The 70,809-nt window shown below is 50.3% G+C and overlaps 1 protein-coding gene across 2 annotated transcripts; it reads left to right on the top strand.

Annotated features, from left to right (window-relative positions):
- Positions 1-22,185: 22,185 nt before the first annotated feature.
- RSPO1 (R-spondin 1) lies at positions 22,186-68,695 on the top strand. 2 transcript variants are annotated; one of them, XM_006134252.5, is made up of 6 exons: positions 22,186-23,226; positions 45,644-45,746; positions 58,016-58,207; positions 60,416-60,565; positions 64,702-64,890; positions 67,983-68,695. In XM_006134252.5, exons 2-6 carry the CDS (start codon positions 45,704-45,706, stop codon positions 68,138-68,140), a joined length of 732 nt encoding a protein of 243 aa, XP_006134314.1. In that variant the 5' UTR covers positions 22,186-23,226; positions 45,644-45,703; the 3' UTR covers positions 68,141-68,695. The 2 variants fall into 2 exon arrangements, with proteins under 2 accessions (XP_006134314.1, XP_006134313.1); XM_006134251.5 differs by having other exon boundaries at positions 22,203-23,226; positions 45,644-46,036.
- The last annotated feature ends 2,114 nt before the right edge of the window (positions 68,696-70,809 follow it).

The following is a 70,809-nucleotide window of genomic DNA, read 5'->3' as shown; positions in this document are numbered from 1 at the left end:
TTCCGTTCATGTGCAGAATAATTTTTCTCTGTCGCACCAAGGCATGTGTAAATGTGCACCACCAGTGTAAACAAAAAACTAGCTGTGGGTATGCTGCTAATCAGCTGGGCAGCATTTTAATTTCTTCTGGGTGGCCACACACATGCACAACGTACAGGAACACTGGTCTCCAACACTGTCATTCTAGCACCAAAATAAGCACTTTGGGAAAACATCACCAGCTCTTCCCTTTGTCACTAACGAGAAGTGCTGGAGGGTCTGAGTACATTGGAGTTGAACTGCTTCCATTCCCATGGAGCCTACCATTGTGAGTCTATGAGATCACCCCCTTGAGTACACGTCTCGTTCTGCGGGCTGACCTCTGGTGCGGTATCAGCAACCTGAGAGAGAGAAAAAAAGGCTCCTGCCAGTGGGTTTGGGGGTAAATCATTAGAAAAGGACAAATACCAGAGATGCTGTATATGGCGCGTTGTTCTTAAAGGGATGGCCAGGGAGGCGCTGGGTACTGGTGTTCCCTGTAATCTGAGTGCTAGGGTAGCCACTCAGGAGAGATTCAAATGCTGCCCAGCTGATTAGCAGAGCATCCACTGCATGTGTTTTTATGGGTGGTGCACAACCACACATGCCTTGAAGCATATAATAAAATTTATTCCACACATGGATGGAAAAAAATAGAGGGAACATTGCTGAGCACCTTCTTTGGCTTCAGAGCGGGAACAGGCGCTCTGCACCCCATAGGCCTGGAAATCCTCCCTTTTTCTAGGATGTCCCGCTTGTGCTGGGGATGAATTGGGGCCCAGGTTTATAAAGGAAGAGGATGGGAAAGCTGAGGTTTCAGCCCAGCAGGAGGTCCCTTGAAGCAGTGAATAATGTCCCTGAAATCACTGAATAACGCCATTAGGATGTGAGTGAGAGAAAGCTGATAGGCTATTGGAAAATTCTGTGCTATTAAATAATTGCTGACAGGCATGCAGGGCAAAGAAGTCTCTGCAAATCCAAACTGATTTCTATACGTTTTCCACAGTCCTGCTGTTTCAGCTTAACCTCGTGGAGGTCGGTTTGTCCCCATTCACACCTGGATTCCAGACAATGAAGCTGAAGCCTGGATTTAGGGTTATCCGTGTGTAAAGCCGCTGGACCAGGGCTGCTGGGATTGAACCTGTGATCTTAGGGGCTAAAGCCACGTGCTTTTAGTGCACGAGCTAAAAGCCAACAGATGTTCAGCTAAGGCTACAGAGCTGATGTTACTCTCCTGTCTCAGTGGTTACATGTGATTTATGCAACTTCAAGAGAACCCAAGCCAGGGCATTTCTGGGATCATTTTCAGACCACCAGTTGCCTTCTCTTGCTAGCTGTCTGTTGAGGATCCACTGCTTGGTTCAGGCTGGAAATGCCTGGCACTCGGTGATAGACACCTAGCCATAGAATCCTAAGGCTGGAAAGAACCTCAGGAGACATCGAGTCCAGCCCACTGCCCAAGGCAGGACCAATCCCAACTAAATCATCCCAGCCAGGGCTTTGTCAAGCCAGGACTTCAAAACCTCGAGGGATGGAGATTCCACCCCTTCCCTAGGGAACCCATTGCACTGCTTTCACCACTTTCCTAATGAAATAGTTTTTCCTAATATCCAACCTAGACCTCTCTCACTGTAACTTGAGACCACTGCTCCTTGTTCTGCCATCTGTCACTACTGTGAACATGCTCTCTCCATCCTCTTTGGAACCCCCCCTTCAGGTAGTTTGAAGGCTGCTGTCAAATCCCCCCTCACTCTTCTCTTCTGTAGACTAAACGAGCCCAAATCCCCCAGCCTCTCCTCTTAAGCCATGTGCTCCAGTCCCCTACCCATGGATCTAGGGTACATATTTGGGTTCCCTGACCATAGACTCTAGCCGTCCTTTCATCTTTTCATGAATTTATCCTCATGACAGCCCTAGCGAGGCAGAGTAGTGCTATTGTCCCCAGTGATGAGCAATGTTCCCTTGAAATTTTTCTACCCCACGTGCAGAATAAATTTTGTTATATGCACCAAGACATGTACAGATGTGCACCACCAATAGAAACACATGAGGCCAGCTGTAGGAGGCTGTGGGAGCCTCACCCACTTGTCTTTCACCATGACAGTGCTGTGGTGAAAAGAGACTGCTCTTCCAGTGGGTACAGAAGGGAAGAGTCTGCTGAGGTGAGCTGGGAAGCATTTTCCATCTTTGCATGGTGGCTATGCAAAGGATGAGCCAAACCAAAAGGCAGATTTTTAATCTGCTTCATCGGCAGCTGTGTTGTCCAGATAGCTACATATGTACAGCTGGCCAGTCTCCCAGGAAGTCTAACAGCAACAGAAGACAGATGCTCCCATTGTTAGGGTTACTGTCTTGGACTGTGGGAGACCTGCAGTCAGTTCTCCTCTGCCACAAACATCTTGTGTGACTCTGGGCAAGTTTCATAGCCTCTCTGGGCCTCAGCTCCTCACCAGTGTACCCTGTGAGCTGAGCGCTTGGGCAACTGCCCAGGAGAGAGTCAAATGCCACCCAGCTGATTAGCAGAGTGCCCACAGCTAGGTTTTTGTTTATCCTGGTGGTGCACATTTGTACAATCTTTGGTGCACATAACAAAATGTATTCTGCACATGAATGGGAAAAATCTGCACACGGATATAAGATTAGAGGGAACATTGTATTGCACTCAGAAGCCCTAGCAGTAAGTGGGAGCAGAATGTGGTCCAGGGTCAGGCTTTCAATTTGCTTCCCACCCAGTCAATCAGCACCATTCTCCTTTTAGGACAAGCAGTGGTACTAAACAGGGAAGGAACTTGCCCAAGGCCACCCAGTAGGACAGTGGCAGAGCCAGGTCTTCTCATGCCCACCTCCACAGGCGCTGAGTTTGGTCCAGCTACAAGAGAGGAAAAGCTGTTGCCTTCTCTGGCTGCGGGGATGGTTAGTGCCTGCAGAGTTGGTGGAAAGTGTCACATCCTCACCTATAAACACTTCCAGCTTAATACATTCATAGAGGTCTGAAGAGACCCTTATGATCTAGTCTGTTCCTTGCATTGAATAGGCCAGAGAGCTGCACCATAAGCCTTGCTAGTGCTGGACTAAAGACACCATCCCCTGTAGAGGGCTGTGCCGCGCATCAGTAAAATGGAGCCCATCATGGGGGAAGGACATAGAGGACCAGAGCAATCTTTGTACCATCTGATTGTATTTAGCACTGGAAAAAGTTCAGAAAAGGGCAACAAAAAAGATCAGGGGATAGCAGCCATGAGGAAAGATTTACAAGACTGGGACTTTTCATCTTAGAAAAGGGATGACTAAAGGGGAGGGGGAATATGACAGAGGTCTATAAAATCACAGCTGGTGTGGCAAAAGTGAATAAGAAAAAGTTGTTTACTTGTTCCCACAACACAAGAACTAGGGGTCACCAAACAAAATTAATAGGTAGCAGATTTAAAACAAACCAAAGGAAGTATTTCTTCATGCAATGCACAGTCAACCTACGGAACTCCTTGCCGGAGGATGTTGTGAAGGGCAAGACTATAACAGGGTTCAAAAAAGAGCTAGATACATTCATGGAGGCTAGGTCCATCAATGGCTATTAGCCAGGATGGGTAGGAATGGTGTCCCTAGCCTCAGTTTTTCAGAGCTGGGAATGGGTGACAGGGGAGGGATCACTATTCTGTCCATTCCCTCTGGAGCACCTGGCATTAACCACTGTTGGAAGACAGAATACTGGGCTAGATGGTCTGATCCAGCCTGGCTGTTCTTATGAAGCTGAGGACTGGGGCTAGCTACCCCACAGCATCTGTGGGAAGATGCTAACCCTCCTGCACAGGTGACAGGGGGGATCACTTGATGACCTATTCGGTTCATTCCCTCTGAAGCACCTGGCATTGGCTAGTGTTGGAAGACAGGTTACTTGGCTGGATGGACTTTGATCTGTCCTAATATGGCCGTTCTTATGCATCCAGAGATCTGGCAGCTTTTTTAAACCTCATTTGGAAGCTGCCTGGGGTCGGTCCTGGAGAATACACCACAGTTTCCAACAGCCACTTGTCTCTGGTTTAACCTTGGGAAAGTGATAGGGCTCATGCTGTTTACCTTTTGAGGCAAAACACCAACCTCCTGGAAACAGATTTTAAAAAAAAACACCCCAGGACAGAACTAGAGCATCATGTGTTTTCTCCCTTGATTCGTTTCACAATATGCCAGACAGGATGGCTTGAGTTAGGGCTTTGGCAGCCGCTTTTACCATGATGGATATAGTGCAGGTTGGGAACGAAATCTGGTTATCAAAGGAAGCCAGGATTCAGCTTCCCAACACATACACTTAATAATGGAAAAATTTCTCCTCAAGAGCGTGCCCTAGTCATCACAGACTACACGAGATATGCTAGATTACCTCTTAATAGTGGAGCCCTTGGTCCCCGCCCTAGCGCAGCAGCGAAAAGCGTGTTTTCTGTTAGACAAAAGCGGCTCCATCTCCCAACAAATTCCTTTCTGCAATGCAAGAAAAGGTCAATAAAAACTAAACAATTCCGCAGCTCCGAGGACAGAGGCACTGAGAAATACTTTCATGCTTGCAGTAGATTTCTAGCTGCTAGTTGTTGTGTGCTTGGGATATTAGATACTAAAGGAGCCAGGAAACACCAAGAATAAACTCTCTCTCTGACTTTATCATGCACCGAAAAGCAGTGTTGTCTTCAAGTTGTCATTGTCAAGTCCAAGTCGAGTCTCAAGTCACTACAGTTCAAGTCTCAAGTCGAGTCTTGAGTCCCTAAAGTCACTTTCAAGTCAAGTCCCAAGTCAAGTCTCAAGACTTAATTTTAAAAATGTCAAGTTATTTTTGTACAAGCCATCAATATCGGCATTTTCGGGCAATTTTTTCACCAAGTCAATTTAACAAAATTAGCAAGTCTCATGGGGTATGTCTACACTACCCCGCTAGTTCGAACTAGTGGGGTAATGTAGGCATACCACACTTGCAAATGAAGCCCGGGATTTGAATTTCCCGGGCTTCATTTGCATAAGCGGGGAGCCGCCATTTTTAAAACCCCGCTGGTTCGAACCCCGTGCAGCGCGGCTACACGGGGCTCAAACTAGGTAGTTCGGACTAGGATTCCTATTCCGAACTACCGGTACACCTCGTTCCACCGGTAGTTCGGAATAGGAATCCTAGTCCGATCTACCTAGTTCAAGCCCCGTGTAGCCACGCGGCACGGGGTTCGAACCAACGGGGTTTTAAAAATGGTGGCTCCCCGCTTATGCAAATGAAGCCCAGGAAATTCAAATCCCGGCCTTCATTTGCAAGTGCGGTATGCCTACATTACCCTCCTAGTTCGAACTAGGAGGGTAGTGTAGACATACCCAAGTTGAGTCTCAAGTCACAAACAATGAACCTGAGTCGAGTCTCAAGTCGAGTCACCTAGGTGACTTAAGTCGGACTCAAGTTCAAGTTGTGGGACTCGAGTCAACAACTCTGCAGAAAAGTAAAGGAAATCAATGCAGAGTTACATAAACCCATTCCAACAAATGAGATAGGTAGCACAGGCGACATGCTAACACCTACACCTAGGACAGTACACAAGATATTTAACTTTAAGGAGATAAGCAGACATGTACTTATTTCTCTAAATCACACACGCAGTTCCACCGTTAGCAGTTTGTCAGATGGAAGGTTGTGACCTCTTTCTTTCCCCACGTGTGGAGATGTCCACAATGCATTTGCCGGTAGGAACAGACACCAATTTTTTAATTGCACTGAGTAAGGTAGTGGGGACCCCCTTACCGAATCCCATCCACTGATTATGTTTCCTACACCTATATTTATACTCAACTTAGTTATTCCAATCATATCTACCAATCGATTACATAAGGGCTGTGTCTACACTGCACCCCTTTTCCGGAAAAGGGATACAGATGAGACAAGTCGGAATTGCAAATGAAGCGGGGGATTTAAATATCCCCCGCTTCATTTGTATAAACATGGCTGCCGCTTTTTTCCGGCTCGGGGCTTTGCCGGAGAAAAGCGCCAGTCTAGACGGGATCTTTCGGAAAATAAACCCTTTTCCGAAAGATCCCTTATTCCTTATTCCTCTTAAAATCAGGCTTTATTTTCCGAAAGATCCCGTCTAGACTGGCGCTTTTCTCCGGCAAAGCCCCGAGCCGGAAAAAAGCGGCAGCCATGATTATACAAATGAAGCAGGGGATATTTAAATCCCCGCTTCATTTGCAATTCCGACTTGTCGCATCTGCATCCCTTTTCCGGAAAAGGGGTGCAGTGTAGACACAGCCATTGTGTAAAGTACCTATTATGCTCATTTTGGGGGTACATCCTGCTACTCAGGATGTCGCAAAAACTACATGAGTAGTTAACAGTTTTATAGCTGTATTCCGTATTTTTTGCTTATCAGGAACAGAAGAACCTGTACACGGTTTTTGACGTGGTCCCGCTGTCCCATGCTTAATCTGCATTGTTACACAAAACATTCCTGCCTCTCAAATCTCCCCCAACCTTGCCTGCGTGCTTATGTGCACCAGACTTGAGATAGGCCTGGGTTTTGCTTGTTAGAGATCCATACTGTGGTCAAGGCAGGGCCCCTACACTAGTATAGTCACTGGAATATTCTCCTCCACCCTCAGAAACCCAAAGGCAACCCCGAGGAACAAAATATCTGTGTACTCCCCGGGAACAAAATTTGGAAATAGTTTGCAATGCCATAAATGAAGTTTGTTCCGTGAAATCCTGCTCCTCCATAGGGGGAAATGATACCAAGCAACAATCTGCTACACTGAGAAGCAAGCCCCTGTGCGCACACATCTCAGAACTCCATCGGCACACACATGAAAACGACACGCAACATGCTTTCAATCACAGGTGGAGGGGTTGGGTTCAGTGGCACAAAGGGGAGTGAGGTACACAGCTCCCATTCACTTTGATTGGGAGTCAATTCCTAGCTGTGTTGTGTATCTTCAAATTCCACTCCCCTCATCGGGGGTATTATCCTTGTGGGTCACACAGGTTTTGTAGCATCATGCCAGCTAGACAACGCTTGGCACGCAGTGCTCACACTCAAGCTCTGCCTTCTGGGTTGTACGTTTTTGTCAATTTATCCGTTACAGCCCAGATTCTTCGCTGACGTAATCTAGGATTATTCTACGGGAAGTCAACCAATGACAGCAATTGAAGAACAGGGCCCAGATGGGTCAGCCATTTCTCTCGCAGTGATAAAAGCCTTCCGACTGGCTGAACTATTATACAATGCCGTAAGAGCAAGGTGCGTGGACACCCTTTTAAGTCTGAGCATTGTGTATTGCATACAGTAGCTAGTATGTGCTCCTCACCCCATCCTGCCAGTCCTAACACGGGGCATTCCAAGTGGGATTTTCCAGAGCATCTAACGGCTTCAGATTCTTCCGTCCCAAGGGCAGGACTCTGCACTTGTCCTTGTGGAACCACATCAGATTTCTTTTGGCCCAGTCCTCCAAGTTGTCTAGGTCTCCATGGACCCTATCTCCAGTGTATCTACCTCTCTCCCTCGCTTAGAAAACATTTCCTAGAAGTGGAATTAGCTGCCAGAGGGGGCTACACAGGTGAGCAAAGGCAGCCTGCAAGGCAGTCCCCAAGGCTGGTCTCTGCTTTGTGCTGACCCCCACGAGGCAGAGATGCAGGACAAGAGGGGAAGTGTTTTCATTTGCAGGAGAAGAGCTGGGAAAGTGGACACAGAAGGGCAGTGGCAGCTTTACCGCTCGCTGTGGGGGGAAGCAGACGGACTTCAAGTGTGTGCCTATTTCTCAGCAACGGAGCAGGCAGGGGGTCCATGAAACTTTCCTCCGGGCTAGAAGACCCTGAAGGCTGCCTTGAAACTCATGGCACTAGCCCTGCTTCTCCTCCTTCTTCCCCTGGGCCGGGAGCTGGTGCCTGGTACCTCGCTGGTGAAGGCTTTGTCCCAACATTGCCCTGCTCACAAGGCCTGCCCAAACCCCAATTCCTGCACCCACTCACTTGGCCCTTAGCCAGGAGGAGAACATGGCCTCAGCCCAACCATATGAGCCAGTAGCCCCCATGAACCCGCTGCAAATGGAGCCGTGATGACAAGACTTAACTCTCCGATAACCTCTCCCATGGACACTAGATAAACTCCCCGCTGCCCATCCCTCTGTGGGTGGGGGAGTCCATGACCCCACGCTTTACAGGTGGCAAAGCCATGGGAGGTGACTCGCCTAGGGTCACCCCATGTCAGTGCCCCAGGTGCCTGTGACAGAACGAGGCACTGCACAGTAATGAACACAGTACCTGAGAGGATATTGGGTTTCCTTGGCCTAGGAATGAATAGCCTTCAGATCCCCAGGCCCCCGGAGCTGGTGCATCAGAGGAAGGAAGAATGAACAGGGAGCGACAGTGTCAGCTGTATTGTTCCTCCTCTCTGGTGTCAGGACAGAGAAAGCTTGGTGGTCCCACAGGCTGTCTCCCTTTAGGACAGCATGTTTCCTGGGGAGTGGAGTGGGGGAGGAGGGGAGTCCCCACAGCGAGAGGTCCCCAGAGCCAAGCACTTCTTTGCTTCAAGGAATCTGCCAAGATCCATCCCACCACAATGGGCAATTTTATTGAGATTAAATTAGCTTCCCTGAGCTCAATGTTCAATACCACAGTGAATCCAGCAGCCTAAAGAGAATAGAAGCCTCTCCACATTGGGAAAGGAAAACAAAGGGGCTATTTGCAATCAAATCAAACAGTATTCCTCAAGCACTGCGGAGACAGGCCTTCCTAGAAAATCAGCGTTTCCACGTGCAACCTCCGCCCTTCGTAAGAACATAAGAACGTCCATACTGCATCAGGCCATGGGTCCACCTAGCCCAGTATCCTGTCCTCCAACAGTGGCCAATGCCAGGTGCCCAAGAGGGAATGAACAGAACAGGGAATAATCAAGTGATCTGTCTCTTAATACCCATTCTCAGTTTTTGACAAACAGAGGCTAGGGACACCATTCCTACCCATCCTGGCTAATAGCCATTGATGGACCCTCCATTAATCCATCTAGTTCTTTTCGGAACCCTGTTAAAGTCCTGGTCATCATAACATCCTTTGCCAAGGAGTTCCACAGGTTGACTGTGTGTTGGGTGAAGAAAAACTTCCTTTTGTTTGTTTTAAATCTGCTACCTATTCATTTCATTTGGTGACCCCCTAGTTCTCATGATATGGGGACAAGTAAATAACTTTTCTTTCTTTATTTTCTTCATACCAGTCATGATTTTATAGACTTCTATCATATCCTTCCTTAGTCTCCTCTTTTCTAAGCTGAAAGGTCCCAGTCTTTGTAATCTCTCCTCATACAGCAGCTGTTCCAAACTGCCCTTTTCTGAACTACAAAGAGTCAGCAAGGCCCAGGGACACCCAGAGCACTGAGCCAATGCAGCCAAATACCTCAGGGTGGGATGCACCGTTCTGAAGGTGCCCCTGCAAAAAACACTGCATGTCCTTCCCACTGCATTGCATCTGAGATGTAGAGAGGAAACTGCTGTTTTTCCAGTGCCCACAGTCATGAGCTGCTCCCCTGAGCACTGATTTGCAGCTCTACATCAATACACAGGCATAGAAACTTTCTCAGCAGAAATAAGCCACAACGTTCTACACAGCACCCCAAATCCAGATCTGCATGTCCCCAGGCAGCAGGGCTATGCACAGACACCGTCGGCTTTCTGAAGAATAGGAGCATTACAAACGGAGGACACCAGCTAAGGATTGGACCTTTTGTTCTACAAGAAAGACTTTTGTCTGGAGGCAATTTTTACTAGTCCAACACCCCACTGCTACTAACAGCTTAGCCCAGTTCTGTCTCGGCAAAGAAAAACAGCCTATTCCCCTCCTCACTGACCTATTAGTGCAACGCTCCAAGGCAAAAGCCACTTTGAAATTGCAGGAAAGATACATTTCACAGCAAAACCCAAAAAGCATATTTGTAATAACCCATTTCAGATGCTTAAGGAGCTGGAAAGAGAGGAAACTGCCTCTGTGGCTGTGTGGCAGAGATACGAATCTCCGGCCTTCTTTTTCACAGATATTCATGTCTAAGACATCAGCCTGTTTGCCCCCCATGCATGACCCTCTACCGGAGCTCGTGCAAGTTGTGTTAAGAATGCGATAGTTATTTTTGCAACTGGAGCTGTTGTTTGTGTAGTAAGTCAGGCATTCCGGATAACTTGTATTGCTGGGGACCGGAGACCGCAGGTGTTCAGCTCTATTAAAAACAAATGCCTCGCCTGTCAATCATTCTCCGTGAGATAATCATTTTGAAAAGGCATGCAAGAAATGCCAGATGCAAGAGTGTCAGTTTCCAACCGGGTCAGCTATTTTCAAGAGCATCCTTTTAGAGCCATATTCTTCCTTCCCACCTGGTTTCCCTTTGGAGGACTATTTGGCTTATAGTTTGACAGATGCTATCAAAGAGGGACATGGAGCTGGGGATGGGTAATACATCTTTTCTGCCAGTGATGGACTGCTAGCCAAAGACCTGTAAGTGCTAGTGCATGCCTGGACACAATGGATTGAAATTATGCTACAATATGCCTTGTTGGGTGGAGGGTGCAGAGGCTGGTGGTCCAGGACAGATGTGATAAGCTGATAGACCCTTCCATAGCTCTAGGACTGTAGTGCAATCAGAAGTTTATTGGGTTCAAAGCAGGAAGCAGTGGGTGGAATTCTACTGCCCACACTATGCAGGAGGTCAGACTAGATCAGAAGTGGGCAAATCCCAGCCTGCAAGCTGGATCTGGTCCACCAGGGTTAGCTCTTGGCTGGTCACCACCGCTATATTTACCTGCACGGCTGTAGATTCCGGCGATTGCAGCTCCCATTGGCTGCAGATCGCTGTTCCCAGCCAATGGGAGCTGCGGGAAGTGGTGTCCTGGTTCATGCTTCTTCCCGCTGCTCCCTGGTACAGCGGTCTGCAGCCAATAGGAGCTGCAATCGCCGGTACCTTCAGCCGCACAGGTAATATAGCAGCAAACCACCATCGCGTCATTGTCCCACCCTGGACTCGACAGCTGGAGCAGTCCATTCTGGCCCTGGATTACAATGAAAGACTTACGAATAGAAGGTGAGGAGGTGACTTGATCACAGCGTACAAGCACCTGCATGGGAGAAGATTTCTGATAACACCGGGATCTTCAGAACGAGAACCAGTGGCTGGGAGCTGAAGCTAGATAAATGCAAGCTGGAATCAAGGTGCAAATTTTGAACAGGAAAGGGAATTAATCACTGGGACAGCATACTTGGTAACATGGTGTATTCTCTGTTTGGGGCCTTTAAATCACAAGCAGGTGCCTCTTTCTAAACAACATGCTCCAGGTCAACCAAAAGTTACAGGTTTGATGCAGAAATCAGGAGGTGAGAATCTCTGGCCTCATTAAAAGCGAAGCCCAGTTCTTTATAGAGGCAACGCTTGGCTCTGGTAGTACCAGGGTTAGTTTCTTTTCAGTGTGACTGGAGCGTATCACTGGAAGGAACGCTGCTGAAGTCAACAGAATTAATGCAGGGCAGAGCTGATGGAAGGGTGATCCCGGTGGGCCCTGGACCCTTCAGATTAGCACAAAAAAGGGACAAGCTGATGGGAAAGGGAAAAAAATGTCCAGACTTAGGCTGCTTTCCATAGTCAAATGTTGAGATTCATAGAATTGGGAGCAGCTCCATTCTATGGTCAAACTCCAAACACCTTTTATTGAGAATTTAGCCCACAGGGGTAGCTGTTTGTCTGGGGGCGGGGGGTGCTGGGAGGGACAGGCAGCTGTTAGTCTGTGGGGGGGTGTTGCTGGTGGGGCTGGCGGCTGTTTGTCTTGCGGGGGCGGTTTGCTGGCAGAAATTGCTGTTAGTCTGGGGGTTTTGATGGTTTTTTGTTTGCATTCTCAACATTAAAAACTGTGTCACGTTCTCAGATTTTGGAACCTGATGGCCAGCTCTAAAACACCCTTTACCTCTGCATCTCCAGAAGAAGAGGACAGGGCTGAATTCATCCATGGCTGCTGAGCTCTTGGGAACTGCCCTGAAACAAAGCTGGGATGAGAGAGCCCAGACATCATGATTCCACTCCCATCTCTTCTTCTTCTAGCCCCCTGGACAGTGCTCCATGCAGCTGCCTCTCTCCCTGGCTGTGTACCCAACTCCCATTGGCATCTGCCTCATGACAGGCTCCCTACCATATCTGTGCCCAGCACTTGTAGGAATACCAGCATCTGCTTTTACCCAATAGGTGTCGGGTCCAACCTGGAGGGACTGTCACTGTCCCATGGGGTCTGTGGCAGAACAGGGATCCTTCCCCAGGGCTCAGCCCACCTTTGGCCCCATAAGACATAGATGGCTCCCTCCAGTCGGTGGAACCACCTTGCTGGAAGACAGGGAGGCTGCTCCCCCGGGCTACACAGAGGGACACGAGCCGGTACTGAGCTCTGCCTGGATTGTGCCTGCTGTGCCAGACGGGCCTCTCCCCTGCCTGAGTGCAGAATATCCCTTGTGGCGAGCGCTCCTCTGCCCCTTGGCTCCTCTGCCCCTCTCCTCAGGCAAAGCACCTCCTGTCTGTCGTGTCGGGGCAGTCGGCCTGCCCCTCAGAAGTGAGGTAGCCCGGTGGTGTGTCTCCGGCAAAGCCCCTCCTCCCTCTCCCCTGTCTGTCCTTAGAACTCCCTACTCAGAGGCCTAGTGAGGGTGTTATGCACCCGGAGGCAAAGGCAAAATTTGTGCCTCCCCCGCCATTTGCCGCCACCACGTGGTGGGGCCCTGAACTTGGCGCACGGCTGAGCCCAGCCCTGGGAGGAGGTGGGGGGGAGCTTGTACCGCATCTTCCCCCACCTCCTCCACTTGTGGGGCTGGGCCCCCGCATGCACTCACCTGCTGGCGGAGATGGAGGAGGGTCGGGCCGGGGGCAGAGAGGAGGCTCCAGCTGGCGGCGGTGGGTGGAGGAGAAGCAGGTGAGCCGAGGGATGACGGGGGGAGCGGAGGGGGACTAAATTGGCGCCTCCCTAGCATGGCGCCTGGGGGCAACTGCCCCCCCCATCCGCCCTCACTACGCCATTGTCCCTACTCCCCTCCTATTTCTCACTCTGTAACCATGAGTCTCTCTCTCTCTGACAAGGGGCTGTCTCAGGCAGGGTGGGGGTCAGCTGAGACAGGGCTACCTTCAATCATTTAGAGCCAGCTTGCTGAGTCATTTCCTAGCCAGGAAGAACCTGCTGCCCAGCCCTAGCTACCGAGAGTCCTGGTGGGGGAGCAAAGGAGCTTTGCAGCCACCCCATCCAGGGAGTGCACCTCCTAGGCTGAGACGAGCACTGGGGAGTGATCAGGCGCTGGCCCTACTACGGTACCTGGGTGGTGGGGGGAATGACCTGCCCTTCAGCCTGGCTTGGCGCTTTGGTGCTCAGTGCTGAATTTGTGCAAGAGATGGCTAAGGCTGAGCCCCAGCGCCTCCAGGCCTGGCAGCTCAGAGTCCCACCCCTCTGGGCCTGGCAGCTCGGGGCCCCAGCCCCTCTGGGCCTGGCAGCTCGGAGCCCCAGGACCTCTTTCATTACAAATTAGGCACTGGCTGTGCTACCTTCCCCAGCAGCGTGGCCTACTGCTCTCAGTCACCCTGGGACTGGGCAGCAGCGGGTGAGTCCTGGCCGCAGAGGCATCTCGTGCAGGGCCCTCTCCATGCATGGTGGGAGAGTTGGGGAAGGGAATGCCTGCTCGAATTGTAATAGAGATGTAGCCGTGTTAGTCTGGTCTTGCTGAAACAAAACACAGGCTTATGCAGCACTTTAAAGACTAACAAGATTGTTTATTAGGTGATGAGCTTTTGTGGGCCAGACCCACTTCCTCAGATCAAATAGTGGAAGAAAATTGGCACAACCATACATACCAAAGGGATACAATAAAAAAAAAGTGAGCAGATATAAATTTGACAAATCAGATTTTAGAACGGGGGGGGGGGGGTGAGGGAGGGAGGGAGGGAGGGAGGTTGGTGTCTGTGAGATAATTATATTAGGGGTGATAATTGGGGAAGCTATCTTTGTAATGGGTAAGATAATTAGCATCTTTGTTAAAGCCCATTCGTAAAGTGTCAAATTTAAGCATGAATGACAGTTCTGAGGCTTCCCTTTGTAATCTGGTGTTAAAGTCCCTTTGAAGCAGGATGCATGTAATAAGGTTGTTGAGACAATGCCCAGTCTGGAAACTCATGGGAGAACAATTCCTGCCACTCCCAGGAGAGGGGGATGCCTCATGGCCAGAGGCACCCGACAAGGTACAGTGGCTGTGGCCTCACTGGCTCCATGAGGACCTCTGTTGGTTGCAGTACAACAATGCAGGCCAGCAGCTCTACTTTCCCACAGTAGCCTCTTGGACGCTTATACCCAGCTATCTGCAAAATCACGTGTTGTTTCCTTCCTGGACAAAACAGGTCGTTTAGGGTCAATTTAGGATCAGGCTCAACAGTCATTCATTGTAGGGAAGCAAAGCTGTAAAGTAGCCTCCTATCAGAGAGAGAAGAAATGTGGGACTTGATTCTAAATGTGTAGCAGCTAGACAAGCTTTGACAGCAACGTCAGTGCGACATACTGCTGTTTGCAAGGGTGTGTCCCAAAGCAAGGGGACCAGGGAGCTTGTCTCTGCCTTTGACAGGCTCTATTACACTGCTCATAATTCCTGGGGCATCCAATAGCCGGGTCCCTAGGGTTGGAGTGTCAGAGTTCCCACTTCAAAGCTCTGTCTTCAGGGGTTTATTGCTCAGCTGTAAACATTTGCTCCAGGCTGAAACTTGATCTAGTGTGGTTGGCTGGGAACTGCAGCATTTTCAAGAGAAGAGAAGAGAAGAGAAGAGAAGAGAAGAGAAGAGAAGAGAAGAGAAGAGAAGAGAAGAGAAGAGAAGAGAAGAGAAGAGAAGAGAAGAGAAGAGAAGAGAAGAGAAGAGAAGAGGACAAGTTTGATTGTTCTATGCAAGTTTAAAAAAATGTCATCCAATAAAATGTTGAATAGGTGAAGAAGCAGAACAGCCGTTTAACACAGAAAACCATAACAATGAGCATGTAGCATTTTGGCAGTTGTCTTTACATTAACAAACCTGCCTGTGGGGTAGCTCTTATTACCTGCTTTTACTGATAGGAAAAGTCCCGCCTAGAGAAGGTAGGTGATACCCTCAAACTCAGGAGGAATTTCACCCCTCCGCAGAGGGCCAGCAAGAGGTCTTGGGTGGGTGCCTTTGCACAGAGTGATTTTCATCTCCAGTCTGTCTTATGCTCAGCTAGTCCATTGGATACGGCTGCCTCTCGAAAAGCAGTCTTGATGGATATCCAAGGGACTATAAGGCAAAGGAAAAGTCACACAAATTCCTCTTGATCAGTCCCCTTGTCTTCCTGTCTGAAGCACGGTGGAGAGAGATGTTTCAAGACATCTGTGGGTTTGGATTGACACTTGGATCCGCGGTGTCTGCAAAGGGCCTTTGGAGGTTTCTTCTTGAGCCCTTCCAAGAAACATGATTGGGGGAAAATATAAGATTTTTAGACAGTAGAAAACAATTTTGGAATTAATAAGAACCCCATTGTGGTTATTTCTAGTGGCTTGGCTTCAGCCAGCCAATGGCACACACTTCAGCAACAAGGGGAAAAGCCCAACTGGCAGAACTCCTCTAACAAACCTAAAGGCTCCGCACTTGGCTCCTTGGGCCAGCTTTGCCGCAGTTCACACATTTTTGGCAAACCAAGGCTGTGGTTTTGTTGGATGGGCTTTGGGGGACCTTGGCGCTAAGTCCCTCAGCACAAAGGGCAGTGTTTGAGGGGAGACTGAGGCCAACTCAGGATGTCTGTTGTGTGGAAAAGTTGGCCACTTTGAGAGGAGCCCTTTGCCCTGGGTTGGGGTGTGAGGTGATTCATGGGAATCCACACAGTTCTAGGTTACTGAGCTTCATGAAGGCCTGACTAGACGTGTAGGCCTACCCCATCCTGTGAAGCCTCATTCTTACAGACCCCTGTCCTAACAGGGGAGCAGAGCAATGAGAGCAACAAAGGAACCTCGCACCCCGGCTCAGAATTTCCCAGCTTGTCTGAGTCTTCTCAGGGTGGCCATTTTGGAAAGACATTCCCATTTCACTCCCAGTCATCTCGCCCCTCAGTTTTCCTCTGCACCACCTCAGGCAGCCATGTCTCACCTCTCCCCCACCTCCAGCAGATGATGCCCCCGCAGGCTCTCACTCTGACAGCTCTGAGCAGGCCTGAGGGCTGCCCTGCCCAGAGAAGCACACAGAGACAATGTTGTGTCTTCTTTTCCAGCCTCTTTCTCCGAGCGCTCGGTGGTGAGTCACCCTGCTTGGCTCTGCTAATAGGTCACCAGCATTTGCGCCATCCCGAGGAGAGCTGGAGACGGAGCATTGCTCATTAAAAAAGAATTATGGCCTCTGCTTAAGTGGATCTTAGACCTAAAATAAATACCCAAATGTGTCCAGACAGCCTAAAATGTCAGCTCACTTCCCTGGGAAGAGCAGAGCCAGCTGGAGTCGACAGTTATCACAGCTAATGGAATGGGGGGTAATCACCCTCCGGCACCGAAAGGCATGGCATGCCGACAGCGCGCGTGAAAACGCCTCCGCCCCACATGAGTAGCACAGGGAAAAACACTGGCCAGGCTGAGTGTAGGGGATGGTCAAAGCCTGGAGACAGGCTGCTAATCTCTGCTCCTCCACCATCTACAAGGTAGCGAAGAGGACTGCAGGGAATCCCTTTTTCAGCTGATGAGGGGACTGCCCCTTCAATGACAAATGTGATGACGAATCCAAGCCGTGGGAAGAAATGATGAGGATTCTGGCTCTTTTGGAACAGGCCAGACAAAGGAGGGGAATGAGGCGGTTCAGGGGAGGAGCACCAGAGTCAAGCTACTGGTGCAGGGATGGGTGTCCAACTGCGTGGGTCAGGTGCCTATGTGCTGATCTGAGCCCCCTCACAAGGAAGGCCATTCACTCAGGGGTAGGGGGGCAAATGATCCAGGTAAGCACCACAAAAGAATCATAGAATGAGAAGGGACCTTGAGAGGTCATCAAGTCCAGTCCTCTGCACTCATGGCAGGACCAAGCACCCTCTAGACCAGTGTTTCTTAAACATTTTAAGACTGAGGAACACAAAACAATATTTTTTATGAGGAACACCAGGGATTTTTTGTTGAGGAAAAAAAGGTCAGGGGCAGGGGAAAGAGTCAGGGGAAAAGTTACTGAAGGAAAAAAGGGACAGGGGAAAGTTATTGAGCAAAAAAAAAAAAAAATCGCCTGCCCCTTTAAGGGCGGCCATTTTGAATTCTGTTGTTCTCCATGGCACACCTCCAACTGCCTTGCAGCACACCAGTGTGCCACGGAACACAGTTTAAGAAACACTGATCTAGATCATCCCTGACAGGTGTCTGTCTAACCTGCTCTTAAATATCTCTAGGGATGGAGATTCCACAACCTCCCTGGGCAATTTATCCCAGTGTTTAACCGCCCTGACAGTTAGGAAGTTTCTCCTAATGTCTTAATGTGATCAGGTGCCTTCCCTGCCTTTCATGAGCGGGGCCCTGTGCTGGAAAGCAGAGACTCCAGAAAGGATTGGGAAGTCAGAGCAGCCAACAATGCCACATGAGCTTCCAGGGCAACGCTGGGGCAGGAAAGGGGCCATGCGATGGGTGGATGTATGAACAAGGGAGCGGGAGCAGAGAGGTGGTTTCATCTTTCTCTGCGGCATAGCAGAGATCAGGCTGGGATACCGCATCCGGTTCTAGGGGTTGCATTTTTAAAAGGAAGTTGAACAATTGGAGAGGGGCAGGAAAACGACTGGCAGGCTGGAGAGAATGAGAGTGACGTAAAGAGCTCAGTGCAGTGAGCGCATCAGAGAGAAGACCAACGGGGGACAGCCCGGAGCCTCGGCAGGGAGAAAATCCCAGGTACATTTAATCTAGCAGAGAAAGGCAGGGGAATTCAGGAAGCAGAAGTCAAACAAATTCACAACAGCAATTAGACACAAATGTTTAGCAGAGCCGAGGAGTCCTGGTCCAGTTGGACCAAGCTCCCAAGGGACATGACGGATCCCTCAGCTGTTGGTGTCCTCAGACCCAGGCTGGCTGCTGCCTTGGACCGTGCTTGGTCCTGCCGTGAGGGCCGGGGACTGGACCTGACGACCTCTCGAGGTCCCTTCCAGTTCTAGTGTTCTGTGATTAAGTCAACCACATGGACAAAGGCATTTGGGAGCAGGGTTATCCCCACATTCAAGGCCTCCTTGCGGTGCCATTGCTAACTCCCTAGAGTGCAGCCTGCCCTATGTCACACCACAGCCATGATCCCTGCAGCATCCAGGGCTGCTGTCGCTGCCATTCATCCTCCCCGGGTCCGTAGATGTTCCACTCCACACGCTGGGCCTTCCCTCCCACATTTCAGCTGGTGGCTTTTCTGAGCAGGTATCAGGCGCTGGGCAGTCCTGTGCATCTCTGGGTGAACTCCATGCCGCTCTTTCCAAGATAAGAAAAGTCGCCGCCAGGAGCAGCCTTGGGACCTGTTGTTTTAGCATAGAAGGGAACACAACCAGGGAGCAGAAGATAAAAGGAGGATGGTGCAGACACAGCATAAAGTGCCACTCATGTTTACAACAGTTTCTACGCCCTGCAAGCACCTGTCCTGGAACAGCAACAATCACAAAGAGCATGCAGGGACCTTCCGCCTGGAAACTAGGGATGTAAACGATTAGTTGACTAACAACTATCCGATAAGCAAATGCTTATCGGATAGTTGACATGCTAGTTGACTAGTCGCTTCCCCTCCCCCATTGCTGTCTCTATCAGAAAGAGGCAGCAAGGAGGGAGGAAAAGAAGGGGGTGCTTCAAAGCGACAGCGCTCAGACTGCATGAGGTGTTTCAAGGTGGCAGCACAGCGTGGAGCCTGGGGGTCTGCCACTTTGAAATGTCGTGTGCAGCCCGGGGCCAGCTGGGGACTGGACTCCCAGCTGGCCCTGGGCTACACAAGGCATTTCAAAACAGCGGTGCCTGGTGGAGCTCAGAGTCAGCTGGGGACTTCCCGCTGACCCCATGTAGCACTGCTGCTTTGAAATGCCGTGTGGAGCTTGATACCAGGCTCCCTGTGGTGTTTCAAAGCGGCAGTGCCACATGGAGCCCAGGGTCAGCTGAGGATTCTGAATCCCCAGCTGACCCTGGGCTCCATGCGACGCTGCCGCTTTGAAGTGCCACGGGAACACAGGCTGGCCCCGTGATCCCCGCAGTGCTTTCACCTTTCAAGTGTAGCAACAGCCCAGGGACTATTGCTACACTTCAAAGGCAGAGGCTTATTAACTAATCGAATAGTCGATGCAAATTGCATCGACTATTCGATTAGCCAGTTCATCAAAATTTAACATCCCTACTGGAAACTCAGTTCAGCACCAGGGTCTGGTTCTTAGACAGCAAGCCCAGCTCAGGAATTGGCTCCCATTAGTGATCAAGACAGAAATTCTCCAGCTCCTTGTACTGCTCCAGCCTGAGAACTCATCCCCTCTACATGGAACCTTGCCTAGCAAAAACGAACAGCCACACAATGTGTCTTCCCAAGTCTGACCATTTGCTCTTGTGCAAAGGGAAAGAACTGAGGGAGCATGACCCAGCCCTTTTACTAGTATCTCTATCTTATGGGCCTCCTATCACCAGAGTTTCCCATCCTCGCAGGCCACGGTAGCTATCATTTCTGGCTATGTGTATTGCAGTCAGGGATTGGGGCCCTGCTGTGCTTGGCACTGCACAGATACATTGAGCAGAGGATTGTGGGCAGTTTAATGTAAAGGGAGAAATCACTGGCAGATACAAGCAACCAAAGAGACACAAGGTAGCAGGCAGTGTTCCCTGTAAGCTGAGCACTTGGGTAGCTGCCTAGGGGCAATTCAAATTCCACCCAGCTGATTTTCAGAATGCCCACAGCTGGCAGCATGTGCATCTACTGGTGGTGCACATAAACACATGCCTTATTGCACATAACAAAATTTAATTCACACACGCCAATGGAAAAAATTAGAGGGAACATTGGTAGCAGGTGGACAATTTTGCTCCATGCAGTGAGCAGCAGCCGTCGGACAGGCTCTGAGGCTGAAGTGGAGCCGAAGTGGTGCCCAGGCCTTAGGCTCTCTGCAGAGGGACAAGTTCCCTGACAAGAGCTTTGCTGCGTTGTCAGTCCCGGGAGTGTCCTATAGTGAGCGCAGGGTACACGCAGGCACCTAAGCCAGTGGTCCCCAACCTTTAGAAGCTCCCGGGCGCCGGACCGTGCATCCTGGGGCACACCAGGGGACTGGGATGCCCTTGCACCCGGCGCTGGCGTGTGCCCTAGGGCCGGGACTGGGGCCACCCGAGCGCCTTGTGCCGTGGGCCCGGGGCTGGCGCTGCCGCCCGAGCCACGCACCTGGGGCTGGCACCGGCGCCGCTCGAGCACTGCGCGCCCGAGCGCCCGCATGTGGCCCGGGGCTGGGGCCGCCCGAGCACCGCACACCCAGCGCCGGTGCGTGTCCCGCGCCTGGGGCCGGCGCCTCCCGTGCGCCGGGGGTGGGGCTGGCCCGGGTTGTCGGCAGGCACGCACAAATGCCCCGGTGGGTGCCATGGCGCCCGCGGGCACCGCGTTGGGGACCACTGACCTAAGCCAATTCGCTGGCCACTGCCTTCTGCTGGAGCAGGTCTTGGAGCTTTGCCCCCATTTCACGCTATTGGCTCCAAGGGGGGCGACGTGGGCACAGTGCCCCGCGAGGGTGACTGACCTACCGAGGGCTCCCCAGCAGCCCGCAAGCAGGCCAGGATGTTCATGGCTGCTCTAGGTGGTTGAAACGTGGGGGACTCCGTTCTCCGAGAGCAGCACTCCTGCCAGCTCCTGGAGGTATTGGACTCCCCACGGCAGGCGTCATGGTCCCCGCCTCACGGGGCTGATGTTGTCTGTGCATGCGGGGCAGGAAATGGACCCACAAGGGGAGTCCCATCTCCGCCAGCCATCCGGCCTCGCTGGTGCCAGGGAAACACTTTGTGTAGAGCGTTGTGCAGTTTAGAAATAGCAGCACTGGGGCAGGCGACTTTTAACCCACTAGGGCCAGAGGATCGGGCAGCTGCTGCCAGGGCTGCTCCCCCAACATGAAACAAAGAACCTGTCCAGCTCATTGGCCTATGCTCCTCTGCTGGCTGGTAGGGGAGGGGGAAAGACAGGTGCTTTACGGCTGCTGGGTTTCATTTAGACTGGATGGGTCATTTAAGTTATATAGTACAACACAGACAGCGCGCGCACACACACACACACCCCGCATAGGACATAGTGCTGGGAGGTGACACCGACACATTGAGGAGAGCGTCATGTGGGGCCAGCAGCAATGTTCCCCTTAATCTTTTCCAGCAATGTGCAGATTTTTTTCCCCACTCATATGCGGAATAATTTTATGTGCACCGGGGCATGAGCAAATATACACCACCAATGGAAACAAAACACCTGGCTGCGGGGGACTCTGCTAATCAGCTGAGGGGCGCTGGAATCCCTCTGGATTGGCCGCCCAAGATCCCAGCTTACAGGAAACACTGGCCTGCAGTGCTGGCAGTAAGAATCTCCTTGCTCTCAAACATTCCCAAAGTACTCGACACCCATTTTCTAGCCAGCTGGATCGCCCGCCTTCCCCACCCCCGACTGTGGAAACGAAGGCCCTTGCTGGGTGGGACCCTTGCAGGGTCGGAGAGGGAGCGGAGGAGAACTCTGCATGGAAGGAAAAGGGCACGGAGGCGTTAGGTATGCAGAATGCAGTTGCCCAATGTGAAAGCTGGCCAGGGTCCAGGGGATAACCTCCCACATGACAATTTTAATGAGCCCAAATTACCCAGGCTTCCAGGTTGTGTGTTCTTGGAGAGCTCCCAGTCCAGGTCCAGGCAGGCCCAGCCTTGCAGAATCCAATGGGTTCACGCAGCCCAGCGCAGGGTGGCTGCCGGTCATGCCGTGACACATCCTTGCACCATAGCCCGGCCTTTGGCACGACCCTGCTGCCATCAAAGCCAGGGGGGCGTTTGCCATGGACGACACTGGGCGTAGATCCCTGGGCAATGCAGCAACGGAGGCAGGGAAAACTGATTGGACACTGGTTTCCTAGCATGATGGAATTCATCCGTGATGCTAAATAGAGGTTAGCCATTGCTCTCGGTCCATGTAAATGAGAGGCAAGGAAGGGGATACTGCATGGAGGAGGAATGAGGAGGAACGGAGGAAAGGCAGCAATGGGTGCAGATTCGATTTCATGGCCCACAGGTATGGAGGCCCAGCTCCCCGCAACAGCAGGGTTGTTTTCCTAAGAAAATCTTTTTTAACTTCCTACGCACGACTCCTTCCTCCTGTTGCCCAGTTGCAGGCTGAAAAATAACTAGGCTTTTACGCTCGTCGGCTTAGATTCTCACACACATACACACACACACACCCCCGGAGAGGATAACAAGCTGCTTTTAATATTTGTCATGTTTATTAACCGATGCAATAGCGGCGGCTGAAGACTTCCCCTGCCAGTTACCACTGAAATGTAAGTAAGGCGTCATAAATAAACCAGACTACAAAGAGCCCTCTCTGCAGCGATTTACTGAGACACTCTTGGCTCTGGATGTTACATCGGATGGTCCTTTGGCGCGCTCCAGTCCGGGTTTTGCAACAGTCACAATATTTTGGCTGGATATTGTCTTAGGAGGTGGTACTAGTAGGGTGGAATTCCCTCATGCTGGAGTTTGCACAAGATGCTTTCACAAAGCTGGATCCTCTGGTAATAATAATAATTAAAAAGCCCCGCCACCATAGACTCCTTGAATGAGGACGGCGTCTCTGGCCTTGTGGGCAGGCGGTATGGAAGTCCCACTTGCTCTGATCTGATCACATATACAGGGAGCAGTGGGGGCTGATGGAGTGTAAACCAGCCTGGGCAATCTTTACGAGCTGAAATCCTGCACATCCCAGAAGGGACCGTTTCTCTCCGCAGAGTTTGTGGGCTATTCGAAATCTGCTTCAAAACCAACCAGCCACACAACCCGCAGAAGCCCCGCTGCACCAGACTTCCCAGTGAACTCGCAGGGAATTTTTTTTTTTTTTTTTTTTTTTTTTTTTTGACAGAAACTCGCGTGTCACTTTCCCTGGAGGAACAGAGGGGTTTTGGAGATTGTTCTTGTGCAAGTATTTTGAGACACTCGAAGAGTCTCTTCAGCAGTCATGAGTGGCTGACAACTGAGAGGTAAGGGTTTCACCGTGCATGTTTGTTTGATTAAGCTTTCGCACGGCGGGCTCCTAGCTAGGACTGAGAGCCTCGTCCGCTTCTGACTTGCAGGCTTGCCTCATGCAATATGGCTAATGAATTCGGACAATGGAAAGCTGTAAGGAATTACGGCAAACCCTGGTGGGATTTCCTCAGTCCCCCAACCACTGACCTGGGAGAAGCGTTACGGGGAAGGGAGGTGATTGTGTTCTGTTCTCTGCTTGTGCTTTGCATGACAGATCTTAGGGTAGGACATCAAGAGAGTTTATTCAGCATATAGATAATAGGCTCTTAAAGTCAGCCGCTGCTACTGCTGCTGCTGGTCCAGCCACAACACCCCACCAGCTCCAGCGCAGGAGCCTAGCACTTTGCAACTGGCCGGTACTGCCACTGCCAGTTCCACCCTGACGTTGAAAGACGGTAGCAAGTGTCATGGGGAGCTGAACAATCAGGAGCATAGTTAACGGAGTAGGAAACTATTTGCATAGTTACATTGCCATGGCTAATTCAGAATGTGGAGAAAAGAGCCCACTGTGCAGGGCACAAAAGGCTCTCGGTGCCAGCTGCCTACGGCTAGACGAGGGCAGAACTCTGGGAGTTTGGGGACTTTCTGCCCCGCAGAGTCCTGTTGTCTCCTGCAAACCTAGGGCTACGGGATTCCCTTGGGATGGAGAGCCAGGCCCTTGGGAGAACCTGCTTGGGCCAGGTGGGCATGTGAAGTACAGTGCTGCTGGCAAACGTGGAGGGCACAGAGTGTTCTCTCCCTGCCTGGCGCCGGTAGGCTCATCGCTGTTTGCATGGAGAACCGCTGGAAACCTTTGTCTCCTGCCTGCGGGTCCATGCGCTCCGCGGGAGAACGCCCAGGAGTCAGGACTGCTCAAAGGCATAGCTGGTCTGTGACTGTTGCCAGCTGAGACCCCTGAGAGATGGCCGGCTTGCACTGGGGTATCAAAGGTTCCTATTATTTCGGTCAGTCTATTATTCCTATTATTAATAATTATTATTTTATTATTAATTATTATTATTATAAAAGATTCCTATTATTACGGTATTTATGCCCTGAGCAGGTCGGGATATTTACTGAGTCTGCCCTCAGCACTCCTAGGGTGTGTCTAGACTACAGGGATTTTTCGAAAAAAGTGGCCTTTTTTCAAAAAAATCTTTACCTGCGTCTAGACTGCAGCCGCGTTCCGTCGACAGTAAATCGAAAGAACGCGGCAGTTTTTTCGACAGCGGAAAACCTCGTTTTACGAGGAATAACACCTTTTTTCAAAAGTACTCTTCCAAAAAAAGGCGCTATGTCATCCAAACAGTGCTTTTTCGAAAGAGAGCATCCAGACTGCCTGAGTGCTCTCTTTTGAAAAAGTGGCTTGCTTTTTCGAAAGAACTGGTTGTAGTCTGGATGCTGTTTTTCGAAAGAGGCTTGCAGTCTAGACGTAGCCCTAGTGAGGCAGGGCTCTCCCCACCCTTGTCACATGGGGAAACTGAGCCACGGACAGACTGAGGGATTTGCCCAAACTCACATCAGACATCTGTAGGAAAGCAGGAAACTGAATCTACCTCTTCTGCAGCCTAGGCAAACACCTGACCATGGGACCATTTGGGTAAAACACCAGAGCATGAAAAAGGCTGCACAGGTTTGCACTCAGATAGACCTCTGCTCCCCCACCCTCCAAAAAAAAACAAAACCAATTCCGGGGGCATAAATGGAACATCCAACAGGGAGACAGGAGGGATGGGGCAAAGAGAGAGAAAGTTTAAACAACAGGGAGTAAAATATGCTCTCAAGAAAGGCCAGGTTCTCTGCTCTCAGCTCAGGCTCTGGAGGTTTACCCAGACCTTCGGGGTCTCGGTAAAGCAAATCACAGACAGAATAATCACGTTTTGCCAAACACAGACAGCCCCAGCTGACAGCCCTGCTCTTGGGAAGGACACCTCCCAATTTTAACTTCCCCAAGTCGCTTTTATATGCTGCAGAGAACCTTGCATTACAGCCCCACCGGGGCACGTTGTGTGAGCAGCGGAGCAGCACCAGGTTGTGGGGGCAGGCCGATAGCATGCCCTAGGGTTGTGCGGCTGGAGTCCTTCCTGCATCTCTCCTGTCCCTGTCCCAGCCCTTTCTAGCCTCCGGATCCCTCTCTCCAGTGACTGTGGAAGAGAGATTGCAAATTAGTCCACAGCTCAGCTTGCTGGAACTCTTGGATCAGATAAAGCACAAGTCCCCCATCCTCACCCCTATCCTCTGTCCTGCCCCCAAACAAAGCTGGAGAAACTTGTTTTTCTATCGGCTTTGGAGGGGCAGCCCAGGACTTCGGGGCTCTGTGGGGTTCAGATGTGCAATCCAGGAGGCCAGTTAGACAAGAGTGGTGGGAACCTTTTCGGGAGCTTGTGTTTATAGACGCGTCCTTGGCACGGGGCTTCGTCATCTGCCCAGACGGTGCGGCACACGGCCCCGGGATTCCTAGTTCTCTATTTCATCCCTGCTTTGCTCAGTGAGCAGGTAGCGCATCAGCTTTTGACTCACGCTGGCTTCTCTCAGGGTAGGTCTATACTGCAAACTTTTGCCAGCAGGCACTGTTGGTCAGGGGAGTGAGGAGAAGTGAATTTTACCCAGCATCGTGCTGCTTCCCAAAGGCCCTTGTACAGAGCAGCATGACTGTGCTTGTGTTTTGCTCAGGGGGCTGGAATAAGTGATACCAGCAAAGAGGCAGCTTTGGGGTATAAGCCACGTCCACACTCAGAGCACCTTGCTGATGGAACAGGGTTTCCCAGCCTATGGGCCAGGACCCAAATATGGGTCGCCATTACATTTCAAAAGGGTCGCCAAGTGGCTCCCCAGGTGGCTCTGCCCCCTCTCCTCCCCCCGTTTTTTAATTGCTCTGGGTCACCAAGTCTTCCTGAATTGTCAAAATGGGTCCCCATCTGGAAAAGGTTGGGAACTGCTGCGATGGAGCATACCGATGTTCCTCTTCTAGCGAATTGCTCCTAACGGAGGCCTGGATTAAGCCATGGCGGGTTGGTGTGGATATATTTAAACTGATGCAAAGCGATGTGTGGATGCTCTTACCCCAAAAGAACAGGAGCTTGCAGCGACTTAACAAAAGGGGTGAGTGTTTGCGTGTAGACCGGCCTGCGGCCTTGGGCAGTTTGCTCAGAATTGTTTCAGGCTTTGCACTTGAAAACACTTGAAAACTTTGCACCCTTCCTAGTTCTCTTCTGGTCCCGGGGGAGAGGGGATGGATTTTGTCCCCATGAGCATGGGCAGGTGCCTCTTGTCTTTCTGTTTTTAACTCTGCTAAGTATTTCTGAAGCTTCAGAGGGGTAGCTGAAAATTAGACTGTAACTGGAAAAAAATTAAAAAACAACGACTAGTCTAGCAGCACCTTACAGACTAACAAAACATGTAGATGGGATCATGAGCTTTCATGGGCACAGCCCACTTCAAGAGGCTGATAAGAACATTTAGCACCTCTGAGGGAGGCAAGACTGGCTTTCAGGGACTGAGGTTAGCAGAAATATTCAGCAGGTGCTTAAGGGAACAGCCACATGTTTAGCCCTTTGGAAATCTCAGCTGAAAACACCTCTTCTGAGTCCTCCGCCTTTCCCCTGGGCATCTGCTTTTCATCTGTAGTTTGTGTTTTGTGAGTGCGCTATGTAACCCAAGGCCAGTGTGTGTACTGTAGATGATGCTGAAACAATGCCATGTAATGTGCTATTGTGCAAAAAACAGGGTGTGTGTGTGTGTGTGTGTGTGTGTGTGTGTGTGTGTGTGTGTGTGTGTGTGTGTGTAATAAGTAACACTTGAGTTGGTCCTGTGCCAAACAAAATCCCCATGCATTCTCCTAAACTGCCCAGTTCCATGTAATGTAACCGTGTGTGCAGGGATGCCAGGCGACAAGCTAAGGTGCAAAAGGAGGAATGCAGGTGCACGCACCGAACTGCGGCGCCACTCGCGGAATCAGGGCTCCCTTTTGGATTCCGAGGAGGGGGAATGCCTGCCACACTTGCTGTCTTTGTTCTTGCTGCCGTCATGAAAGCAATCAGAGAAGATGATGGGAGTCTTAGGTGGCGGTTTATATTGTGTGGCATCACAGGCGACCCTGGAGCACTGGTACGTGTAGTAATGATTCTAATGATTATTTTTGCAGTACCATGTTGCTTGCTAGAGGTGGCACAGACGCCTAGTGAGGGGCAGTCTCTGCTCTCAAGGGCGTACAGTCTAAATCAGCAGTTTAAAAAAAATGTCTCCTGACCCCGTTGCTGCCCATGACCTCACATAATGTGACGGGAGTGTGGACTCTGGGGTGGGGAGGAGGAGGAGAGGTTTGGGCTGCAAGAAGGGGGCTCTGAGGTTTGGAAGGGGGGTCAGGGCTGGGGCAGTGGGAGCTTCCCTTGAGCAGCTCCCAGTTAGCAGTGCAGCAGGGCGGCTAAGGCAGCTTCCTGCCTGGCCTGACCATGCTGCACCCCAGAAGCAGCCAGCAGCAGGTTCCCAGCCCATGGGAGCGTGGAGCTAGTGCTCAGGGCAAGGGCAGTATGCGATGTTCCCCTCCCCACCCCATGTAGGAGCTGGGCCTGTTGCTGGCCACTTCTAGGACACAGCGCAGTCTGTAATGCCAGGACAGGCAGGAAGCTGCCTGAGCCCCCACACTGGTCACCTGATTCCCTTGCAGGAATGAGACCCAGTGCCTGACCCAGTCCTGGATCACTGGTCTAGTTTGAAAACCACTGGTCTAAACCGGCCGGGCAGAGGAAGGGTGGAAGAAATGGAGCATTATCACCCTCTTTTCACAGATACGTGACTTGCCCTAGGTCCCCGGTGAGTCTGTGGCAGAAGCAAGGACGGAATGGAGGCCCAGTCTAGCACCCTCACCACGCGGGCCTCCTTCCTCATCAGTCTCATCAGCGCGGTGGCATCTGAGTCCAAAGCTGCTACGTAGTGACAGAGTGAGCAGGCGCCTGGAGGGCGAATCTGGACCCAGCTCAAGGGGGTGGGTGGATGTGAAAGTGAGGTGGTTAACGCAAGGTACATGCACGGAGGTGGGACCACTGGCAGGCAGGCGTCTGTTCTAGACCCACTGCCTGTTGGTGTATCTAGCACAGACGGTGCAGAGCCGATGTGAGGGCTTTGCAGGAGCTGGTGGAAGGACTCAGCCGGCAACAATGCTGAGAAAAATTTTGCTGCCAGGTTTCTTTCTTTTCTTTTCTTTCTTTCTTTCTTTTTTTTTCATTGCTTAGCTTGATGGTTTATGGTTTTGGCAGAACTTTGGCTTTGAAATATAATATCAAGTAAAGGCCTTCTGGTTAGTACATTTGACTTAACGCTGCCGATTTTATTGCCTGAGGGATTAAGCAGAACAAAGTGGCTTTGCGTGTGGATGTGGACGGATGTTTACTGGCCAGAAGCATGCCAGGCACCCTCTGGTAGTTAAATGATCCAACTATAAATATACATGGCACTCTTCACTGGAATAGCTTAAAAGCACGTCTCTTGGGCTGGTGCTGGCCTTCGCCCAGTTCTCCAGATGGGGAAACTGAGGCTTGGAGAGGAGAAACCAGCAATGCAGGGGCAGCGTCAGAGCTAGAAGCCAGATCACCTGCTTCATTTCACCTTTTAAAGCAAACCTAACACAGCAGTGGGCAACTTGTGGCATTCAGCCCATAGGGCAGGGGTGGGCAATAATTTTGGAAAGGGGGCCACTTCACAAATTTCAGAAGTGGACGCGGGCCAACCTGGAAGGGGCGTGGCCTTGGGCAGAAGGGGCGGGGATGAGAGCTACCTTACTGGGAGTTTTGCTTGGCCTGGGGTCCCTGTTCCCTGACTTCGGGCCAATGGAAGGGACCTGGAGCAGATGGCAGGGTGCAGGGGGCTAGCATCCTTCCAGAGCTGTCTAGGGTGGAGGCTTAGAATTCACAGAACATGGCTGGCAGCTCCTGGCCCTTCTGCTAACCTGTTGCCTGGCAGCCGCCCGGCAAGCACAAGTCCTTTGAATAGAAGCAGTTCAAAGGGCTCATACATCTCCGGCTCCCAGGCGATGCATTAGGGGGCGGGGCCTGGAACTGCCTCGTGGGCTGAATCAAAGCCCTAGGCGGGCTGGATCCGGCCCTCTGCGAGGCTTTTGCCCACCCCTGCCATAGAGGCGCCACATGCCACCTTGTGGTCCCCCATGCAACTCTTGCACACTGGGGCACCAGATCCCCACGCTTACCTGCTCCTTTCCCAGCACTTTCGGAGGAGTCTGATTCGCACTCCGTCCCTGCTCCTCCCCCTCTTTCCCAGAGCCGGAATGTGGTGAATCAGCTGTTTGCGGTGTTCCAGCTCTGGGAGGGAGGGGGAGGAGCGGGGACAGAGTGCGAATCAGGTGATTTGTGTGCACCAAAAGTCCTGGGAGGGAGGGAAGGGGAGAGGAGCAGGTAAAGGCAGGGCTCCGGTGCCTCCGTGCGCACGAGGTGTGGGGGGAGGGAGTAGCCAGTGGGCTGCAGGTGGAGCAAAACCGGAGCTGGTGTAATATAAACACAGGCTGAATCACTGCGTGAAAGGCTGTCGTTTTGCTTTGTTTAACTAGTGAAGATTTATTTTAATCTGTATTTAGGTTTATTTAACAAAGCTGAGGACTAGGCGCTGTTGGCAGAAAAAGATTTTCCTGTCCACACCAAATTTCTCCAATGATTAGTTGAGCTTCCCGACAAGATTTGTAAGTTTATAATATCTGGGCTTTGCTGCTCTTGGCAAGTGACTCCAAGCACTGCACAAGCAGCTCCAAGTATGGGAGGGAAGATGGAGCAGAAGCAGAAAATGTAGGAAGCTTAATTTCTAGGCCCACCCCACTTGCCAGGTGGCCATTGGTAGGTGTCTGTGTCCGTGTCTCCATCCATAAAATGGGGGTAAGGGAAGCTACCCAAGCTTTGTAAAGAGCATCAGGGCCTAAGGATGCTACATTTGCATGAGGCATAGAGTTTAAGGCAGTGATGGGCAACCAAGACAAGTGAGTTGGTAACATGAATGGCCTTCCTTCGTCTCAGTGGGCCAGAGGTATGCCCCCTCCTGCACGCACCTCTTCTGCACTGGGGCTCCACACTTCCGTGGGCCACAGGTGAAACCCCAGTGAGCCCATCACTGGTTTAAGGTCATATGGGACCAGATAAGCAAGTCCAGCCTCCTGTATGTGTCAGGCCAGCACCCGCACACTAAACCCAACGACTGAAATGAGCCCAAAGTATCACAGCGCTCCAGAGACCGGACTGTTCTGTGTCCCAAGGAGAGAAGAGGAGGAGCCGAGGCCCCTATAATGGCAAGGTGATGATTACATGACATACACACACATATTGTCTTGGCATGCAAGCTGCATCCCATGCTGCAAAGGAAAGCAACCCCACTCCCAATGGGGAGGCACTGCCAATGTGACTTAGGGGAAAATTCCTTCCCAACGCCACATGTGGCAATCAGTGAGACCCTGAGCATGGGGCAAGAACCAGCAGGCCAAGCAGGGCCGTCCTTAGGATGTATGGCGCCCCACGCAATACCATTAAACCGGTGCCCTTCTGCCTGACGGCAGCTGAGGAAGGAACGATTTTTCAGAGCTGTGATTTTATCATCTTCAGCAACACACCAATGCAATATTTTTAAAGCAAATTTTAAACCCAGATCCTGTCGATTGACAGTCAATTCAGAAACGGACAGGATGGACTTGGGGTTGGCAAATGCCTATTAAATGGCTTCATCACGACTGGAATGGCTCTTTCACAAGGTCCAGCGTTCTGCTGGCAGGTCCAGCAGGCGTTGTCACTTAGGGCACATCTAGACTGCGGCGCTATTTCGGGACAGCTATTCTGCGTCTTTTGAACCAGCCCGTTATAGACTTTGAAATAACAGACTCGCTATTCCCTGTACCCTCATTCCACGAGGATACAGGGACGTTTTGGAATAGCAGTTTATTTTGAAATTAGAGCGAAATAAGATATGCAATTTGCATAGCTCAAATTGCGTACCGTAATTCCTCATTTAACACTATAGATATGTTTCAGAAAATGATCGTGTTAAGTGAAAACGTGTTATGCGGGGTCAATTTTCCCATTGAAAATAATGGAAAAGGTGGGGGTTGCATTTCAAGCGGTCGTGTCTGATGGGACGGGACATAAGGTTGGGGGGGACAGGAGACTGGGTTACAGCAGGGAGGGGAAGTGTTTGGCTCTGGGGAAGGGGAGGGGAAGAGAGGGGAGGAGAATTGGGTTGTAAGTATGCCCCGTGACAGGTCCGGCGTGGGTGGGTCGCCAGGGAACGGCGCGGCAAGTGGTGAATCCTCCGTCGCTTTGCAGGGAGGTGGGGGAAGCCCCGCGCAGCTGCCAGCAATGGGCCGGCTGAGGAAATCATGTTATTCCAGAGACGGTAGTGTAATTCAAAAAACGTTCCTTTAAAAAAATCGTGCTATCGTGAAAACGTGTTAAGCGGGCACGTGTTAAATGAGGAATTACTGTATCTTATTTCAACCTATGGGTGCAGCGTAGATGCACCCTTAGTTAACTTGGATCCTCTCCGGAGGAAGCAGAGCCACAGGACAGGGATAGGAAGAGGCAGGCGGGTGGACATTAAAACCCAGTGGTGCCCCAAATTTTCAGGTGCCCTACGCCACTGCATATTCTGCTTATGGGCAAGGACAGCCCTGCTGCCAAGCACCAGAGAGAGAGAATGTTCAATGACAGCTCAGAGCCTGGCTCACCCCATCCCATCCAGTGGCCCATCACATCAGAGGAAGGAGATAAAACAAACACCCAGAATACAAATCCCTTCCTGACCCCTGCAGCTGGCTGCCTGAAACCCTGAAGCATGATCTTTGAAGATTACAAGACAAACTGGGAGCCCAAGGGCTGTTGTGCTCTATCCCCACCATCATTAGAACCCACCATACAATCACACACATACATTTATCCAGCCCTCTCTTAAAACTAATTAAGTTGTTTTCCCCCCCCCATTATCTCTGACTGGAAGGCTGTTCCAGAACCTCTTCCCTCGGGTGGTGAGAAACCTTCTAATTTCCAGCCTGGATTTGCTCTTGGCCAGTTTATCCCCATTTGTTCTTGTGCCAGCTTTTGTGTAGCTTCAATAGCTCTTCGCCCTCCCTGGTATTTACCCCCACTGTATTTATAGCAGTCAGATTCCCTCTCAGCCGGCTTTATGTTAGACTAAACAAGCCGAGCTCTTCCCGTCTCCTCTCAAAGACAGCTCCTTCATTCCACTGCTCCACCTAGGAGCCCTTCTCCCCCCACACATTGTTGTCATGCCCCCCATGCTTTATGAAAATTGGCTTATGAATAGCAATATGCATAACTTGAAGATGTTTTATGTAAAACCAGCCATGGAACACATCATTTTTAAAGTTTACTATCTGCTGGAGTGGTATATTCAATTTTTGTGCATGTATCATTCTTGTATGTGAAGTTAGAAATATGAAGTGTGGAGCCAGTTTTTGTTCTAAATATGCTACTTTAGAAACTTAATGGCTCAGTACTCAAACCAATGGCCTGTGAATGATTTTTTTCCTGTAAGCCCAAACTATGGTCGGTCCTAGAAAGACATGTGACCATGACATCTGGTACTGGAATCTGTCTTGAATCTGGTACTTTTCCACAGGAGACACTTAACAAAGGGTTCCTGCTCTAGAGGAAAGTCTATGTAAAGAACGGAAACTAATCAGGTCTTTGTCTTCAGCTGGCTTTTGAAATCACCATACCACACTTCCCACATGAAGAAACCTATAAACAAAAAACTCTAAAGAAATCTGAAAAGCTGCAGACCCAGACCAGAGTAAAAATCAATTCTGACTTGTTCTTATTTCAAGTAAAATGCTTCAATTGTTTTTAGAGTAAGAATTTGCACGTAGCAAGTTTCTTAGTATATTAGAATTAGCTGGCATCTTTTTTTTTTTAATTTTAACTTAGTAACTTACTTTGAGCTGACTGTTTTCACTTACAGCCACTGAAATCCTTCTTTTTATACTTGATAAAAACACTTTATCACACCCAGTATTATTATATTTGTTACTGGGGGCAGAGAAGCAACCACTGTGCATCTCTCTCTTTCATTGATAAAGGGGACAAACATTTTATGAGTTTTCTCTGTGCAAAACTTTTAGACAGGGTAAGACGGATTTATTTTGGGAGGAGTTGGTCCCTTTTGGGGGGTGGTTTCATGGGTTCTATTAGTGGTCTTATAGCTGAGTCCTCCCAGAGCTGAGCTGGTTCAGCATTTGTGCTTCTCTGCAGGGGAGGTGGTAACCCCAACTCTGTGCCTTGACTGAGGGAGACCAGAGCTCCTCGTCCAGCAGGACAGGGTGGTGGGGAGTCCCAGAAGGTGGGCATCAGTGGCTTGACCAGCACATTGGGGACTTCTGTGATCCAGCCTGTCACAATTGTGTTGTGGGCTGTCTGCATCAATAGCGTTACTTCACTCTCGGGGTCTGTCAGGGAAAACACCCAGGAGAGAGGGGTGGCTCCTGAGTTTCAGCTGCTGGCAAACGCTGGGGACGTTTGCTTTTCTGCGCTGCCTCAGTTCCCTGCTGGGCTTGCCAGAGCGCTGTCCCCAGGAAGGCTCACTCCCTGTGATGGGATGAGGATCAAAAACCCACCGAGGGGTGTAAAGACAAACACTTCCTGGAGCAACGGGTCAGGTGCTTTTGGGGCAGAACCTGCCTGCCAGAGGCTGAGGACTTTGGCAAGAGATATGTGCTGGGCTGGAGGTTCCCTTGCTGTGCTCCCACTGTTCAGATTAAATGCTATTCTGTGTAAGAAGGCTGTTTTGGGGTCTCTCTGTTCACCACCCCGGAAGGAAGTGCTGCCAGTGCCAGACCCACAGAGCTGTAGGCCTGAGCCTGGCAAACCATGGCAGTCCCCCTAGTGAGGTAAAGACTCAAGGCCTCAGACCTGAAGAGTCACAGCCAGGAAGACAAGACGAGGGGTGGAGGCGCAGCCAGCCCTGCCACTGGGACACAAGCTTCCAAGCACTTGTGAATGGCCCTATCTCATAGAACTGGAAGGGACCTTGAGAGGTTATTGAGTCCAGTCTGCTGCCTTCATGACAGGACCAACCCTCACAGATTTGCCCCAGCTCTCTCAATGGCTCCCTCAAGGGCTGAGCTCCCAACCCTGAGTTTAGGAGGGTAATGCGCAAACCACTGAGCTATCCCTCCCCCCAGCAGTGCTCCCAATAACAGTGTTCAGGTTCCTGCAATGGCATCTGGCTTCCCCAAGTTCCCCCTGCAGCTTCCATAGGCAGCGCAATGCTCCCCTGCTCGTCCTGAGCCATGGTGGAGTCTGTCTGAGTGTTATTCAAAATCCTTCCATACAAGAGGTGGCTGCATTTTAAAGTCGGGGGACATAATATCTCTCTATTGGGCCTGATTCTGTCCCCCTGGCTCAGGAAAAGTGCATTGCCTGGATCTCCCAGCTCGGACAGGCAGCAGCAAAGCAGCCAGAGACGAGGACATTGATACAGCCGTCTTTAGGATTTGGAGCTTAGTGGGGCAGGACTCACTCCTCTGAGCTACTGAACCAGGATCTGTGCAGTGTCAGGCGGCCCTGGATCAGTCGGCCACCCGGCTCAGCTACTGGAACCTGACGAAGACCAGGAGAAGGGGACAATCTCCTAGCAAGCTGCCTGTGGAAGGAGGCACTTTTGCAGGCAGGCCAGTATACACCCGTGGAGAACTTGGCCCAGTGTTTTAGGCAGCCTCCTTTTACAAGGGGTCCATGTTTGGAAAGTGTCTTTCATCACCAGGTGCACAGTACTGTAGCAAGGGGGCACCCAGGATAGCACAACCTGTTTCCTCAGGGAATCCCATGCAGCTGCTTGCTTTTTGTGCGGGGGTTTGCAGGGTGGGTCTGGCTCCTGGTCCCATCACACCAGTGTCTGTCTCCTGGGAAAGAGTGTTGTTCTTTGCACTGCGGGTGTAAGGGACTGTCCTTGTGTAGCCGCAGCATAGGAACCCCCATCCCCCACCACCACCCCATTCATTATTATTATTCCTCACTGTCTATTGGACAGTAGGACATCCAGGCCCTCCTCACAGGCCAGGGCCCCATTGCAATAGCGGCTGTAAAAAGAAACGTAAAAGCCAGTCCCTGCCCCAGAGGTCTCACAGTCTGCAGCCTGGTGTGTTAATAGTCCGGTCTGAGGCATCCAATCTGAACATTTCACAGGGGGAGACACAGACGTTGGTGCTATAGAGAAGGGAGGCAAATGTAGGATGAAAATGACAGGTCCGGTTGTCCCCCAGCTAGGACCTCTGGAGCTTAGTGCCGGAGCCTCTATCGCATGAGCTAGCAGCCAGCTGGCTCTCAGCTAAGGCTGTAGAGCAAATTCATTATGTTCTCTGTAAGTGGTCGAAGTGCCACTGTCTGGGACGGTGCACCCCACCCTGTAGGTGTGTGGGTTACACATAGTGCGCGAGGTGCCCCGCAGCCAAGCCAGGATGACAGCACGTTCAGATCCGGCCTGTGCCCAACGCTAGCAGGACAAGCCCCAGGGGGGTGGCCTTCCAGGACACTTGTGAACTGGGGAGTCCACCCAGTACCAGGCAGAAAGTTCCATCATTGTCCGTCTTCAACTTCCCAGTCTGGCTGCCCGCTGGAACTCATTCTCCACCGCAGCCCTGGGCATGGCAGGCAATGGAGGCTTGTCTGGCTATGCTGAAGAGGGTTTGGTCGACTCCCATTGGCTGACCAGCTGTCAGTACCAGGGGGCTAATGGTGCAAAACTGGACTGAGACCACAAAGTGGAGAGTCCTGTCAAACACAGGGCAAAACAAACCCCTCCCAAGGCAGCAACCTGCTACAGCCTGGCCCCGAACAGCAAAGGTCTGAGCTGGCTATTTTGGTGCAAGCTGACGTGCAGAGGAACATTGGTTTCCCTGTGCAGGCCTCTCCAGCCTGGCGCCTGCCTTTAGCCTTCACCAAGGCAGTTCCTCATGCTTCAGAAAAGCAGAAAACACCATCATGGACCTAGCAAACTGTGCCGTGCTGGGAGCGAGGGAAGAGAGAGGGAGGTGGGGAGAAGCTGGGATAGCCAAAGCTCCTGTTTTAAAAACAAGGCCAGGGAGTGTGCAAAGGGGGACTCGGTAGGCTAGTGCTCTAGTTCAGTGAGGGTACGTCTAAACTACATGCCTCCGTCGACGGAGGCATGTAGATTAGCCAGATCGGCAGAGGGAAATGAAGCCGCGATTAAAATAATCGCGGCTTCATTTAAATTTAAATGGCTGCCCCGCTCTGCCGATCAGCTGTTTGTCGGCAGATCGGGGCAGTCTGGACGCAACGCGCCGACAAAGAAGCCTTTCTTGATCGGCACAGGTAAACCTGGTTTCACGAGGCATACCTGTGCCGATCAAGAAAGGCTTCTTTGTCGGCGCGTCGCGTCCAGACTGCCCCGATCTGCCGACAAACAGCTGATCGGCAGAGCGGGGCAGCCATTTAAATTTAAATGAAGCCGCGATTATTTTAATCGCGGCTTCATTTCCCTCTGCCGATCTGGCTAATCTACATGCCTCCGTCAACGGAGGCATGTAGTCTAGACACACCCTGGTTGTTGAACTACAGGGCGTGACCCAGGACCGCGTGGTGGAATGTTGGGCACCGGGTCTCTTGCTGCAGGGGGATCAGGTCACCAGTGGGGGTGCTAAGGCTGCTCCCTGCCTGTCCTAGCACCGCAGACTGCATGGGAGCCCTGGCTCCTAGGTGGGGGGAGGATGAGTGCACAAGGCTCTGCACACTGCCCCTGCCCTGAGCACTAGCTCCGTTCTCCCACTGCTGCTGGCTGCTTCTGGGGTGCAGCATGGTCTGTGGTGCCAGGAGAGGCAGGAAGCTGCCTTAGCCCCCTCGCTGCATTGCTGACCGGGAGCTGCTCAAGATCACCCCTCCTGCCCCAGCCCTGACACCCCCAAAGCTGGAGCCCCTCCTACACTCCAAGGCTCTCCTCCTCAGCCCCACCCCGGAACCCTGGAGCCAATCAAATTATGTTGGGTTGCGGGCAGCAACAATTTTCTTCAACTGGGTCATGAGAAAAAAAAGTTTGAAAAGCACTTCTCTAGGGGGTGTTGGGTCTGTCCCGTGTCCGACACGCATGATGCCGGCGCCTCTCTGCCTGGGAAGAATTTCACCCGTCTGTTCCAGTCATCAGCCATTTTCCTGGACTGTGTTCCCTTCGTTCCTCCAAATATCCCAGCCAGTGGCTGAGCTGTACAGGCAAGAATTCTCACTGGAACATTGAATTTTAAATCAAAGTTGCAAAATATTAGTGGAAGGCAAATTCTGAATGTGTAAGAGCGAGTATTTGCGTGGCAAACCTGACACTAAGCGTTACAGTCATGCAGTCGGGAAAGGGCTGTACTGTGTCACCCAAATGGCCAATCAAAACGGCTCAGCAGCAGTGAAACTATTTGGGAAATAACATGGAAAAAATGAATAAATTCCAGAAATCTGCCCTTTACACCAAGAGCCAACACGGGAAAATTCATCAGATAGATCATCCGTTACAAATTACAAATTATTCAGCCAGCTCCAAGCCCTGATGCCATCTTCCCCTCCCTCAAACATTCCTATTGTGTATCCAGAAGGGTCTGTGTTTGCGAACCAGTGGGCCGGCGGATGGATCTCCCCAGGGGGTTGTATGATGGTGCCATTGGAATATTATCTCCTTTGTCCTGTCTCCAGTCCTCACACAGTCCTCTAGCCCTTCTCTCTCAGACTTAGAAACCCTTCAGGAGAGCTCATTCACATTATGCGTTGCTTGATACGTTCAGCCATGGGCAACAGACCAGCAACTTGGGTATTATGAATTATTTCTTCAGTCTTCCCAGCAGATCACGTGGGCCTATTTCATTTTATGTGGAGAGGGCTAGTGGTGAATTCTGGAGGTGGCTTACATTAGTTGGTTTGAATGGGGTTCTTAGGTACCAATTTATCCTGACACAATTGCAAAGAAAGTGCTGTCATCCTGGATGGCAGGACAAGTCTCTCCACAAAATGACCATACAGCAATTCAGTTTATGTTAAATTCTCCCCATTGATGGGAGAACGACATACATCTCTTACCACCCTGCCAATATTTAGAATGGGAATCGTTTGCAACAACCGGGGCTTGATGGAGGTCTTCAGTAGCCCGAAGGATGGCCCAAGATTGGGAGGAAGCATTGGAGACAGGCCCTCCTACCCCATCCGTTGACATTCCTCCTTCGCTGTGTGACGGATGAAAGCACCTCAAGAACCTACACCAGTGCCTTCAGGAAACACTGGAATCTGTTGTTATTGACTTCTCCTGGGTATTTTAGACGTACATTACACAGGAGATCAGGCTCAAATGGTCCCTTTGGTTTCAAATCTCTGGAGTATCTGCAGCAAAGCAATATTTTAGCTAACTCTCTCAGCGTGCCCCATCTCCAGTCAGGACACAAACTTGCTTGCTCAGCTAGGCCGGCAGCCAGCCCTGGCATCTGAGGTTTAGTATGGGGGAGAACATGGAAAATGCTGCAAAAAAATTTTTTGCATTGTGAAAGGAATGCGCTTTGAGTGTGCTGGCATCCTCTGAGGTTGCTTTCCGGTGAAATGTCAAGGCCTGTGCATGGAAGAAGGCGCAGTTGGAGGGTTTGAGTGGGGCATGTAAGCAGGGCATAGATAGACATGCTGCTAGCTCTCTGCGTGCGGGGAGGTTTCCCAGTGAAAGTTCTAGCAGCTGTGTTTACAGCTAGGAATGCTTGCCTCGCCAGCTAACTCTGCAGGACTGGAGACAGCTCTCAGAAGCCAATTTTGAACCCAGAACCCTGAGTATTTGAACCAGGAACCTGCTAGAATCAGCAAGGGGAAAGCAACCCAGGGACCTGTGTGTCCACTGGAAAGGAACGGTGCTGGAATTTCCAATACTGAACACTTGGAATGAAGCAGGGCTTCATTTGGAATGGAATAGGAGCAGGGCTCAAGCAATTTTTTTACTGACATGGCAAGCCCAGAGGTGCAGGAGCACCTTGTGACCTTGTGAGAGGTTAACAGCATGCAGAAAGGGTTCGGTGACTGATTTTGCACTGGCAACTCTTTTGGGAAAATTGGACCCTGTCTGCAGGCAAAGAGGGAGGCAGGACGTGCCAGCTGCTCCACCCCGCCATGTGTTTCACCTTTCTTCTGAATCTCAGAGTCTGCTGGAGCAGCAAGAGAAATGCAGCCCAGAATCCAGCCCTCTTCTCTCCCTGCATATTCCCTGTCTCTGGCCTGCAGATGTTACCAGGATCTTCTCAGCAGTGGGGCACACATGGGGAGATGAGTGGGTTTCACAGTCAGGTCCCAAGCCATACAAGGCTTTCTGGATCAAAGGCAACACACAAAACTGCAGCGGAAAGCCAGTGCAGATGTCGAGGAATTGGAGCAAAAATGCTCCCTGCAGCAAATGACCATCTAGCTTGAGTCACACACAAGGGGCGGCTGTGACTGTCAGGAAGTATTGAGCCGCCGTATGCACAAGTCAGTATCGCCCAGTCCAGTGGTTTTCAAAGGACAGGCCATCACCCAGTGCTGGGTGGTAGAATGCCAGGCACTAGGGGATCAGGGGGTTGCTGCAGGGGGATCAGGTGACCTGTGCGACTGCTCCCCGCCTGTCCTGGCACTGCCCACTGCTCTGTGCCTCAGAAGTGGCCAACAGCAGGCCCAGCTCCTAAGTGGGGTGGGGAGGAGAGAGCACAGGGCCCCATACACTGCCCCAGCCTTGAGCACTAGCTCTGCACTCCCATTGGCTGGGAACCTGCTGCTGGCTGCTTCTGGGGTGCAGCATGGTCGGCGGTGGCAGGAGAGGCAGGAAGTTGCCTTAGCACCCCTGCTACACTGCTGACCAGGAGCTGCTCAAGGTAAGCCCCTCCTGCCCCAGCCCTTAACCCTTGTCCAAAGCTGGAGCCCCCCTCTACACTCCAAAGCTCTCCCCCTCAGCCCCATCCCGGAGCCCGCACTCTAATCCAGTTATGTTGGGTCTTGGCCATCAACAATTTTCTTCAACTGGGTCACGAGAAAAGAAGTTTGAAAACCACTGGCCCCGACTGTGATCAGAGCCCGGCTGCATGTTGCTCCAATATGAACCCCGCTGTGAGTGGGGAGACAACTGCCCCTTCCCTGTAGCTATGTTCTGTGTTGGGGGTGGAGGGACCCAGAAGCCACCTGCAGCAGGTGGGATCCTGCCTGGAACCCCAAATGCTTGTTTGGAGCAGAATGCTTGTTGCTGCCTTCACTAGCCCTACCTCCCTCCCACGGCGCCTCAGTGGAGGACAGTGACTCCCTCTGGCGAGGACAGAGCCCGAGGAGGTGGGTACCAGGTGTGCCCAACCCCACGCCAAAGGCTGTCTCTCTGGCAAGCTCTGTGAATCCCAGTGGAGTACAATGATAACTGGGCATGGGAAGCCATTGTTAGGAGCTGCTGGCTGCTGATGCTGGAAAGGGTATTGCAGACTAGAATAAGTGCACAGGGCGTGCCCTTTGCTGCAGAAGGGGCCAAACTCAGCCTCAATCCCCCTCTGCAACAAGTCTCTTCTCCAGACCAGCTTGCGCCCCGTGTCCCTGTGCACCCTCCCTTCATAGGTGTGTCCGGCAGGCTGGGGGAAGGGGCTAGTTTAGCACAAGGATCACCCCTCCTTCCCCCGCCTGAGTAAACACTCCTATGGGGAGCTGGAGCACTTGACAGTGTCTCCATAGCAGCAGGCAGCAAACAGCCTTCAAAGCCCAGCACAGGTGGGTCTTTACAGAAGCGACTCAAGCCCATGGGGAGCACTGCGCTCCTGCCAGGGCAGGGTTTTTTGGGGAGGGAGGGAGCATAACAGGGCTGTGGTAAAGTTCCAAGTTGTGAGGAGAGCGGGGTGGCAGTGGCCCTTGGCACGGGATGTAAGTAATGGTCCATTGCCCTCAGCATTGTTCTGCAACCGAAACAGCCCCTGGTGTTCCATTTTAACATGAACACCACAACCTCTGGATGATACAGGAGTTGTGCTCCCCTCTAGTAGCTGATCCAATAAAGGATGATGGTCTACTACTGCCATCAGCTAAAGGACTTCCTCTTCCAGCTCAAGTAGTAGAGGTCTGTACTTTAGTGCTGTGTTCAAATCTGCTGCCAGACAGTGCTGGGGGGTTGTTACAAGCTGGTGCTGGAGATTGTTACAAGCATGCAAGATCTCCTGCATGCTCCATGCTGGCACTCTTCTGCGCCCCTGGGAACTTGTGCCCATGGAACTTGAAGTCATGGCCACGTGTGCTGCTCCAGTGTAATGCCTGCTCTGAGGTGCGCTCACAACGCTGGCCACATGGGAAATGAAATTCAAATTCTCTCAGGGCTTTTAGGGTGTGTCTAGACTACAGGGTTTTTTCGAAAAAAGTAGCCTTTTTTCGAAAAAAAAAAAAAACCGTCATCTGCGCCTAGACTGCAGCCACGTTTTCAAAAGTAAATCGAAAGAACGTGGCAGTTTTTTCGATCGCAGTAAACCTCATTTTACAAGGAATAATGCCTTTTTTCGAAAGTGCTTTTTCGAACAAAGGCGCTATTGAATGCAAACTGTGCTTTTTCGAAAGACAGCGTCTAGACTCTCTTTCGAAAAAGCGGCTCGCCTTTTCAAAAAATCTGCTTGTAGTCTAGATGCTCTCCTTCGAAAGAGGCTGGTAGTCTTGACGTAGCCTTGCTGTTCACCTGGAGAGCAGTAGAGGTGCAAGTCCTGGTCAGAGCAGGGTACTGGGGGATGCTTCCTGGAGGCCAAGAAGCTCGACTTTCTCTACGCTGGGTCTACACTACTGTGAATTCAACCATGCCAGGTTGCATGTTGCATTACTCCTCGTGAAAAGGAGGAGAACCGACACTGACTTCAGCACCCTTCGAGGCGACGGAACGGGCTCGGTAGTGTGGAATCCCTGTTTAGAAAACCAACCTTAAGTGGCTGAACTCTATCTAAACTAGTGCAGACCAGGCCTCAGAACAGAAACTTTCCCAAATCCAGCTCCTTTGCACAGATTTCCTCGGGCTTGTGCGGTGCTGGCCCTGTGACAAAAGGAGATCTCCCCCTTTCTGGTCATTGCTAGAGACCTCCTTCTTTCTTCTCATGCTGAGCTGCCACAGTAGGTAGCCCCGAATTCCTCTTGGCCTTAGAGCCGGTCTTCAGCAATGGAGTTGGCTTTTGCCCAGCATTGACCCTGGGGCACATTCCCACCCTCAGCTGCTGCGTCAGAGTGAATCTGCTCCTTCCAGATGGAAGCAGGCCAAGCCACAATGAGCAAGGAGGAAAAGGCCTTCAGTGGCCTGAGAGGCTTCCGCCGGCTGTACTGGGCTTTGGTTTGGGTCTCAGGATCATGGATGAGAACCTTGCTGTCTGGGCACCAGGTGGGACAAAGGACTAGGGCATGTACTGGGGCTGGGGAACTGTTGTTCTCTCTGCACACCAAAGCCAGCCTGGGAACTGCCAGCTGAGTAAGAGGAGTCGGACTGCCCAAGACGTGATATTTTAAAGTAGGTTTAGTGCACAGAGGAGCGTAGTGAACTGGAGTGGGGAACCATTTTGGGGCTGACCCACCGAAACATCAGTCGGGGCTGACACACAAGTGAGCAGCGCACAAAAAAAATCCCGTCAGAGACGTGGTCCCCGCCTGAGAAGGAGAAAGACACTCCCCCCATACCAGAGCCTAGAGGGATCCAGGCTAGTAGACTCTGTATGCTCCAGCCCCATGGGGGAATGGCGTGGGGGCTGGAGCACCAGCGTGTGCTCCTTAATGCTGGGGGGTGTGCCCAGAGCATTGGGGACCAGATCCAGGCAAGCCGGGGGCTGCATATGGCCTCCGGGCCTTAGGTTCCCCTCTCTTAAGCTCTTGGTTACTATGGTGACAGTGCAAAAGAGACCTCTGAGAGAGCCAGGGGGCAGCCACAGGAATGCCCATCAGAAGGCTCGTCAGCCATTGGTGTCTCCAAGCCAGGAGAGGTGCCCAGGAGAAGTCCCTGGGGGGAGGGGAGACCAGCGAGGTGACCCCCCCCCCCCCCAGGTAATGGGTTTGAAAGCTCCGCCTGGCCCTCTTCTCCGGGCCGGCGTGGCTGGTTGGTACCTGCCTGCTAGTGATCTTGGAGGCTGCATTTGCAAGCGCTGGTAGGAAGCCAAAGCTTGCGCACAGCCCCCTGGCTGCTCCCGGCCGAGGGAGGGAGAGGCTGCTTCCCTGAACTGTAGGCAGCCCCTGAGATTAGCAGCATGGCGCTTGGCTTGGACTGATTACAGAGTCACTGTGGAGGCCTCCAGCCAGCTCCGCAGCTGATGCAAATGGCCAATGGAGCAGCGCTGATTTACGCCAGCCAGGCACCTGGGATCCTAGTCTAGAAACTCTGCCAAAAGCCCATTGCCCGCAGCGTGAGAGAGATCCCTCACCATCCCAAGCTCCTAGTGGTTTAGAGTCAGCATAAACCCATTTCCTGTTGTGCCATAGAACTGCTGTCCCCACCAAATGCCTGTCCTGTCTAGACGGGCCCTGGCAGCATCGGTGAAGTGGAGTTATTTTAAAGGGATTAAAATCCTTTTCTGTTTCATTTGACCTCACAGATTGAATGTCATCCCCTTTAGACCCACACAATAGCAGCCATGGGAAGGGTGTTGCTTTGCCAGCTGCCTTCAGAAGAGCTGTGTCAGAGCTTTCTATTTAGCCAGGATGTCTCGCTTCCTCCCAGACACACAATACACAGAGGGAAAAAACACCTCCTCAATCATTTCCAATTGTTCCCTGGGTGGCACTGTCTGGGCAGTGTGCATGTGTCTGGAGTCTAAGCCAAGCCTGCTAGTTCTGCAGTTACTATCAAATGCCGTAGCTGTTGATTACATTTCCTATCCGTAAGTGTACCCCCCTTTTATCTGTCTTTGCTCAGTCTAGGAAGTGTCGTGCTAGAGCCGGAAGGAAGCTGCTTTTATAATGAAAACCTGTTGCTTTCCTCAAAATCTTTTGTTCAAGGATCATCAAGATCTTCTGTGTGTGACCATGGAACTCACTGCCACATGATGCCACTGAGACTAGAAACTTAACAAGATCTGAGGCTCAATTAGGCATTTACCTCAAGGGCAGGAATAATCAGAGACATTACAGTTAATGATGAAAGAAGGATATTGGAAGGGAGGTAAAACTCCCTGCTTCCGGGCTTAAAGCATTCAGGAGTTAGGATGAGACCATCATAAGGACAAATTATCTCACATCTGCTACTGCAGGGTTTCTTACCCTGTCCTCTGCAGCAGCTGGTGTTGATCCCTGTCTGATGTAGCCTGGCAATTCCATGATCCTGAAATCATTCTAAATATGAATGAATGAATCTGCTCTGGGGCAGGTTAGTATCACCGGAGTGGAAAAGTTTCTTGTGGTTAAGACACTGGTCCTGGACCAAGGTGATTAGGCATTGTTCCTTAGGTCTGTGTCAGGCTCTTCATGGCTTCAGGCAAGTCATTTAATCACTCAATGCTTCGATTCCCCAGCTGCAAAACAGGGATCATAATTCTGCCTTGTCTATTTAGGTTTTAATGTCTTGGGATAGGGGCTCTCTTACAACGTGCCCAGGCACATCAATGCTGGGGGAGCTGCCCCTACAATGGCAAGGGCAGTTTTCAAAGCCCTAGCTCCTTTAAATTGCCACCAGAACCAGAGAATGACAATGTTTTAATTCTAGGAAAACGTTGGACCTCGTTCTGGGCAGAGCTGACTGATGTGTGCTGTAAAAGTCATTTTGCTGCACGTTAAGAGGGAGTTAAATTTTGTTGTGCAGGAAATGTTGGCTTGTAATTCTGACCTGGGATTAACAGACATTTCAAAATGTGATTTCCGGGGGACCAGAACCTTTGAGTTTTGATCTGCCTGAGGGACAATTGTCCCTTTTCCATGTGAGGGAGGGCAAGAAGCATTATTCCTCCATGCAGCCGTGAAACCTCAGTGAGCTAGGATCAGATAAATGGCCACTTGCCCACATTAAGTCACTATTCAGCAAGGCCACTTGACAACGCTGCATCTGGCAGCTTACAAGGGCTTCTCTAGAAGCTGATGAGACAGGCTCAGGCTCCGAAGCGTCGTCAGGAAATTCTAGCCAGAAACAGGGCATCCCTTATTATACTTAGTCATGTTCACTTTCTCAAAGGAAATAGGCTGCCATTGGTTCTTAAGCAAATGGGAACTTGAGGATATGTTTGTGAAGTAATTTTACCTGTCAGTCTCCTCCTTGGGCCCTTCTTTCTGCCCTTCCAAGGCTCTGTGATGCTGTTATTCCTCCCTGCCCCTTATTTCAGTCGGTGCTTGTGTGTCAATTCTTGCAGCGTCCAGCCAAGCCGTTCTTGCACAAGACATACAATAACATTTATTATTACCACCAGCTTAATCTTTTCCTTTTCCCTTCCAGTTTGGGTGTGTCTATTCGGACGCTACAAGCAGCTAACGCTCACGGAGTGCCGGCCCCCAGATGGGACTAGATCCAAGCTCCTCTGCTCCTTATGGGGTTGAAGGTAGACTCATGTTACCTGCTACCTAAGTTTTCTGTGGCTGTTACTATGGTGTGCGGAGATGGTCCTGTACCAGGCACCGTGTACAGACTTTCTGTTCTGAGCCGGCCCAAGTCGCACTAGCAGGAGCAAAGCTAGACACCACGCTGTGCAACGGACTCTTCCAACCACCCTGCATTCTAGGCACTGGGAAGTTACTATGCAGCTTGGACTATTTCTGGTGGTGGTTTTTCTAAGCTTGATGGATCTAGCAGGCAGCAGCAAGGTGGTGAAGGGCAAGAGGCAAAGACGAAGTATGTATGAAATGCTTTTCTCCCCCGACTGCCTCTCGCAGTGCTGAATGTAAACTTCTGTACATAACATGCCCCCGTGGTTCGCAGGCACCCAACGGGCAGGGCTGGGGAGGAACAGTTGTCTCAGGGGAAGTAGCACAGAAGAGGGTGGCAGCATGAGATCGTTACCACTCCCAAAGCATAACAAATCCCACAAGGATTCTGGCCTGCAGGATCAATCCCTTTTCCTTGCTCTCAGGAACAGAATATTTCTAAGGATCTCCAGTTTGCTTCTGCTGCACACAACAGTTCCCTAGTCAGGGGTGCCATTTCAGATTTTGGTAGGGGAGGGCAACCTGTGCATGCCATGATGGAGGGGAAGAGAGTGATAACATGGGGGAATGGACTAAGGACAGGGGCTTCAGCAGTGTTACTGAGCCAAGCAACAAATGGGGGTGAGGAGCAATCCCATCCACTCATCTCTCCCCCAACACACATCACCAGGGGCTTCTACGGCACTGGAAAACTCTACTTTTTTGGCAGATGACTTAGGAGTTAGCTGATATGAGCACTGTATCTAATTCCTATACAAAAGAAATAAAAATAAATACAAATTAGACCCACTCAGCTCTACTCTGACATCTTGTGGTAAATCACTTAAGGGACACTGGCTAGCCTTAAAATGTTTGGCTGTGTCTAGATTGGCATGATTTTCCAGAAATGCTTTTAACGGAAAAGTTTTCCGTTAAAAGCATTTTCGGAAAAGAGCATCTAGATTGGCACGGACACTTTTCCGCAAAAGCACTTTTTGCGGAAAAGCGTCCGTGCCAATCTAGACGCGCTTTTCCGCAAAAAAGCCCCGATCGCCATTTTCGCGATCGGGGCTTTTTTGCGGAAAACAAATCTGAGCTGTCTACATTGGCCCTTTTGTGCAAAAGGGACTTTTGCCTGAACGGGAGCAGAATAGTATTTCCGCAAGAAGCACTGATTTCAGGCAGTAGGAAGTCAGTGCTTTTGCGGAAATTCAAGCGGCCAGTATAGACAGCTGGCAAGTTTTTCTGGAAAAGAGGCTGATTTTCCAGAAAAACTGGCCAGTCTAGACATGTATATTCTTACTTGTTACTAACTCTGTGGAGACCTTCAAACCCTGTCAGGATTCCTGGGTGCTCTCACAGCTCTGGAAGGGGTGGAGGGTCTAGTGGGTTACAGCAGTGGGCAGATACATTTCAGCTTTATATAAGAACATCAGAAAGGCCATACGGTGTCAGACCAATGCTCTTTCTAGCCCAGTATCCTGTCTGCCAACAGTGGCCAACGCCAGGTGCTTCAGAAGGAATAAACAGAAGAGGTAATCATCATGATCCGTCCCCTGTCATGCATTCCCAGCTTCTGGCAAACAGAAGCTAGGAACATCATCCCTGCCCATCCTGGCTAGAAGCCACTGTGGACCTAGCCTCCCTGAACTTATTTTGTTCTTATTGTTATAGTTTGGACCTTTCCACCATCTCCTGGCAAAGAGTTCCACAAGTTGACTGTGCAAAAGTTATTCTGTTTGTTTTAAATCTGCTGCCTATGAATTGAATTGGATCAGCTTCATGTGTTATATTAGTGAAGGAATGAATAACATTTCCTTATTCTATGTTTCCACACCATTCCTTATTTTCTACACCTCTAAAGTATCTCCCCACCCTTTAGTCATTTCTTTTCCAAGCTGAAAAGTCCCAGTCTTGTTAATCTCTCCATGTGGAAGCTGTTCCTTACCCCTAATCATTTCTGTTGCCCTTTCTGTACCTTTTCCAAATACATCTCTTTTTAGATGAAGTGACAGATCCGCATACAGTATTCAAGATGCGGGCATACCATGACTTTATATAGAGGCAGTATGGTATTTCCTATCTTATCTGTTCCTTTCCTAATGACTTCCAACATTGTTAGCATTTTTAGTTTTTAAAATGGCCACTGCACACTGAACAGATGTTTTCAGGGAACTATCTACAATGATTCCAAGATCTTTTTCTTGATGGCAACAGCTATTTTAGACCCACCATTTGTGTAACTACCGTTAGGATTATATTTTTCCATGTGCATTACTTTGCACTTATCAACTCTGAATTCTGTCTGCCCTTGTGTTGCCACGTGCCTGGTTTTGTGAGATCCCTTTGTAGCTCTTTGCAGTCAACTTTGGACTCGTTACTATTTACTCCTTTTTCAAGAACATTTATAAGTTTAACAGCTGTGGTCCAAATGCAGATCCCAGCAACACACTCATTCCAATTCTTCCCCCCCCCTCCCATCTTTTAAGTCAGGAGTGGGGAACCTCCGGCCCAGGGGCCGGATGCTGCCCACGGCTTGCCTGGATCTGGTCCCTGAGGCTCAGCACTAGGGCTCCAGCCCCCCTGCCACCCACCCGCAGGGCTGGGGCATCACAAAATCTACCAGCTTGAACCCCACAGGCTCTGATGTGCAAGGGGAATATGGGGAGTGTCTTTCTCCTTCTCAGCCAGGGGCTGCTCACATTGCTTCTCATTAATGTGCAGCCCCCAACTGGTTTTTTTATGGATCAGTGGCCCCTGACCCAAAAAAGGTTCCCCACCTCTGTTTCAAGTGGAGTACCCAGCAATGCTTTAATGATGATCTAACAATCTTTCAACAACTTGACTGCCCAGCCTGTTGTTATTCTGAATCCCTTGCCTCCCTGGCTACGTCTACATTGGCAAGATTTTGCGCAAATACTTTTAACAAGAGTTTTTGCGTTAAAGTATTCACGCAAGAGAGCATCTACACTGGCACGTGCCTTTGCACAAGAGATGTGCTTTTGCACAAAAGCATCCATGCCAGTGTAGACGCTGTCTTGCGCAAGAAAGCTCCGATGGCCATTTTAGCCATCGTGCTTTCTTGCGCAAGAAATTAATGTTGCCTGTCTACACTGGCCTCTTGCGCAGAAACACTTGCACAAGAGGGCTTATTCCTGAGCGGCAGCATCATAGTTCTTGTGCAAGAAGCACTGATTTCTTACGTTAGAATGTCAGTGTTGTTGCGCAAGAACTCACGGCCAGTGTAGACAGGTGGCAAGTTTTTGCACAAAAGCAACTAACTGCTTTTGCACAAAATCTTGCCAATGTAGACACAGCCCCTCTGTTTGTAACAAACTCCCTGCCCCAAAGTCAAAGGTGCAAACAGCTCAAACTCTGCTGCAGTTAAGAGCTGCCTCTGGAGTCAGGGCACAGGCTTTGAGAAGATCTCAAGTATGAAATCCAGGTATTCAAACTTTAGGAGCAGCAACTGCCTCCCTAGCCCCCCCATAAACAGCACCCTTGTCCCCAGTCCCTTACTGAGAACAGAACAGGAGCTGGTTCCTCCAGCCTGTCCCTGCCAGGGACAGCACAGTCTTGTGCCCCCCTCCCCTTCCAAGTTGCCCCCTAGCTCAAGGGAGGCCTATTGGGCTCCACTCTTCCTCCACCACAGAAGTGGTGCAGTGGTAACAACCTGCAGGCCAGTTCCAGATTTCTACTAAGAAACCTGCACTCGGGGGTCAGGGAGAGGCTGTGGCAGCTATAGCCATGTGCCAAAGAGGTCAGCAGCACAACACAGGCACTTGGCTTTATATAGGGAGAGAAGTCACAACAGAAGCTGCAGGTGTACCAGGAAAATTCACTGTGCCCAGGACTGGTGAGTTCAGCACAGAAACTGAAAAAGGGAGGTGCCCCTCTACTCTTTGCACTAGGAATTACGAGAAGCTCAAGCCCTGAGCCCCTTTCTAACAAAGCACACACACTCTGAGCTAGTGACTAAACTTTGCAGATGCACTGGTAACTCAAAGCAACAACCACCTGCATTTCAACCTAAAGTGCTTGCCTCAGACTAGCAGAGCCCAGGGATGCCGGCCACTACTAACCCTCTGCTCCAGGTCCTTCCTGTAAATCCATTCCCCTCCCCCTTCCTCCTCTCAAGACCAACAAGTTACACCACGTCCTCTTTATAGCCCAGTGAAAATCAATTGAGCCCACCTGCCAGCATGACTCAGCAGTAATTACCCTGCCTTTCAAGGGGGTGTTAAAAGCTGGGCCTCCTTGTGCTGGGTGGGGGGTGGCTGTCTTGCCTATAGGTTTGGAGGTCTGCTATGTGTGCAGCCTTCATGGAAATAACAAAGAGGTTCACTCCAAGCCCAGGTAGTTATTTTAGAGCAAGTCAGTGTGGAGCATGCAAAGGGGCTGCTGTTTGATGTAGCTGGTCTTGGTTCTAGCTTTGCAGCCTGCTCTCTTCCCAAAGTGGCTCCAGTTTAATGAACTGGGCATTTTAAACTGAGGTTTTGACATGGGTGCCTCTTTCTGTATGAGCGCTCTTAGATGACTTCAGCAGCACCAGGGAATAGGCAGGTGCAAGTTAACTCTGTCTCCAGTTTTGAATGGAAAGAAGAGCTTCTATGCAGGGGTATGCACAGAGTTAACCATGCTGGCTTTTCAACTGATTTAAGTTAAACTGGCACAATTAGCTTGTGTCGGTGAACCCTGGGTTGCTTTCAGCATTGCTTGCTATGAGGGAAAAGTGCTTGCGTGGTTAATGTTACAAATTACAAATGGGTCTCAATTATATACTTCAGGTAGGAATAAGAGATCCTCTGGAAAAGGGCTTTATTCTGGAGGATTGTGCCAGTCTGGATGCTCTTTTCCGGCTTTTCCCCAAGCTGGAAAAAAAGTGGTGGCCATGTTTATTTAAATCCTGTGGGGGATATTTAAATATCCCCCGTGGATTTCCCTATTCCAAAGTTAGAAATTAGCATGCCTCTTCCAGAGAAGGGGCCAGTGTAGATGTAGCTCCTGAGTATTTCACAATCTTTGTCATCATCCTGGTCAGGTGGTCAGTAGTACTTTCTGACTGCTGGACTCTTCTCATTCAAGCATGGAATTTCTAGAGAGATTCTATGTACTCTTTTATTCTTTTTTTTAAATTATATTTGATTATATATTTTCCTTCACATATAATCGGAGTCTCCTTCCAGCACTTGTATCCTTTGTATTCAGGACTTACCATATCCCAATGATTAACATTGTTCCACCAAGTTCTGTGATGTCTATGATATCAATATCCTCATTTAATACCAAACACTCAAATACACCCATCCTAGTACTTAGACTTCCTGCATTTATGTCCAAGCACTTATAAAAGTGTCAAAATTTAGTTGTCTGCCTTCATGGGACATAACTGAATATGATTCTGTTTCTTTGACTGTTTCTCTTCAGTTCCTACCTGTAATTTATCAACTTCCATATTCTCTTTGCTATAATATAGAGCATCCCTATTAATAAACTCTTCCCTAGAGTAGTGGTTCTCAAACTTTTTGGCCTGTGGCCCACTCTGCTAAATACAGACCTTTCTGCGGACCACCAGCCAACCACCCATGATGACAAAATGGGTGCAGGAGAGGTCTGGGAATGGGGGGTGGGTCTTGCCAGGGAGGATGCAGGAGCAGGATGGGGGTGTGAAGTCTGGGCAGGAGGGAGGGTGCAGGAGCAGAGTGGGGTTGCAGGATCTCGGCAGGAGGGGCATGCTTGAAAAGGATGGGGATGCAGGGTCTGGGCATGAGGGGATGAGGAGTGCTTTCCTGGCTCTATGCCTCCTGCCGCTGCCAGGCACTGCCCCTCACTGCTCCCATTGGCCATGATTCCAGCCAATGGGAGCTGCAGGGAAAACTGCCAGGCAAGCAGTTTTCTGCACTGCTGTTTCCCAAGCCAGGGGGAGAGGGCGTGGCAGCACACAGAGCCAGATCCAGCACGAGAGGCTCCTCCCCCACAGCAAGAACCGGTGCTGGCACTCCAGCCGTGGACCACCCTTTAAGAACCACTGCCCTATAGGATGTGTTGGGACCCTGTGCTCCTCTGCACCACTCCTTTTCTGACATAAGTAGCCTTTGCTCTCCAGGTAGAATAACTATCTTCCTGTTACAGACAGCCTGGGACTCAATGGCTTATGAGAGCAACGCCAGCCCGGGACATTGCCTCTGGAGCTCGGTGCCTCTCTTGCATGAGCGAGGGCTGGCTGAATGAAAGCTGTAATCTCTCAGGAAGGGCTCAGCGGGGTCGCCGCACTGCCAGCGGAGCTGGGAATTAGTTCCCCTTTTCAGCTGTTAATCCGGGCATATCAGCTGAGAAACAGACAGGATGAGCTTCCTGAAACACCCCCTCTTGGGCAGTGCAGAGGGTGTTGTGGCCAGAGAATGGATGCTTGTGTTCAGCCTCTGGGTTTCTGTTTCGGAAACAGCCTCCCATGCCAGCATGCAGGGATTTCACCTGCTTCCTCAGTCTTGTCACATGCTCTCACCTGCCTCCTTGGATCTTCCTGGGAGGAACCTGGTGCAGCACTAGCATTGCTCAACAGGACATGAAGGACAAGCCCAGGACTGCAGCAAACAAGAGATCTTGCTCTCAGTGGAGCGTCCCAATTCCGAGCCTAACCCAGCATAGACTGAGGGGATGTGTTATCCCGACTCTCTACCTCCTCCTTCCAGAATCTCACCTGTGTCTTTAAGGAACAGCTCTTAAGGCAGGAATATAACTGGTTACCTGATAGCCTCAGACTTGGTTACATGCAGGGTCCTACAACCTGATACCCGACACAGAGACCTTTATGTATTGCATGGAATAAGCCAGGTACTGAAAGTGACTGGCCAAGAGTTAGGAGAAGTCACAGGTACAAACCACCCCTCTCCTGCACCCCACTTGAATCCAGGCTGGGTTGGGCACTAAACTCAAAGCCTTGTCAGGGTGACAATATACACCAGAGATGTGAAGTTGATTTTGTCCTGGTGATCCACTGGCGTTTAACTGATAGTGCTTGGTTATTCACTCATGCAGGATGCACACCCACTTGTGCCGCGGCCATGCTAGAGCCTGGGATGGGGCCGTTTCCACCCTGACACCATACCATTTTCGCAGTGAAATTCTGCAATTGAGACCGGGGTGGGACCTTGCAAAATTTGAGCCTCGGATGGGAGAGTCAGGGAAGGTAGCTCCAGGAGTAGGGATGTGACCAGGTCACCCATTCCAGTCCAGACCTAGGTCAGCAGTCGCCACCATCTGCAATGAGGTGAACTCATTCCGCACGGGCACAGATACCATGCTGACAAGGCACAGTGCCAGGCTCAGCGCAGACCCCAAGGGCCGGATGGACCTGCTGGGGAGTAGGAGGCAAGTCACTACTCAAGTCACTGCTTCTTCCCCACCGTTGCCTGTCTAGTCTCTAGGCCGGTCTCTGACCATCCGGGAGCAGGTCCCTGAACTTGCTGGAGTTTTTAGGTGCTATAATAATAAGTAGCAATAATGGACAAAGATATGGGATCCCCTTAGCCCCAGAGGTGATCCCTGGGGGTGAGGGCGGAGAGTGGAAGTGGACTGGTGAGGGCTGTGGGAGAAGCATGCAGTGGTGCTGCCTGTGAAGATACAGAAGAGATATTGAATTCTAGCACAATGCACCCCAAACCCTGATTCAAACAGCTCCATTAGCTACGTGGAACGGTGAGATGTCCCGGGCTGTAGCTCCGTTGCACTGAAGCTCCCCGTCTGTGGAGCATAGGGCTGGTTGACATAACCCATCATGTGGTTTCCATTCAGGGAGCAGAGCAGGGTGTTAATAGGGAGCAAACAAGACTGGGGGGATTAAAACCGTGGCCTCCAGCTGCTTCCCAGCGGGCTGTGAAACGAGCCCTGCGTTCGGAGTCTGTGGCGAGAGGAGCGGGTGTGTGCCTGAGGCTGGGGCTGCAGGCTCTGTGGCCCCTCTCCAGAGGACCAAGGCAAAGGGTGGGTTCATTGCTAAGAGTGAAAATGAAGGTGGTTTTCTCCCCGAGAGGGCAGTGCAGCTCCACTGCTCTGCGGAGTGGCAGGGAAACAAGATTCAAAGGCAGGTGTATCCCAGCTTTAAGGGAACCCCTATCCATCCCCACAGCCAGCCCCATACAGAGGAGCAGGCCTGCTCGAAACACAGGGAAACAGTTTCACAAAACAGTTCAAAATGTTTCCTTGTCCTGTCTGAGTAGGCACAAAGCCAGAGTGAAATCAGTGCATCCTCCTCCCCCACACCGAAGGCTAGAACAGGGCTGGGCAAAATATGGCCCGCGGGCTGGATCCAGTCCACCAAGCTACCAGATCCGGCCTGCAGGAGCCTCAGCTCACAACCCAAACTCCCTCCCAGATCCTGCACCCCAATCCTGTACCTCAAGCTTCCTTCTGTAGCCAACCTCCATCTCAAACCTGGCACCTCCTCCATTAATATCGTGGACATTCTTGGAGTTGCCCTCCATCAAAAATTATTGCCCACCCCGGGCTAGATTCTGCCTCCAGGCCCTCCCCAATGGCTCCCTCCCATGCTACTCAGGGGAGCCTTTAGATGAATCCATGGAGGAACTTGGCCCTAATGGGGAGGAGGGTCAAGTCCCAGAGTTAGCAAGAATTCAGTCCTGACCGGTCATTAGAATTTTTCTGTTGAATCAGGACTCTGCTCCAATTGTTGTTTCATTTTCCGTGCTTCGAACAGCCTGCGTAGCCCAACCAGAGCAGATGCCAGCAGCAGCTGTGCGGTTCTACCAAGGCAGAGCACAAGGGCTACTGAAGGGATCTGTGGGGTTTGCAGATTGCTCTGGGAGCAAGCGTGAGGTTTTTCTTTTCCTTTGTGAATCCATGTCCTTGCTCCTCAGTTACTAGCCTGGAATTTAAAGAGTCTGTTGTTCCAGTGCTTGCTTTTGAGGCATAATAAATGCAGTATTTAAAATAAAAAAAGATGTAGACTTTCTCTAAACACAGGCAATCTTACATAATTAACTAATAAAAATAACCTGCATTCTAGCCTGCAAAAAATATTATTTTCAAGACAAAGCAGAGTTTGTACGATAATTAGAAGCAGAAGATGGGCAGACATGAAAGTGGACAAGTTTCTTGGCCTGAGGTCAGGGCCTGAGAACTGGTCTCAGTTTGGGAGGCAGTAGAATCTCCCTGATGTAACTGACATAGAAAGGAGGTTTGGGACCTGAATCTGCGCCAAGCAGAGTGGAGACGTATTTGGCAGATTTTCCTTTTTCTGGGCTCATCTGGGTTTCCCATTTCGGAGTCTGCAGACATGTGACCCCGGCTTATTTGGACCCTGCTCACTAAGGGGGCTGGTCCTCGGCTGACCTGGCTACCTGCCCGAGAGGTATATGAATGTAGGCGGATGACGGTTTGTGACTGGGCTGAGCAAGTTGCCCCAGAAGACAAGCCAGGCATGTGACTCTCCCCACTTCAGCCCTTTTCAGGGGCATGTCTGGGGACCCACAGAGGAGCAGTAGCCAGAGTCAGCCCAAGTGTTACTTCCAGCGGGAGATGGAGTTGCTGGGTGGGGCTGATGGAAGCTGAGGTGGGTGTTATTCAGGGTTTATTACAGGTTTTGGACTCTGGCCCGAATGGCTGTTGTTTAATGATACCGATCTCCATGCTCAGAGCAATCACACCAACCAGCCCAGGTGTGCGACACCCCCACTCCCTCCCCACCCAGCTCGATGTGGGTGCGTGATTCCATCCAACTGTGCATCAGTGCAGTCCAAGAGGGCGTGCAAGATACCATCTCTTCCACGTGGGGAGTGATGGCACCAGTCCCAGATATTGCTGCTGTTGCATGAAATGAGGTTGAGAAGAGTGGCAGGTTCACGTTCAAATCACTTTTTCCCAGGGCATCGCTTCTTGCCTGCTCAGCCTGGGGACAGGGAAGCAGAGAGCCTGTCTCTCTATCTAATCCAGTCATTTATCGGGCACTCAGTGACATGGTGTGGGGGTGCCTGTTCTGCAGCCTCATGAAACTAGCTCTGGTGGGAGCAGGGCATACAGCCTTCCTGGGCTGGAAGGATAGGAGAGGAATAATGGGCAAGAACAGGGTTTCAAGTCTCTTTCCCTTGTGCTACAAGTTGAAGACAGAGGAGTGTTGCACCCATCACCTTTCTCAGGGCCAAACATAGTTTTCTCACAGAAGCTCATCAGAAGGCCCGAGCTGACTATGGCAGAGGGGATCCTGAGATCACGAAGCTGGCTAAATCTGCCTGCCCTGGACATCTGCTCGTGTCCCATTGAAGAAGATGCAGACCAGACTTGGAAGGGGCCTCGGCAACAGATGTGCATTGGCCGCAAAGAATAACAGCGCTTGTAATGGTCACAGGAACAATCAATTATTTATCCGGGTTTGACTCATTCTCTCTGGGCAACGTTTAAGTTGTGCCATGAGCTCACTCATCGCATCAAATGTTAATGGCAGGTCTCCGGAGAGAGGGCTGTGTTTCCATGATGCTGCTGATTGGCCAGCAAGGGTCAGTTTTAACCTAAGAGCCAGGGCAAGGGAGCATTTCCCCATGGCAATAAACCATCTCGAAGCAGCAGGAACATTTGTGCTTCTCCCCTGGGAGGATGTGTGAGCGGTTAGGACCAAAGGCATAGGGCTGCTTGCTGGCAAGAAACACTCAGCTCTCTTCACGGGGGCTTTTGGAAGCGGAGATTTCATATGCTCTTCAGGAGCCAGATTGAACTGGGTCACATTGTTGGCAGGGAGGATGTCTCATGATGCTGAGAACGTCCTAACACAAAACCCAGGCAGAGTCATTCCCGGTTAAAATGGGGCAAATTTCAAAGGAGACGCTACAACAGGGAGAGTGGAGTTTCCTCTAACATTTTCCATCCACATACAGAATTAATTTTGTCATGTGCACCAAAGCATGTGTAGAAGTGCACCACCCGTAGAAAGACATGCTGCTGGCTGTGGGCACTCTTCTAATCAGCTGGGAGGCCTCTAAATCATTCCTGGGTGGCCGCCCAAGTGCTCAGCTTACAGGGAATGCTGCCAAGAGGGAACATCAGGTTAGATGGGACAATAAGACTCAGCCTGATTCCCTCATCTCATGGGGCTTCTTTTGTTTCCCATCCTCTTTATTCAATGGAAGTTTATCATTGAATCCTGACCAAATCGATGATGGGCTTGCATTTTTCAGGCTGCATTCTCAATGTTTTGAAGTTACATTTGGCCAGAGGGCAGCAGCTCTGGTAAAGTTTGGCTGGGGGAGCGAAGGGGGGGGGCTCTGATTTGTTTGACAGGCTGCTACAAAGCAGGATTTCACCAAAGATAAGATACTTTGGGTTAGCTCAGGAACAGGGAAGCTAAGGGATTTCCCATTATCTCTCCTTTCTGATAACTCTTGTGTAGGGCAAATCCGTGCCTGTTGACACCCACTGGAACAGCCTCCCCTCATCTTACTTCATCATAATTCTGCCCCATTTCCCCTGTTGTCCACATGCTGGTTTGGCCAAGGCTCCATCCATACTGCAATGTCACTCCCAGTAACTCTGCCAGGTGCTTCACCACCTGGCAGATCTAAAGCTGGAGCCAGGGAACACTCCTGCCTGAAATGCTCCTGGCCTGCTGACCCACGAAGAAGTGAGAGGGAAACAGGAGACTGGGACAAAGGGGGCAGCCTGGAAATGGGGGCTGGGAGGTCAGGGTTTGAGCAACCAGTTTCTCCCAGGCTGGAGCCGTTTGGTCTGTAATGCCTGGTAATTTTTCTCGCAAAGAATTCCACAGTGCGTGTCCGCTGATTTTGACACTTTTATCGTCGGACCCTGGGCCAGACCCACCCTTCAGGAATCCCATGCCTGCTGGGCTGCCCTGAAAGGCAAAGTCTCCTACTTCTCTTTAGAAGGGGCAGCTTCCTGCATGCGCTACCCCTTGCCAACCTGGAGAGAAGAGCGGGTTGATCTGGGTGGGGGCTTCGGTCTTCTTGCTGATCCAGCCCAGGGAGAAACAGTGCGTGGCAGACTCATGGCCACAAGGGCTGAGCCCACTAACCACATAAACAGGCTTTATGACCCTGACTAGCAGATGGAAGCCAGCGCGGGAGCAAGCTGTGTAACCAGTGACTCTTGTTGCCACCAGTCCCCCTGGACCGTCGTGCTCTGCGACATGCATGTTAATCCGCGGGTGTCTCTCTTCCCTTTCCAGTCAGTTCCGAGGTGAGTCAGGGCTGTGCGAAGGGCTGCGACCTGTGCTCCGAGTTCAACGGGTGCCTGAAATGTTCCCCCAAACTCTTCATCCTGCTGGAGAGGAATGACATCCGACAGATCGGGATCTGCCTTCCCTCCTGTCCACTGGGCTACTTCGGCGTTCGCAATCCAGACATGAACAAGTGCATCAGTAAGTGCCAAGGCCTGGGGGAGAGAAAGCTACAAAATCATATTCTGCTCTATGGGCCCTCTCATCCAAGGCCTGCAGTGAGTTAACCCTTGCCTGCCCCTGGGAGGTGGAGACTTGGTAATATCCCCATTATATGGATCAGTAGACTAAGGCACAGAGAGGGAAAGTGACTTGCCCAGAGAATACCCACATAAAGGGATCCCTCTCTGATTGGCTTCTTGTAGCCCTGGATAAGGCATGAGAACAGAAAAGAGATTTATCTCATGTTGGACCTGAGATGGGAATGTAATTCTCTCCCCTGCAGAGGTGGCTGCGTTTCCACCCACAAATGCAATGTCCCACAGGGGATCATTTCAAACAGATTAGAAAGCAGCAGCATGCCTGGGGAGCCTTACGGTCTCCTAGTGCCCCCGGATGGCTCTTGACAAGCTGGGGTCAGTAGAAGCAGTGAAATGAGTTGACCTAGAGCTGGAAACAGCACACACAGACTATTAGGCCTCTGTTAGTTTGGACATCTGCCTCTCCTCTCAGCTTTTGACTTGCAGTTTGGCTTCTTTGACTCTGATCAGGGTCTTATTATGAACAGCCAGGTGCAGCAATTAGGTGGGAGGTGCAGAAATGTGGCATGGAGCTATTGCAAGAGGGTATAAATTGGTACAACTCTGCAAAAGTCAGTGGCACTACATCCAGTTACACCAACAGAACGTCTGTGTCCCACGTGTGTTGGGAACAAAATGCGCTTAAACCCACTGAGTGCCTCAGCTGGCAGTAGACAAAATATCCTCAGGGACCCATCAGCCAGATTCGGTTTGCTAGCATGGAATGTTATAAGATGGTCATGGGGCAGGCGGGGGTGGAGGGAGAGGGCGTGAACTGTCAAACAAAGAATTAGAGACCATCTCTAATTTGGGCCCTTCTGGTTTTGCTGTGTGAATGGTCTGGCTTTCTCACCGGGTCCAAGTGATGGTTATGTACTGATGTCATAGCTGTCCTCGCAAGGTAATCCAGGGGTAGCTGCAGGGGTAGCTGCAGGTGTGGGTACCTACCTGGAATCTGGCTCTTACTCCCAGGGTCTTGTGTGGTACCTGGGGAGCTGGTGCGTCTTCCTTTGTCTACCCATCTATAATCAGTTAGGGTATGTCTACACTAGCCACCCTAGTTCGAACTAGGCTGGCTAATGTAGTCATTCAAACTTGCAAATGAAGCCCAGGATTTAAATTTCCCGGGCTTTATTTGCATGTTCCCGGGCACTGCCATTTTTAAATGCCCCGTAGTTCGAACTGCCTGCCTGCGGCTACACGCGGCACGGGCTACGTAGTTCGAATTAAAGCTCCTAATTCGAACTACCGTTACTCCTTATTGCAGGAGGAGTCAGGTGGAACACCAGCGAGTAAGCTGGACTTGTGAACAATCCTGGGGTCATTTTATTAGCAGCTTCACAGACCCTGGTGCCCACAGCAAGCTTTTGTGGCCCTCACTGCAGCTCCATCAGGTGTGACTGAAACCAGACTGAGCTCCTTGCGTTCTTCCATTTCGGCTGATTGTCCATGAGGCTGAGCCCCTGGGCCCAAGCCTCTTGCATTCATACTGCGGAGATACAAGCCGGCATAGGCTGCTGATGATGCTGCTGGTTACAGGATTACCTCCCAGAATGGCTCTGTCTTGCAAGAAGGGGCAAGGGCAGAAGGAAACAAGTTTCCTTCTTGGTAGCACACCCAGATGAATTCTGATGAGTACTCAGAGGCATACACTGGCTGTTTGCAGATTTCGTGGGATCAGGGGGCCTCTCTAGTGGAGTGTCTAGGCCTCCCTTCTCCAATGGATGATGCCCAGTCTCTGCCGCGAGAAGTCACGACTGTAATTCGTACTGTTCAATTTCTGTGTATAAAGGCCACAGAAGCCTGCTGAGGGTTGCTTTTTTATCATATCCATGGACCTGCTGATCTGGCCTAGGGGCCAAATTCAAATCATGTGTCTGTGTAATGCCGGCAGACCCTGTTCATCTGCAGGTGAAATTGAACCTGAGACCTTGGGAGGTTAGTGCAGGGGCCTCTACAGCTTGAGCTAAAAGCCAGCTGTCCCTCAGCTAAGGCTGGAGAGCAAACTCATAACGCTCTCTGTAAGTGGTCTCAGTGCCACTCAACGGGACAATGCACCACCCCCCGCAGGTGTGTGGGTAACCTCCGCTTTTTCCTTTTTCCTCCCCAGAATGCAAAATTGAGAACTGTGAGGCCTGTTTCAGCCGAAACTTTTGCACAAAATGCAAGGAAGGGTTGTACTTGCACAAAGGGAGATGTTATTCCACCTGCCCAGAAGGCTACTCTGCTGCCAACGGCACTATGGAGTGCAGCAATCCTGGTAAGTGGCAATAGAGCTGTTCTAGCTGTTGCTTTGTCTGCCGGCTCGGCGTTGTGCTGCTTGTCTGTGCGATGGCATCCTCAGACTTGCCTACTTTCCCTGCTGCTCCTCCAATGCAGCGATATCCCGTTAACAGCAGAGATAGGCTGAGTGCCAGGGCGGGCTCTGCAGAAAATACATTCTAGCAGCCCAGAAGGTACATTCTCGCCCCTTCATCTATACAGCAGCTTCAGAAGACCTGGATGTACTCAAAGGGTTTGGCAACAGCCAAGAAATTACAGCTGACATTGTGGAAAAGCTTTCTCTTGCCTCGGAGAACATCACAGTAAATCTGGGGGGAGCTACAGTGTTTCCTCCCAGGAAAGAGAGTGTGTCTCGGTAACCTTTGCTGCCTGGAGACAGGTTTTCCCTGTAAGACATAACCTGGACTCCCCCTGTCCCAATACCTGCTGTGCTGAGCAACCCCAGGCAAACATTCGCCAGTTCGTTGGTTTGTCTGCAGCTGCATATTTGCCTCTGCAAAAAAACAACAACCCCAAACAACAACAACAATCCAGGGCTTAACTCTGCAGAAAACTCTCTGCCTTTGGCAATTTGATTGTTGGTTGTAAAATGGGTGATCACTGATCGGCTTTCCATTTGTGGTTGCTTTAAAGCGTAGTTGTGGTTTGGAAGATGCCAATAGACCCTGCGGGTGGAAAAGGCTAGCTGCAGGAGCATTCCGATGAGGAAAAGTACAGCCAGACACTCAACCCTCTGGAGGAGTGCAAAGCCTTCTGGCACAATCCAGCACACTGTCCCAGTTTATTGTTTGTTAGTTGCTTCTCAGAAAACACCTGCTTCTGAGACTCATGACCTAAATGATGGACTCCAAGATAAAATAGGCCTCAGGAAGGAGCAAAGGAAACTCCTGAATAAAGGCCCAGAGCTGGGGTGCAGTGAGTGACAAAGACCCCAAATGAGCACACACAAAAATTATCCAGGCAGGAAACTTAAACAGCAACTGGCTCCCCTCCCTTCACGCAAAAGGCTCTTCCTATGACCTCGCTCCCGCCAGAGGAATAAATAATGTTGGGCAGTGACAATGAGGGAGCATCACGTCTGAGTGGGGGGATGTGAAGGGAGCTTAAGTCTGAGAGCACAGCCACTGCTGCTCGGCTGCTGGATCCCTAGGTCTGGCTGCGGCAGCCACCAGAGCACCAGGGCTGGAGCATCCAGAGTCCCGCACCCAGGTGGCCAGTCTCTTACCAGTGCACTGCCCTGGGATGCACCGGCTTACTTTCATCTTTGGAAAAATTTAAAAAACAATGAATAGTCTAGCAGCACCTTAAAGACTAACAAAACATGGAGATGGTATCATGAGCTTTCATGGGTACAGATCCAAGAATAAATAAGGGAAGGCAGGGGGGAAAAAAGGGGGGGAGGAAAAAAAGAGAAAAAATAGTGAATTGGATTGTTCACTTTACAAGTGGCTGATAAGAACAATTTGCACCTCTATTCGTGCCTGTTGTTTGTTTGGTTGGTTAAGTCATTAGGATGTGGAAGGCAGTGTGTGAGCCAGCGGATATCTTTATTCATTCCTCTCTGATAAGAATCAAACTTGTAAATGAAGTTAAGTTCCAACCTTTCCTTGTGTATTTGGCTTGTGGAATTGGCCTGAAACAACACTGTGACTTTGAGATCCATTAATGAGTGCCTGGGCAGGTTACAGTGTTCTCCAACAGGTTTCTGTGTGTTGCCTTTTCCAATATCTGATTTATGTCCATTAATTCTTTCCCATAGAGACTGTCCAGTTTGTCCAATATATATAGCAGTGAGGCATTGCTGGCATTTGATGGCATAGATCACATTAGTGGATGTGAAGTTAAATGAGCCTCTGATATGGTGGCTGATGTAGTCGGGTGCAGTGATGAAATCACTTGTGTAGATGTGAGGACAGAGTTGGCACCGGGGCTGATCGCAGGGGTGGGTTCTTGGATGATTATGATGTTGGTGTGCTGCTTGGTTCCTGGAAAGAATTTGTTTGAGGTTAGGGGGTTGTCTGTAGGCAAGGACTGCCTTTTCCCCTAAGGCCTGTGAGAGTGGGGGGTCATTTTCCAGGATAGAATTGCACAGGGATTTCAACAACTTCCACCGCACTATCAATCTCAGCCTGGATCGGTCCACATGAGAGGTCTGCTTCCTTGACACTACAGTACAATTACATAACAAACACATTTCCACCACTTTATAATGGAAACTTACTGACCGCTACACTTACCTTCATGCCTCTAGCTTCCATCCCAGACATTTCTCAATCTATTGTTTACAGACAAGTCCTAAGATACAACTGGATTTGCTCCACCTACAGACAAACACCTACAGAACCTATATAAAACATTCTTAAAACTAAACTAACCACCCGGAAAAGTGAAAAAACAGATCGAGAGAGCCAGAAGAGCACACAGACATGAACTACTTCAAGACAGGCCAAGAAGAGAAAACAACAGAATTCCACTTGTCATCACCTATAGCCCACAACTTAAACCCTCCAGCACATTACCAACAATCTACAACCTATCCTGGAAAATGACCCCTCACTCTCACAGGCCTTGAGGGAAAGTCCAATCCTCTCTACAGACAGCCCCCTAATCTCAAACATTTCTTTGCAGAAACCAAGCAGCACACCAACATCATAATCATCTAAGAACTCTCCCCTACGATCAGCCCCGGTGCCAACTCTGTCCACACATCTACACAAGTGATTTCATCTCTGGACCCGACTACATAAGCGACCATATCAGAGGCTCATTTAACTTCACATTCACTAATGTGATTTATGCCATCAAATACCAGCAATGCCCGTCTGCCATGTATACTGGACAAACTGGACAGTCTCTACAGGAAATAATTAATGGACACAAATCAGATATCAGAACAGGCAACACACAGAAATCCATTGGAGAACATTTTAACCTACCTGGGCACTCATTAATGGATCTCAAAGTCACAGTGTTGTTTCAGGCCAATTCCACAAGCCAAATACACAGGGAAGGGTTGGAACTTAACTTCATTTACAAGTTTGATTCTTATCAGAGAGGAATGAATAAAGATACCCTTCCACATACTAATGACTTAACCAACCAACCAACCAATGGGCACATATAGAGGTGCAAATTGTTCTTATCAGCCACTTGTTACTAGAACAATCCAATTCACTATTTTTTCTCTTTTTTTTCTTTCCTCCCCTACTCCCCTCCTACCACCCCCGGCCTTCCCTTATTTATTCTTGGATCTAGACTTCTAATACTCCAGTCATCTGAAGAAGTGGGTTTTGCCCATGAAAGCTCATGATACCATCTACATGTTTTGTTAGTCTTTAAGGTGCTGCTAGACTATTCGTTGTTTTTTAAGTTTTTCCAGTTACAGACTAACTCTGCTACCCCTCTGAAGCTTTTTCATCTTTGGGTTAGGCAGACATCAAAAAGTCTAGACCCCCCTCCCCTCCCCTTTTTGGTCTCCACCTTCACAAGGGTGAGGAAACAGGTCGCAGTGACCCACGTCTGGGGTTGCGGAAAGGAAAAGCCCACATGAGCATGTATCCAAACCAAGAAGGGACTTTTGCTCAGAGAGGTAGATGTGACGCACTCTGAACAGACTGAGTACAGGCTCAGCATGTTCCATAGGAGGCTTCCCTTCCCTGGCTGGGCCTCCGGGACCCTGGTGGAGCAGAGAACTGTCATGGGGGATCGCTGTCCCCTAGGGAGTGATGCATTGAGCCTTTGGGCTGATGCCAGGTGCAGTCACAGCCTTCTCCCTAGGCTTGTTAAAGTTCCTGCCCTTGAACAGCACAGTCCTTTGTGGTGCAGCCCAGAGATGACATTTGGACCCCGAGCCGCTCGGAACGGGCCCAGAAAATTCCCCTCACAAGAGATTTTTCTGGTGTCATAGACTCTGCCCTAGCGCTCTGGCTGGGGTGGACAGCATGGGGACTATTGCATCTCGCCCCCACACATATGTGTGATCTCTCAAAGGGAGACAGACGTCGGGCTGGGATGGCAGGCAGGCGGTGGCACGAGGGAGGGAAGGACTCCAAGGATGTGTCAGGAGCCCTGGGGAAAGTGGAGTTCCCTCTTGACTCTCTTGTTGTCTGGCAGCACAATGTGAAATGAGCGAGTGGGGTCCCTGGGGCCCGTGCTCCAAGAAAAGGAAGCTGTGTGGTTTCAAGAAGGGCAATGAAGAGCGATCGCGGAAGGTACTGCTGGCTCCCTCTGGAGATGTGTCTGTGTGTCCTGCCACCACCGAGGTCCGGAAATGCACAGTGCAGAAGAACCAGTGCCCTGAAGGTGAGCTGATGCCAGGGCATTCACCCTCTCCCATTGGGGACCCATTCTGTTTGCTTGGGATGAAAATTTAGTTTAACTCTAGCTGAAACAAAAGACAGGACTATGTAGCACTTTAAAGACTAACAAGATGGTTTATTAGGTGATGAGCTTTCCTGGGCCAGACCCACTTCCTCAGATCAATATGTGGAAGAAAATTGGCACAACCATGTATACCAAAGTGATACAATCAAAAAAATGAACACATGTGAAATTGACAAATCATATGCGTTCTTTTTTTTTATTGTATCACTTTGGTATATATGGTTGTGCCAATTTTCTTCCACATATTGATCTGAGGAAGTGGGTCTGGCCCACGAAAGCTCATCACCTAATAAACCATCTTGTTAGTCTTTTAAGTGCTACATAGTCCTGTCTTTTGTTTCAGCAAGACCAGACTAACATGGCTGCATCTCTATCACTAGTTTAACTCTAGGATGTAACAAACAAGGCCCTGTCAGGAATCTGACAGGCGTAGTCAAGACCAAGGGTCAGAGCGGGGCAAACCTGGGGCTAGGAGTAGCAGAGAAGTTCGCAGTCAGGTTCCAGGCCAGGGTTGATACTGAGGGTCAGAACCTGGTTTCAGGCTTCAAGTGAGGATGAAAAGTCCAAATCAAGCCAAAGGCAAAACCAGGCATACAGGAGCAAGGGGCAAGGATTGTCATGGAAGCTACCAGAGATCAGTGTTCCCTCTATTGTTTTTCCATCCATGTGCAGAATAAATTTTGTTGTGTGCACAGAGGCAGATGTACACCAGCAGCATAAATACATGCTGCCAGCTGTGGGTGACTGTGGGTGCTCTGCTTGGCATTTGAATCTCTCCTGGGTGGCTGCCCAAGCCCACAGTTTACAGCTGTGGTGGGCAACCTTTGGCCCAATGGCCACATGCAGCCCATTGGATTTCTATGTATGGCCCACAGGATACTTTGTTTACCATTGCCCATGCACAGGCTTGCCACACAGGGTGTGTGGATTGCATTCACCACTGGGAGAGCCGTACACTCCCTCTGCAGCCAATCAAAGCACTGCTACAGGTCAATCGGCACTCCTTACAAATTCTCCGTACGCAAGAGCGGAGAGCAAAACTACCGTATTGAGAGAGCCCATGACAATCTTGCGGCCTGCCGAGATGATGGAGAGCCACTCATGCGGCCCACTCACTAGACTAGATTGCCCTTCACCGGCTTACAGGAAACACTGCCAGAGATCTATGGTGTAACCTGGACTTCCTGGAATGCTCATTGGGTTTATATAGAGCAGGGAATCAATCAGGAACCATGAGGTTGCCACCTGTCAGACCCCTTAAGGTGGGACTTCCCATGGTCTCTGTCCTCTCTGGGTCACGAGTAATGGAGTGCAGGCTGGTGCTGGTTGGAGATGCCTCACGGCCTGGCAGCTCTGAGTCTAGGGCTGAGACCCCCTGGGCCTTACAGCCCCCAAATAAGCCTTGCTCTGTGCTGCACCTCTGCAGGACAGACACATCTGAACTGCCTGATTCTCTTAGCCACAACACAAACTGGCATGTGAGCAGCTGCCCTGTGCTTCATGCCTTGCTCTTTACAGCGCGTTTCCAGCGTGACTTTCATAGGAATGCAGCCCTGCCAAAAGCATGTGGCGTGCACCATGACAGCTAGAAAGAACACTTGACTGTAAAATCAGAATGAGCCACTGAGTGGTTAGTTTCTAATAGGATCAAGCTTTAAAAGTCGTCCCTGGACACTGCTTGCTGTCGCTGCTGTATGTTGGTATTCGTTGTTTGTTAGCTTTGTCAGGGAAAAACGAGATCGTGACAAGGCAGATCGGCAGAGGGTGGGAGGGCGGAGCCAACATCCAATGTTGGGGTATTCGTTCACTCTAGCCCACCTTTGCAGACAGTTTGCTTGCAGTTCCCAGTGGATTCCCGTTCTCTGAACAGGAAGATGTTTCCTTCTTGTCACTGCAAACTACCGTTCACCTTCACTCTACTGGAAATGTGGAGGCCGGTGGCTTGCTCATTCCCCTTGTGGTTGCACTAGGATGCAGGTGTGGTGGCTGCTTTTGGGGTGCCCAGTTCTCAATTGCATCTAATAGTGCATGCAGAAGACAATAAGGAACAGTGGGGAAAAGGCAAATGTTGAGTGTAGTGGCTCTCAAATGCACAGACTGTATTTCCAGCCATGCTAAGGAGCCAGGCTGGAAGCCCCAGGAAACGCAGGTTCTGAGTGCCCTGCCAGTGATGGAAAATTACAATCTCAAATTCACATTTCAGTCATCTCACCCCTTCTGTGAACATCAATAATACCAAACTCCTAGAAGCGCACTTCAGCCACCCTGACTCCTCAGAGAGAGGAGAAACACAGGCCTGCAGTGGGCCGGGATGGTCACCCATGGAAGCTGTTTTAGAGCAGGTGTGAGAGGCCTGGAGCTGTACAGAGAAGAGTTTGCCAGCACGTCCTCTGCTTTATACCAGGAGGCTCCAGCATCCACAACTCTATGATCAGTTGTGGCACTACGTCATGGGGAGAAAGATGCTCTCAGCTGGGCCAGGCCCAGGCCATTCCATTGACAAGTATTAAACATCTTCCTACTGTACTTTGAGTCACGTTAGTGAGCCAGCGTGCCAACAGTCCCAGAGCAATGGCAGGGCTCACTAACCAGCCGTGCCAGCAGTCCCTGACCAATCATAGACTCAGAGGGCTGGAAGAGATCTCAGGAGGTCACTGAGTCCAGTCCCCTGGCAAAAGCAGGACCAACCCCAACTAAATCATTCCAGCCAGGGCTTTGTCAAGCCAGGATTTAAAACCAGATTCCACCCCCTCCCTAGGGAACCCATCCCAGTGCTTTACCACCCTCCTAGGGAAATAGTTTTTCCTAATATCCAACCTAAACTTCCCCCACCCACTAGCAGTGCTCACTAGACAGCTAGGCCAGCGTGCCGGCAGGCCCTGTGAAATGGCAGTGCTCACTAGCCAGCAGGCCAGCGGGCCAGTGGCCAGGAGGCAATGGCAGCACTCAGCTCTGAGATGAGTCAGCCTTCCATTCGATAGTCTCATTGTTGCTCCTTTGCTTGGTTTCAGGGAAAAGGAAGCGAAAGGAAGAGCAAGAAAAGCGAGATAACATGAATGGAAACAGAAACCAGAAAGACACCAAAGAGGCCAAATCTGGCACCAAGAAAAGGAAAAGCCAGCAGAGAGGGACTGTGGTCCCCATGACTCTTGCTAGCCCTGCCCAATAGCTGCCCCTTTGTAGTCACATGATGGCAAGAGTACATTGCTGCTATGTATATGAAAGCTTTATGGAACCAGAGCACTGCTACATAACAGACACATTCAGACAGACAGAACCAACCCCCACTGCCACACACAAAGACGGAGACCACACACAAATGCAACATAGGACCGTAAAGTGCAAACCTCTAAGAAGAGGAGTAAGAAAATATAAGAGATGAAGTTTAAATGCTAAGGAGTTTACTGTGGAAACTGGGGAGAAAGTATGAACCAGACTGGAAGGCAGTGGTGCCAATATTCCTGATATAATGACTCAAATAGAAGTCAGCCATGTAAACCCCAGCATAACACAGCTTCAGCCAGAGACTAGAACTGATTTGCTATTGTTCAGAATCACAGGATCTGGAATCGCGCAAAGATAGTGGCCTGTTTCTATTCCCCCTTCCTTTGTTCTAAGCTGTATGAGAATATATGTTAAACCTTTGTGAGAAGAGGTCAGAGATGTCTGCCCTGAAATGGCTTCAAAAATGTATTTCAAAATTAAAAAAAAAAGTCCAACATAATGACCTCCAAATTTCCAATTGTGTGCTTCATGGCTCAGCCCCCAAAGAGGCTGGTGTCCCAATGGGGGAGGGACTCGCTTGCAGAAGGAAAACTCATAAGAGCTTTCAGAAAATGTAGCCAGCTGCATCCTAGCCACAAATCAGTCATCATTCACTTTTACAATCCCTGTCCATGTCCATTAAGCCCCGTGGGGAGTTTCCCATCATGCAGCAAGTTGAGAAATAGAGGTGACAGCAAACCGCAAATTGGTTTGATGTTGTGATTCTGCCGATAGTCACAGTGCGAAGGATTGTGTGCTGAACTGAGGAAGGAAAAAGCCATGTAGTTAAGTCTCCGGAGTGGGAAAAATATGCAGAGCTTTTAAATCCATTCAAAAGCCATTAATCTGCATGTCGCTAGTTGGGCTGTCTTAGAATTAACACCAGCACTCTCTGGATCTCCCCACTTAGCAAAGATTTAATCCCCCGGGTGACATTACTCCTGTGCAGCACAAGGCCTGTGGCCTGCAGGCCTTCCAAGAGACTGAAGTAGCACACGTATTTTTGGCAGCCTTCAAAGTGTGCATCTCTTGCTGCACATATTTGCAGAGGTCACATAGAGCCACTTGATCTGACTGGCTGCATTTCCTCACATGCCCGTTGTGTTGGCTGGCTGGGAAGCATGCTTGTTGTATTTCAGCAAACAAAAGTCCATGCCGTTGCAATACTAGGAAAAGCTCCTGGAATTCTCTTTGGGGCCTGCCTGCTCTGGGGCAGAGTTGGCAGGGTTCAGAATGTGGGAGCTGCACAGCTGGTCCAGTGCCAGAGCTGTGCCAAGCTCTCCGGGCCTGCCGTGCTGACAGCAAGGCCTTTGGGCCCGTCATCCACTTTGTGCTTAAGTAAACAAGCAGCCATTATATCTTTTAGAGGGGATTCCATTTCAGCACATTGATAAATGAGCAGCATACCAGGCAGAGAGCAAGAGGGAGGTTCTCAAAACTCATCTTTTCAACTGTTTATAGATCCTGTTTAGATAAATTCTGGAGGAGACCTCCCCAGTTGAAAGACGGGGTCTCACTTTATTTTCTATTGTCAGCAAGCTGTGAGCTAAGTCATCTGTTTGTATTGAGGCTTTGTACCTAACATGAACCTTTTCCCCTCCAGTTGTTCAGCTGCAATATCCAGTAACCTTTTCAGGAGTCTCACTTGGCTACTTTCTAAAACTGTGCAAATCCATGGATAGCTGCTTTATATCCGAGGCTATCCGCATCCCTGGACGTAAATGTGGATATCTGCAGCTCATTTTGTGGCTGCAGATACAAATTTTGTATCTATAATCCTGCAATGTATCTGCTTTATATGTGCAGGTCTCTGTATCCACAAACGTAAATGCCGATATTAGCAGCTCATTTTTGAAGAAATGGAAGCAGCTGCAGAGACAAATTGTGTATCTGGAGCCCTGCAAATTTGCAGATAGCTGTTTTATATCTGGGGGTATCTATATCCATGGATGTGGATAGGGATATCCGCGGCTCATTTTTACGGATATGGATACAGATATAAATTTCATATCTGTGCAGGGTGTTATTAATTTCCATCACCATTCCTGGGGCCTGAAAAGAAGAGAGAGAGGGCATTAGTGGGGTTTTATATTCCTGACTGGTACCATAAAGGATTCCCTAAATAATATCCGATATTAGCATCCATATTTAAAAATTAAACAGCACATCAAGGTAAATCAGCCAAGCACAAGTGGAGCTGCAGCATTTTTTATTTGTTGTTGTCATGTTTGTCGGTTACTTGTTATTTCAGAGAACTGTGCAGGGACTTAGGCAACACTTCAGTTCCACCTCAGCCCCATTTTGATGTCTTAAATGGGACTTAGGTGAATAGTCCTTGTGCTAATCATCTGCCAGGGAGGATTTTCACTTCAAATTTGCTAACTTGAAGTGGGTCCCCCTGTCATTACCAAGGGCTTTTGACACAATTTTCCAATCCTCTCCACTGGGTTGTTTTGGAAATTAAAGCAGCAATACCTTCAAAATAGATGTTTGACACTCAGAACTTTCTACTCCAATGTCATCCAGCTCTTTCTGCTTCATAGCTAGTGCAGGGAGGGTTCACATATCAGAGTC

Source organism: Pelodiscus sinensis, chromosome 26, assembly GCF_052426305.1.
Source record: "Pelodiscus sinensis isolate ZL-2025 chromosome 26, ASM5242630v1, whole genome shotgun sequence".
In the NCBI taxonomy this organism is placed as follows: domain Eukaryota; kingdom Metazoa; phylum Chordata; order Testudines; family Trionychidae; genus Pelodiscus; species Pelodiscus sinensis.
Note: the sequence above shows the minus strand (reverse complement) of the source record. Positions and strands in the feature narration are given on the sequence as shown.

Excerpts from the sequence above, each read along its gene's own strand:
- RSPO1 (XM_006134251.5), top strand. The coding sequence starts at position 45,943 with ATGCAGCTTGGACTATTTCTGGTGGTGGTTTTTCTAAGCTTGATGGAT. Across the intron at positions 46,037-58,015 it reads GGGCAAGAGGCAAAGACGAA|TCAGTTCCGAGGTGAGTCAG; the intron begins GTATGTATGAAA and ends TTCCCTTTCCAG. Across the intron at positions 60,566-64,701 it reads TATGGAGTGCAGCAATCCTG|CACAATGTGAAATGAGCGAG; the intron begins GTAAGTGGCAAT and ends GTTGTCTGGCAG.